Consider the following 72,089-nt stretch of genomic DNA (forward strand, 5'->3'; position numbering starts at 1 on the left):
TGATACAATACCAAATGACTGGGCAAAAGGACTCATTATAAAACTACCCAAAACAGGAGATTTAAGTGACTGTAACAACTGGCGGGGTATAACCTTACTATCAGTACCCAGCAAAATCCTGTTAAGAGTCATACTAAATAGAATAGATGATGCAATAGATGATCTGCTAAGGAAAGAACAGGCAGGGTTTAGATCAGGCAGAGGATGTATTGACCACATTTTTACCATCCGTAACATCATAGAGCAAAGTATTGAGTGGCAAAATAAATTTATCCTCAACTTTATAGACTTCCGAAAAGCCTTCGATAGCATCAGAAGAGACTGCTTGTGGGCCATCCTAAGAGCCTATGGATTACCATCAAAAATAGTTATCTTAATGTAAAACTTATACGGTACCAATTTTGATGCACCAGATGCGCATTTCGACAAATAATGTCTCTTCAGTGATGCTCAACCGAAATGTTTGAAATCCGAAATAACTATGAACTTTTAGATCTAAATATAGCCAAAAACAGCGTGCCAAACAAGTGGAGCCAAATTCGTCCAAGGATAAGAGCTATGCATGAGGGAGATAATCCTTAATTTTGAAATTAATTTCTAAATTTTATAACAGCAATTAAATATACATCCGTATTTTCAAGCTAGTAACGAAGTACTTAGCTACTGGGCTGTAGAGACCCTCGGGGACTAACAGTCCACCAGCAGAGGCCTCGACCCAGGGGTCATAATGTAAAACTTATACGGTACCAATACAAGCTTTCTATAACAATTATGAATGCTGTGTACTACATAACGGTCAACAGTCAGATTGGTTCCCGGTGACATCTGGAGTAAGACAAGGATGCATCATATCTCCTCTCTTATTCATCACTGCAACCGACTGGTGTATGAGAACAACACTAGGAAATGAAAATACAGGCATTAGATGGACCATGGACTCCTTCTTAGAAGATTTGGCCTTTGCTGATGACATCTGCCTTCTGTCAAGTAATGTCAACAACATGCAGAAAAAAAACAACAAAATTAAACGAAGTTGCTCAAAGTATAGGCCTGAACATTAATGAAAAGAAGACCAAAGTAATGACTGTAAACAGTAATACAGCTCAAACAGTCAAGATAGGAAATAACATCATAGAAGAGGTTGAGGATTTCAAATATCTAGGCAGCATGTTAAGTAACACCAATGGGACGGCGAAAGACAACAAAGCCAGAATAAGCAAGGCGAGAAACGCATTTTGCCAACTGCAATCCATATGGAGAAGTGGGTCGATCAGTATGAACACCAAACTGAAAATATACAACAGTAACGTGAAATCTGTGTTACTCTATGGGGCTTAATGCTGGAGAATAATACAAACTGACATGAAAAAACTCTCCTCATTCCATAACACCTGTCGAAAAATCTGTAAAATCAAAAATATCGAATAAAGATTTATATCTTAAGACCAAACAGTGCTCCATGGAGAAGGAGATTAAAAGAAGGTGGCGTTGGATTAGGCATGTTCTACGAAAAGGAGCAGAAGATAGCACCAAGATTGCTCTGAGATGGACACCTGATGGAAAGAGAAAAAGAGGACGCCCAAAAGAGACATGGCGAAGGATGGTAGAACAGGAGATGAAAGATATAGGGAAGACCTGGGGGAAATAGAAAAGAAAGCAAAACACAGGCAATTTTGGCGTCAGCTGGTTGAGGCCTTATGTGCTGATAGACATGAAAAGGATAAGTAAGTAAGAGCTCACGCTACCAAATTCCTTCTTATGCTGGTTTAGAACTGGTTGTATTATATATATGATAAAAATAGGTTTTTTTTCGATTTTAAATCTAAATTGTAGGGTTGGGGAAGGTGGATGCTACAGTTGCCCCAGAATTAAAGTCATTCCTTATAATTTAATACAGGAGACAAAGATACTAACCTTTGTTTATCAAAATGTACATAACTCGGAAAAATACAAGTCAACTGAGCCGCGCAATGATTCACTTAGCAACAACAACGAAGCGTCTACAGACTCTATTAAGGTCGCCATCTTAACTCGTTGTCAATTTGTCTTGGTTCAACAGAGCCTAGCTTATTTATTAAGTACTAGTCTCTGTAAGAATCATGCAGAAGGTGGCATACTGATAATCTTGGATTTTAACAAAAATTTCCATAACTCTTCGTTACAATGGTATATAATGACATACAAAGTAAAAAATTCTGTGCGACAACGGTTGCTATGGAAAATTCAATATTTGGGTTTCCATATCAACCAGTGCATAGTGAATTGCAAAGTGAACGAAAACACACTTTTTGAAATTTGTATATGGAAGAAAATAAAACGTTTTAAAATAAAATGACAATTTATTTGGGAGAGGCAAGGGTTACCTCAAAATAAAAATATACAATAATAATGAAACACTGTTATATGGTGCATGTAGAGGATATTGGGATAGGCATGGTTTTACTATCAAACAATTTTCTGTAAATTTGACAATTTTATGGTATTTTAAATACATATTACTAAAATTTTCGGAAAAGTGCCAAATTCTGGTGCATAATTTCAAAACAAAGAATATTAAGTGTACTCAAAACAAAAATCAAAAGAGTCGGAAACACACACAGTAATGGTTGCTAGGCAACTATTTTGGGCCCATTTATAACACACTAAAACATGAATATTTACAATGTATGAATTGAAATGATAATATTCACTAAAATTAAATACAATTCATAATGTTCCACAATATTTAAGTGACAATTCGGACCCAATGAAGACTTTAGACTTAACCATATCACCATAGCAACCAATTTTCCTTAGCAACGAACATAAAGTTTCAAGTTGTAGGATTCAAATGCAATGAAGTGAGGATATGATACAATTATACCAACATATAATTTTCTACAGATATGTCAGGCCTATTGAAGGCATCACATTTAACCATATCTCCATAGCAACCAATTTTCCCACCTAGCAACAACCATACAATTTCAAATTGTACTATTTAACTTCACTGAAGTGAGAATTCATGTAAATATATCACAATAAAATTCTCTATTGACATGTTGGACCCACTGAAGACATTAGATTTAACCATGTTTCCATAACAATGAATTTTCCTTAGCAACACACCTAAAATTTCAATTTGTATTATACAATTGCACTGAAATCAGAGTATAATACAAAAACATCACCATATAATTCTCCATTGACATGCATTCTATGTTTACGTCTTTGGAATTATTTTACATTCATGTTAAAATTTGTAGTTTACAATAAATATCGACAATTTCACTTTTGTAAAATTATCAGATCTACATGTAAATAAACATAATTATATCCAAGCTGCTCCTAAAACTATTATACTTAAATGTTTACAGCTTTATTCTCTTTTAGAGTATCTATGGAAATCAATTTTACTTTAGCAACATGCATTACAGTGAATGTATTAGCATTTTATAATAAATTCCTTTCAAGAATCATCATACACATGATAGGTATCAATAAAAAAACATTGATAAAAATTCTGATGTGCTAATATTAATTGTAAGTAAGCACTGAAAGCAAACAGATGTAAACACAATTCAATTGGATAATACAGATGTTATTTCCTCAATGGCCTTTATTTTTTCAATGAGAGATAAGGCTGATTCAATGTCCTCAGGACGTTTGGACTGTGTTTTCTTTTCTGCAGCCAATCTGGAGAAAAAGGAAGCAATTTGACTGGGTTCCAAATACTCCGATGATGCAAATACTTTTATGCCATTTTCCATGGCCACACGCATGTTTTTTTGCAATGGCAGAAGGATTAGCTCTACTTCCAGTGTTTTCTCCATAAAAAAAACCCTGATTTTAAATATGCCTTTACTTTTTCTGAGAAACGCACTTTCTTCCTGTCCTTTTTCAATGCCCATCCTTGGTCACTCTTTTGACTGGATTCCTGCACTATGCTGCTCTGCTGGTCAGGATCAAATTTTGAAATGTTCAGCTTCTCAGACAAATTGGTGCATGCATCATACCATCTTAGCTTGATTTTGTCGTAAGTGGTCATTTGCTGGAGGTCAAAGTTGTCGTTTCCAAGTAGGCAATGCTCATGCATAGCATTAAAGGATGAAAAGGCCTGACTGCATCCCTCTGGACAACCAAACCCATTATCTACAGCTGTTGCTTTGATAGATCCTTCTACTTTTGATGGCAACTTAAAGTCCTCAATGATCTTCAATGACCTACAAAAGGTTATAAGTATATATATATATATATATATATATATATATATATATATATATATATATATATATATGAAAGGTGTATTGATTGCTTTTGCTGACTGATAAAGTAACATAAATGATTTTGTTTTCTATATGCACACATGTATTACCTTTCATCATTGTTGTAAACTGTGTCGTGATCATTTTGAATTTCTATTTTCTGTCCACAACCTATATCATATGATCTCCAAGCATGCAGCGATCCATCATCTTTGATCTCAATGTTTGACAGTTTGGAGATTCCTTTTATAAGACAAGTGGCTGAATCTGAAGGGGAAATCATGATTTCTGCATGTGCTGCCTGACAGCTTGTGATTCCTCCACATTCATCAAGGGCTGCCTTCATGTCAGAAGCACTTAAAACACTTTTTCCCTCTGTCACACTTTTTCGAATTTTTGCCCTCATGTGAGCTATTTTGGCATCGCAATAGGATTTTCCACTTTGTGCCTCACTGGAGTCATATCTCCTGACTAGGACACCTGAAATGCATGTGTATAATACTGACTTAGAACCCTGAATATTGTTATGTGAATTATTTGACATATTTGAATTAATACAAGCATTGAATTATTGCTCTTTCCCACTAATCTTCATTAAAACAATGCGTGGAATGATTCAAATCATGATACACATATCATTAATTCAGCAAACGAATAAACAATATCTTACATTTAATGAATGTACTTTTAAATAACTTAGAATTAAAGATATCTTTATATAATTGATCATTATGTAACGATCACCCCCCCCCCCCTTTATTAGAAGCTGTTCCTGTTACCGTGTATGCAGCTCAGAAGTTTGCTGAACATAAGGTACTAGTTCAGTTAATGTAACTGAAGTACATTATTGCTAGTAAAGTACTAGTATTTAGTAGGCTTAGTTTCAGGGAATATTTTCACATATGAGCTAGTTAATTGTACTAGCGGTGAAATATTTACTTTTGTTAGTTAGGGAATTTTTATTAAGAGCCATTTAAGTTTTAGTTTAGGTGGGGGATTTTTGCTGAACATTAATATACGTAATATCTTTGTCGGAAATATTGTGCCGACGAATCCCAATATGTATCGGTAATTGTACCGATTATGACCAGAGTCCGTCCTGTGTGTTGAGATTTGTTCCAGTTATTTATCTATATCCCATATGTTGAATTTTATATCTACTTGAATAAATTATAAACTTTATTCAGCGACTTGGTTTTTATTCCTAGTAACTGTTAGAGTGTGAAACATCCGAAGCGTTACAATTAATTCAATTGAAGAAAATAATAATCCGACTACAGTGTGGAATAATTCAATTACTGTTTCCTTCAATTGATTCATGTATCATTGATTTTTTTTATGGTATTTTGTATTATATTGTTGCATGCATCAATAGAATTACAGATACCTATATAGATAAAACAATATCTTCAGTTACAAATTTGCATGTATCCACGATTAGTATACATGTAATCTGCATACCTGTTCTAAGGCTAATGGAAGGCAATGAGAGTCACAAATTTCCACAGTGGTAACATCCCGCATTATCACTACATAGGAATACAGAGGTGATGTGTGGTAGCTGCTTTCTAAGAGTATGTAGAGTGTGCTCCAACAGTTGTGCAATTGCATTCCAGTCTTGTTTGGTAGATTCCAAGCAATGAGTAAACGATCTATTCTGAAATTTAAAGGTTTGAAATATTGATAATACAGACATTAATTGGAAAATTTTAAATATATTCATATGTTCTTCCTACCTAATTATATGGAGAATCAAAATACTTACCTTCAATTCATTTCCAACTTTGTAAATACAGACTGCAACATGCCAATTGATACCCTTTTGGCCAAACCATTCACTCTGTTTCTCTCTATAAGACATGGGTAGAAATTTCATGGCCCAATCCATGACTAGTACAGCCTGCTCTGGTGTAAGGTCTTTCAACATACTGCTTCTACATTTGTCTTGGTTGATGGTACGTACAACATGTCTCTTCCAATCCATAATTTTCTCATATGAGGATTCTATGTCAGCACACATATCTGACTGCATATCAGATGGAATTGACCCTGTATCAAATAAAAAGTAGATCATTAAACATGATACATGCACTGATGGGTATGTATACATATGTGCAACATATGTATTGTATTAGTTCGGGCTTTATGGACCGTGGATATCATCCTGGTTAGCTCAGTGGTCAGTGACTAGTAATGCAGGGGTCACGGGTTCAATTCCCAGTCCAGCCCAATTTTTTATCCTCACCTACACATTACATTATGTAAATATAATACACAAATATGGTTCTGATTTTCATTGAACACAAACAAGAGGCCCATGGGCCACACCACTCACTCAAGTCACCTTGGCAGGGATTTTTCTACCAAAAATTATTTGGTACCACATTTTCCCATAAAGAAGGAAAATTGAGAGCCACATGCTCAAACTAAACGAGGAAAGTGTTTTTTAAAATGGTGCAAAATCATGCAATCTGAGCATACAATTTTTGCATTTTCTTGATTATCTCCCCTTTGAAGGGGACATCGCCCTTCATTTCAACAATTTGAATCCCCTTTAACCAAGGATGATTTGTTCCAAGTTTGATTACAGTTTACAGACAGACAGACGGATGGATAGAGAGACGTGATCAGAAAAGCTCACTTAAGTTTTCAGTTCAGGTGAGCTAAAAATTATAATTACTTATGAAATGAAGACGCAATCATCACGATAGCTGTACCAGTATTTGACATACCTTCAAAATGCTCCAGTTGACGTTTAATTTCAAGAACAGTACTGGGTAGCAAGTCACATCTATCCCACTTCAGACCATGTGTATGGTCATTGCAGGTCTGCTGTAGATTTTGATTTATAGGATCACTAAGTGCATAATTCATACAGTGATCTGCGCAGTTGTCTTTTTGTTTGAGGTGAGCTTTGAAGTCTGTCTTTAAATACAATTTTGCAGCATGTAAATTTTCCTTATACTCCTTGAACTGAGAAATCTTGTCATTATCTGGTGTGTAGGTTTCCATGATTTTCAGAATTCCTACAATAGTTTCAAACCCTGCAGCTCTGTCAGCAGCCAAATTGTCGAGTCCTCTCAAGTTTGTTCTTTGTGATGCAGGACAAGTACTTAAAATTCTAAATAATGTAGCCCTTGAAAGAGGGATGAAATCAGTTTCTTCACAGAAGGATTGGTATATCTGTACCAGAGTGGAATGGCAGACAGTCCTGACTACTTGTGGAATGGTTACAAGTTCTCCACTGTGAAGATGCATTTCTTTCGTACCAAATGCAGTTACCTGAAAATATTTTTTGCCATTTAGTTTGGTATACCATGTGATCGAATTTCTGTGCTATGGATCGGATAGATTGATTTATTATTTTAAATGTATGAAAAGTGCAGTATATGATAAATAGAATATTATACGCTAAAATCCATACCATATGTCGTATCAGCCTCCGGGCCCCATATCAACCCTTGGGCCTTTGGCCCTCAGGTGATAAGAGACCACTCGGGCTGATACGACATATGATATGGATTTTAGCATGTAATATTCCCTACTTATGAAGCTGCAGTTTTGATATCAGCCCTGGTATCAACCCTCAGGTGGTATCAGCCCTAACACTCCTGGTTTTGTAAAAGGGCAAATATCAAGTATATAGAGTAATATTGTACTCTACAGCATGAACTTCATCTTTAACGAAAGCAAAATTAGGTATTGCTGATAAATATTGTGTACCTGATGAAAAGCAGGATTCAAGAAAAAATCTAGTGCATGCTCCAATTTTTCTTTATCCATTTTCTGACGAATGCACTTTTCCCTTTGCTGAGGTAGAACACCTTATTTCTAAAAAGAAAAAAAAATGCACTGTTATGTCATTAAATGTAATAAGTGTATGTACATAAACAAGAGGTCCATGGGCCTTAACGGCCACCTGGGGATGCTTACTCTCTATTTTGTATTGCTCATAGAAGTTATGAGATTGATCACTGTTTGTTATCTTTGCCTTTCATTCTTTACAATATTGCAAGGTTAAAGTTTCTGACAGACAGAAAAACAAAACCAACACACACGCCCAACTATGGTATTTGGTGCATAAAAAAACTTGAATCCACAAAACTTTTTGTATTTTGTTAAGATTCAGTGTGGTTCTGTTACTCTTCTAAATAATTTGTTTTCATTCATTTCCTGACTGTATAATTAATCTCCTATTTTATATTGTTTAAAATTCACTTATATATATATAAGATAGATATACCTTTGCCAAATGACTTTGCATGTATTCGAGCCTGGTCTATTGAGTATGTACTGATCCCAGGAATCATGTCCATAATCTTATGTTTTGTGTATGACTGGCAAATCATGGAAAGAAATTGCTTCTTGGAATTTCTGTCAGTGGATTCCTTGTAGAGTTGAACTACCAATGCATCATTTTGTGGTGATGGCAATGGTCTGGACACCTGCAGAAGTATCAATAATTCATAGTATGTGTGATTAAAATCAAGGTCATAAGATATATAAAAACAGGGCACCGCTAAACTGGTACGTACATGATACGCTCGCATACATTATTATACCCCCCGCAACAAGTTGTGGGGGGTTATACTGGAATCGGGTTGTCCGTCTGTCTGTCCGTCCGTCCGTAGACACAATGGTTTCCGGGCTCTAAAGCATTATCCTTTCCACCTACCGTCACAATATCATATATATGGACTACCCATGGGATGAAGATGTTCCCTATCGATTTTGGGGTCAAAAGGTCAAAGGTCAAGCACACTGGACATCGAAGTAGCAATATGGTTTCCGGGCTCTAAAGCGTTATCCTTTCCACCTACAGTCACCATATCATACATATGGACTACCCATGGGATGAAGATGTTCCCTATCAATGTATTTTGAATAGCAAAAAAGCCAAGTCCAGGAACCGTAACTCCTTTAAACAAGAGGCCCATGGGCCACATCGCTCACCTGAGTCACCTTGGCCCATATCTGAAGACTTTCCATATATATTTGCATGTAAAACCTTAGTCCCTATTATGGCCCAAACTACCCTTTGCCAACTTGAATCTACACTATGTCAGAAAGCTTTCATGTAAATGTCAACTTCTTTGGCCCAATGGTTCTTGAGAAGAAGATTTTTAAAGCTTTTTCGTATATTTGTATGTAAAACTTTGACACCCCCCCCACTTGTGGCCCCATCCTACCCCCCGGGGGCCATGATTTGAACAAACTTGAATCTGCACTATGTCAGAAAGTTTTGATGTAAAAATAAGCTTTTCTGGCCCAGTGGTTCTTGAGAAGAAGATTTTTAAATGACCCCACCCTATTTTTGCATTTTTGTGATTATCTCCCCTTTGAAAGGGACATGGCCCTTCATTTGAACAAACTTGAAAGCCCTTTACCCAAGGATGCTTTTGGCCAAGTTTGGTTGAAATTGGCCCAGTGGTTCTGGAGAAGAAGTCGAAAATGTGAAAAGTTTACAGACAGACGGACAGACAGACAGACGGACGCCGCACAAAATGTGATCAGAATAGTTCACTTGAACCTTCGGTTCAGGTGAGCTAAAAAAAACATTGGAGAGCATGCCCCTTGCAGTATGCACATCTCTACATTGTGACCTTTCTTTGTACCAAGTTCCATCAAAGTCCCCCTAAGGGTTTAGGAGGAGTTGTGAAGACAAAGTTAAAGGGACAGACGGACAACAGCGGTATAGCATAATACACCCACATTGTTATGCAGGCATATAAAAACATACTTCAAAACATACAGTAATATATACAGAAGTAAAAAGAACCCAGCTGCTACATTGTATTTTCTTCAAAAGATATGAATGCAATTCAACTACTATAGTCTAAAAGTGAGCATTATTTCATAAGAAAATATATGGTAAATACCATCTTTTGTATGTACTTCATATACAGTATAATGAAAAAGTATATATTCTCTCCCTAAAATTACCATATTCTCATTTAGAAGTTGCCAAACTTTCTTTGATTGAGAGGGTGCGAGGCAGTCAAGAACTTCTTGCACAGCAGTTGAGGCCTTCCTTTTAAGAGAACGTAAAGTTCGAGGCTTCAGGTCATCCCCATTCTTCCTGATCTGGAATTGGATGGGACTAATTCTCCCCTCACCAATAATATTTAGTGCTCCATTGATATCTGATAAGGGGTCCCTGTCAATATCATTTTCCACACTCCATGAAGACACTTGAGATGATGGCAAAGACAGCTATATGAATATGAAAAAAAATACAGAGTTCATAAACTTCAGAAGTACTTAAAATTTAATGTTCACAGGGTCTAAATTATGATATTTCAACATAGGACAATGCTGTTACACATTTTGCATTTGATATAAATGATATAGAATCATTCATTTAGCTTTTTAAGAACATGATTATAAACTGTATATGTAAGTTTAATTACTAAAGAAGATGAGGTGCATGTACCTTAAAGTACACTGCATATGTCACAGAATAATAATGTTGAATTTCTATTTCACAAAATATAAGATAAAAATGTTTAATGTACAATATTATAAAGGGAAAAAAAATTGTTTATACCGGACTGCTCTCTGAATCAGACTGTGTCACTGACTGTGATGACTGTACATGTGCAATCTGGGGAAAAGAAAACATTGTGTATTTGATACAATCATTTTGCATAACTGATACATTGTATGTATAGTTTGGCAAATTCAAGAATCCATATATGATCAAATTCTGCATTTTTATAATTTTACATGCTTTTAAAATACCATTTTAAATTATAAACTTTAATTCTCACAATGTAACATCATGATAGAAAGTCAGTTTGCATAATTAGTTAAATATTGTCCCCTCCCTAATATCAAATCTGTGTTCTTCATCTTTAAATCATAGATAGAATGAAAAAATATACAAGTAACTATGCTTACTATTTCATTTTCAGAATGCTGCACTGATGGGGTGTATTCCATTTGCAATTTCTTTTGCTCACTCTGTTAGATATGTATGAAAACATATAGCATATAAAGAAGTAATTACAAATAGTGGAAAAAGAGTCATATAACCTATTTATGTACTGTTAATAAATTATGTGAAATAAACATTATGAAGTAGGATTGGGATAGAATTTTGACATACCTGATTAACATTAGTGACATCATTAAAACTTTCCAAGACCTTTGAAATGTAAGGTTTACAAGTCTTGCATACAGCTAGAAAAAGAGAATTATCAAACTTATAGATACATACATAATGCCCCCCCACCCACCCCCACCCCCACCACCACATTATAAAGCAGTTTCACAAATTTACATGCTTGCTTAGATAAACAGACTTTACATATAATAATCATCAAGCATTCCCGTCAATATTAAGAATATAACACAAGTTAAGCCAAAATAAAATACTCTATGTGTGTTTTCGGTTTCCAAACTTTTTTGCTGCCTGAACCCTACAGATTTTATATAAAATCTGTAATTTTCAAACTGGAATTTTTCTTTCTTTTCATGTTCAAGTTTCTCTGATTTACATTTTGACTACTACTGATCTTCAAAATGTTTGAAAAGTAATTTTAATGTATATAGACAAGTATCTAAGATTTCTAATAAAATGTTTCAATAAAATCTAAAATGTTTTACCTACCTACCCTACCTAATTATATGGAGAGTGAAATAGGAAACACACACATATTTTCATTTAGCCTTATAGTGATTTTAGAAAATTAGAATTCTAGAATTATTGATTATGAATTTTCCTCCATAACTTCATCTATCAAAATAGTAATTAACATACAAAGAAAATAGATTACCAGGGAGCTTTTGGACATGCATGTAATCACTTATTCAATTGGGGAACTTTTTTTTTTACAGGTCATCATAAATCTGACATGTTGAAAAATTTCATTTCCATATGAATGTAATTAAGCTATTGATAAAAAAAAATCTTACTAACTTAAAGAATAGATTTTTGAAAATAGAAAAATCTAGATACCTAAAATAAATACAATAATTTAATAGATATAAAGTAATATTAAAATTTTAATTCAGGACATTGAGCTCTCAGAAATTATATCTAAAGAAAGTTTACTAGTATCATGGTTCAAAATGGCAAACTAATAAAATATGTTAAAATTGATGATAACCACAGTAGTGCTTTAAAAGATTTTCAAAATACACATTCAGTAAAAAATAGAAAACAACAGAAAATAACAAAGACATTACATCACAGATAGGCATGATTAACCTAATCTAAACTACTAGTAATACATTGGAAACACATCACAAATAGGCTAAATGAAACATGGAAACAAAAGCAATTAACAGACCTGAACACATTTAATTATCTTAAATGTATCAGTTTTTCTTATTATACAGTTCTCTAGAACATGTGACAAAATATAAATTACATAACCAGGCTTAGAACATCAAAATATCCTTCCTAAGTTTTGAAAGGAAGGCCTGGGGTTGGTCAATATTTATTGATGGTGCCATGGGACCGGGTCAATATTTATTGGGGGTTGGGACAGGTGCATTCTATATTACCATTTAAGAAAAAAACAACTAATAGGTCCTATCTTCTATCTTCTAAAAATACAAATAATTGCTGTCGTATATAATATGTAAAATTTCAAAAAATGTGTATTGTATCGAAGGTGAAGTTTGTCATGACAGAAAATATGTGTAGACTATGCATGCAATGCGTATTTCGCTGCCCTTTAGAGATCGAATTTGAAGTCGCTCATCTCCGACAGATTGAGAAAATACGAAAAATTGCATTGTTTGGGCCTAGATCTACCCAAAGTAAGTTTTCAGATATCAGAAAATATAATAATTTGCGGCTTTTAGCTCTGTGAAAATTTCTACTACATGAAAACTTACCCTTGCATGCAATGTTGTTACTAATAGTAAATCCAACACAAGAAAATGTGTAAGCAAGTGACAAATCGCGATCCACATGTCAATGTGACTGACGTAATGTGGTAAAATGTGACGTATGATTTTTTTGTTTGCTTTGTTGAAAGGCGGATCAGCAATGAAACACCCCGTCCCCCTTTCCCCAGTGAGAAATGTATTTGATAATGAACAGGACAATGCTTACTTGGTAAATCATTAATTCGAATGCAAGGTGAAGATAACGAACAGTGATCAATCTCATAACTCCTACAAGCAATACAAAATAGATAGTTGGGCAAACACGGATCCCTGGACACACCAGAGTTGGGATCATCAGGTGCCTAGGAGGAGTAAGCATCCCCTGTCGACCGGTCACACACGCCGTGAGCACCACATCCCTGTGGTAATATCTTTGTTTTAATCTATTTTAAAATCATTCGATCATCATACAGAGAAAGATGACTTACAACAGTGATTAGCGTACAAGTAGATGCTAATTGACAACGAGTAAACAGTATGTGTATCAAACCGAAGTATCTTATTGTACACGTTGACTTTCTATTCCACAGAAGGCTGAAAACAGTGCTGCGATGTAAATTTAGAGAGAGAAGAAAAAATAGTTCCGACTTCTTGTTGTCAAGGGGGTGTGTCCCCATACCAAACCAGGTTATACAAAAATAACCTGCGTTCCTCCATTGGAATTTGACCAATCAGAGACAAGGATACAATGAGAAGTTTATACATGTGACCTCAAACCTCTAATCTCACCGTGTAGAAACGGACTAGGATAACGTGTTACCCTAGTCCAAGATGGCGTCAGGCAATTCTTGATGTTTTCTGTCTTGAGTTCTTAAATTGCACGTATTTAAGAAGAAAATCTGCCTCGAAGTTTTGCTACAGATTAGGGTAACGTTTTTGGAATGTTGATACACGATTAATATTAGTGTAGTTTTTCCCGATTAGGATAGTCATTTATAGTACGTTCAAATATGCAATGTATTCATTTTATACTTCTTTTTATAATTGATATAGAACGGTAAAAGCTTTAAAGGCAGTTTATGAAAGCAGAGTTCGAGTTCGATAGACGTACGTAAAGATCAAAACGATTGTAAACGTTTTAAAGAAATGTAACTTATAATTCTTTATTTGATGCAGGTATCGAACAAAAACAAAAAATTGGACGGAAAACTTCATCAATGCGCGTTAAGCGCATTGATAAAAAGGGTTTCCGTTTTCGTTTGATATATGCATCAAATAAAGAATTGTAAATTTTCTTTCTTATCTTTTAAGTATGTTTTTAAAATAGAAAAACAACTAGTTTCTCTCATTAAAAAGCTTGAATTAACGTTTTTGGAATGGTTCGTAGGAATACCTATACGTAACAATGGAAACAAAATAAGAACTAGCTGTAGGTTCAGGTCGGGTAAAGTTACTGTACAGAATTAAATATATTACACGCCAAATTAAAGGTGCGGTGGTCAAAATCTGAATTAGATTTGAAGAGAACAAGTGGTGACTGGTTGAATTCTGTGCACATTGCATTCGAGAAGACGTTGAACACTAGTTGTATCGTAAGAACGGTGGAATACGACTCGGCTCCATGAAAGGTGAAGATAACGAACAGTGATCAATCTCATAACTCCTATAAACTATACAAGATAGATAGTTGGGCAAACACGGACCCCTGGACACACCAGAGGTGCGATCAGGTGCCTAGGAGGAGTAAGCATCCCCTGTCGACCGGTCACACCCGCCGTGAGCCCTATATCCAGATCAGGTAAACGGCGCTATTAGTAGTCAAAATCAGTGTGCCAAGAACAGTCTAACAATCGGTATGAAACACACCAGACAGCATTTGACCCAATGATAGCTTGTATTGGCAAATTAGATCGGTTATAACGACCATAGAATTTGTGAAATGCTGACTTTAATCGAGACTATGGTGTTTAACAAAGCAATTTTTTGATGACTGATCACTAGATATGAATATGTCCACTTTCCATTTTTGTTGAAGAAACAACTGTCTATAATGGCAACAAGTCTAGTCTTTAATCTATTGAGGAATGGTCGTGTAAAGTGTTGAAAAGTCATATGTTTTGATTTGGGAAAGGTTTTGCGATTTTAAGTTTACTAAAAGTTCTTTATAATTTTTTTTTAGAATCCACATTTGATTAACACCACTTCTGGCATATGTAGGTGTACAGTAAGTTTGAAGTTTCTCCGTCACAGCTGTTAATATTTTCGTGAGGAGTAAAGATAAGAGTTTGGTAGAGCACTTACTGGATCCAGCAATGTATCTTTGTAAGAGTGTTTATGTAGTTTAGGAATCAGGTACGATAACTTATATTCATTCGACCTATTGTCTGGGATATTAAATGTCTGTAAAACTGAAGCATGGTTTTGAACAATTTCATTTAGAAAGGGCAGTTGGAGTATAAGTACGAGTACCAGAAGTGGAATTAATGCCAAGTTCGTTTAAAATACGGTTGTAATAATGAGTCTTACAAACAAAGACAATGTTGTTACAAGCTTTATTAGCTGGAACCAAAACATATACCTCGTGTAACCTATCTAATTAGGGCTTTCCACCTTTCTGTGGAAAGTCCTATTGTCATTGCTCTGTTTATTATTATTTTTCTGCCGTAAAAAATGTCTTAAGACTTGTCGAAAGACTTTAGAGTTCACCATATAGTACTTCTTGAGAAACAATTACATATCACCTTGCGTGATTGAACTTTGACCCCCTACGGAGTTATTGGACTTTACGTAAAAATCCTTGTTAGCACTACTCCTCTTTCACCGTAAATGCAACGAGCATCAAACCTTTACTGAACTATAGGTGTCATTTTGTAGAATTGATAGGTACATTAAACAAAAGGATTTGATTACCCTTTATTAGAGTTATTGCCCCTTACGTTTTACGATTTCTACATAAAACATGTCAAACTCAAGAACGATTGGTCGTAGAGGCATGAAACTATTCGAAATGGGGTCAGTGATCTTTGATCTTGAAAATTCGGTCAAGGTCAAAGGTCAAGGTAATCTGAAAATATGAGAAAATGGCATATTTTATGCCCTCTCTCCTGCAGGAGATATCACTAAATTATGATTTACATTAGCATCAACATCCTAATTGGTTTCAATGTAACTGATTAACATTCTAAACTTTGACCTTTCTTTGAATGACAATGGCTCGAGTTAAAAAGCTTGTTAGCACTACTCCTAAACCAAACGTCTTAGAGACACAAAACCTTCGCTTATGAATTCACATTAAAACATTCTTGCAGTGAGAGACTAATCGTAGGGATCCAAGGACCTTTAAACATAGTTATTCCCCCTGAAAGTCTCAAATATCATTTAAGCCGTTAACTTTTTAATCAATATAGATAGAGACATGGGGCCACTTGCATTAAGACCCATGACCCTTGACGTTCAAAATAAGGTCAAGGTCATCATGAAATTTTATTTTTTTCAGTTTCAATGTCTTTTAGAGTATTTTCAAATACAATAAATGTTATTTGATCCTATATGGACCTTTAGAACCTTTTCGACACATTTACATCCCCTTTGTGATCCTTTAAAATGTTTTAACTTTATTGTCTTGGATGCTATTCAAGATAATCAGGGAATGTTTCATCTTGCTCTCTTAAGTCAATGACCTTAAATTTTAGGTCAAGGTCATCAATAGTTTTTAAATTTTAAAAAAGAAATTTACGATAGAAATTTTGAGGTTGCAAAGAAATTAACCCCTTCTTTACAAACCACTACATTTCAGACTTCTAAAAAAAAAATGTTTACATCACATACAACATTTTTTGATAAATCATAGAGGGTGGAAAGCTCTTTAATTGTTCGCGAACAATTAGGATCACTAGTTCCTTTATCACTTCTTGTTTACTAAACACAGAAAGATAGATGGTACGTACTTTTGTTTTAATATGTCTAATGCGGGATTTTTATATTCCTCTTATGCTTTTAACCCATTCTGACAATGTATCAAGGTCTTCTTTTTCATATTTAGTCCATCGTCTGGCATAATCTTCGACAGAATTCATAATAGAGATGAAGTTCTATCGCCAATTGAAATGCCGAGGTTCTCTGTATTTAGGACCTTTTAGAATAAGTGATTTGAGGTCCTCATTTTCAACTATATCAACATCACCAGTAACGACATGTCCAACTGGACTATAGTTGAAAGAAGATGAAGAACACGTAGGTGGATTAAGTATAAGATGATCTATATCTAGGCACTGCGAAGTTTGTTTATAATTAAAACGTTTGGATGCAATAGTAGAAGTATATTTGTAGGAAATACAGGGTGTAGACTTAAACTTGAAATAAGTTGGAATACACGACTGAACCCTTCTATGATGAAGAATGTTGGTTATGTTGACGGCATCTATTCCAGCTTTGTTTGTAAATTTGAGCTTAATGAACTGGCGGCATGATCTGGAAGGAATACCATCCATGACTCGTGGTGGTTTAGAGAGCCTGTGATTGGCAATATCCATAATCATAGAGTTCAGTCTATATTCAGGTGTTGAAAAATCCAAGTATAGACTACCTGTGGCTTCTTAAAATAACGTATGTAAAACTCTCAGTGGAACAGGGTAAAGTTTTGTACGAATATGATGTGGACCTAATTGTCTGTTGACGTAAGGTAAAAGTGAATCAAACGTGACATCATTTATACTTGGTCTTTTATATGAACGATGTCCATGACTGCGTCTCTGAGTATTGGGAAAGAGTCCCATCACATTCACGTTATTTCCTTGTGGACTAGTCAAATTGCCCACATCATATACATTGTCATTGCATCCATATGGAAATGCATTGCTTATAGGGTCCTGATCCAGTGACTTTCTCGTTGTCTATAAAAAGGGGTACTTAATATTGGATTGTTTGTGTGATGGTAATTTTTGTTTCCAAACCCCTTACCTTCAGGGACAAGATGGAGTGGTCCAGTGAATTAAAATGCTTAAGAAGTTGGTTACCACCATTATTTATTTGAAATATGTACCCCGATATTCTTTTATTAAGTGAACCCTTAGTTTCTCCCACATAAATTAAGCCACATAGGTTACACTCAATAGCGTTGAAAACGTTAAATATCAAGTAAAAAGCTCAACACCTCTTCATCTAAATTGTCCTCGTTGATTGAGCCTCATTTAACGCAGTTCAATTTCATTAATATCTCCCAAATCAAAAGTTGCTGCTTGCTCCGTCATGTTATCGAGCTCGTAAAGCAGTAGCCTAGGTCACGCAAGCCGTTTGACTTCCCACTCAAACGCCTTGGAGCGTTCTATTTAAAAATATTACACCGCGAGGGGGCGCTATCGAAAAACGGAAATGGCGACACCGAAGAAAACAAAGACAATAGCTGTTGTTCCAAATGTCAGTTTGTGTGTCGCTTGTTCTAAAGAAAGCAAACGTTGTGTTTTTGCAAGTTCGAAACTTGGTCCTTCATTAGAGAAACCAGTGACGATATGACCAGAATTATGCTGACTTCACGAGAACTAGTATTACTATGAAGGTCTTCTTCAAACATTAATTGCGGTAGAATCGTATACAATTAGCGATTTCCCATAGCCTGTTGGTAATACTGCCAACGCGTCTGACCTATTTGCTAATTTAAGTAAACACTCTCTCTGTAAAGGTTTCAGGGAGAATTCGATTTTTAAATCTGATAAAACTTTGTTTATCTTCTGTTCGACTGCGTCCGTCATCGTTATGCATCAACCAATCAGCTGCTTTATCAGAATTCGGATAAGCCTCGTTATGGAGTGTAAATGTTTATCATAGAATGCTCCTAGACGTTTGTCTCGTAGAACACTGCATTGACAAACGTGTAGGTGACCTAGACTAGTAAAGCAGACGACACATACCGGGAACTCGTGTAATTTGTCTATACTTCTACCAGTCAGTGTCCTACGTCGTCAAGTTGACTATTCTGCCACGTCATCACTAGGCCTATGTGTGTTGTTTCTTTACATTAATTGTTTTTTATTCATATCTTTGGTTGTGTTTATCTTTGGTAGCATCAAACGAATACATTTAGTTTACAATGCTTGTGTGGAAATTCCCGTTCTATATATATAGCGCTAAAATTACAACGGGGAAGACGCATTCCAGAGAAAAGTAGTCCCGCGTGCTTAATGGAGATGAACTGCGGACGAAATTTTTTTTTAGACTAAGAAATCAAACGAACTTTTCATCCAATCAGCATCGTTGAACCACTTTAAAAGTTATTAAATGATTCTTTTATCAAATTAATTTCATAGAATTCAAGTTGCATGTAATCATAAAATTTTAATGATTTTTAACGTTATATCATATTTTCCAGTTTTGCCATGTGGAGAATAATATTGTATCTATTTATTAATTTCTCATTAAATTGATGTTTTTCTTGTACTGCATGCATATGTAAATTCTCCGTTAATGTCACGATCATAAAATGCGTTTTCCAGGAGGACAATGGAGATCACAATCTTGCAGAATGGGTACTGAACTCGAGTGGTAGCTCGGTGGTATCTGAAAGCACTTTGTAACCAGGATGTCGTGAGTTCAAGCCCCGCCCGTGTCATGGCAGGGTCAACCTTAAGGCGTAATTTTACCACGGTTATATAAAGATGAAAGATGAAGATAACGAACAGTGATCAATCTCATAACTCCTATAAGCAATACAAAATAGATACATGTAGTTGGGCAAACACACACCCCTGGACACAACAGAGGTGGGATTAGGTATCTAGGAGGAGTAAGCATCCCCTGTTGACCGGTCACACCCGCCGTGAGCCCTATATCTTGATCAGGTAAATGGAGTTATCCGTAGTCAAAATCTGTGCCAAAAACGGTCTAGACCAATCGGTATGAAACACGTCAGACAGCATTTGGCCCAATGATAGGTTGTATTGGTAAACTAGATCATTATAACGACAATAGACGTTTACGAAATGCTGGCTTTAATCGAGACTGATGAAACCCCCTGTAACATCAATTGTTTGTCAGTAGCCTGCCTCGATTTAAAAATTGATCATATGCAGGTCTTGTGTATCGAGTGCATTGAGAGATATAAACACCAGAGTGGTGTTTAACAAAGTAGTTTTTATGAATGATCACTAGATACAAATATTTCCTTTTTCCATTTTTGTTGAAGAAGCAACTGTCTATGATGCCAAAAAGTCTAGTCTTTAATTTATCGTGAGAAATGGTCGTGTAAAGTGTTGAAAAGTCATAGGTTTTGATGTTAGTGATTTGAGAAAAGTTTTGCGATTTCAAATTTACTAAATTATCTTAAAAGTTCTTTAGAATTTTTTTTAGAATCCAGATTTGATTTACACCACTTTCTGGCTTATGTTGTGGCACAGTACGTTTGAAGTTTCTCTTTCACAGCTGTTAATATTTTCGTGAGGAGAAAAGATAGTGTCTTGTTAGAACATTTACTCGATCCAGCAATGTATCTTTCTTTGTAAGGGTTTTTTGTGAAGTTTATAATCCAGTATAGATACTCATATTCATCCATGAGTTGCAAAAGTCAGATATACAGGAAATGAATATATAGGTTGGAGGGTATACATGTAAAAGCAATAGAAAGGGGGGGGGGTTAATATTTGCGTAATCGGTTTCACAGATCATGAAAATTATCCGTTTTTATAACCGCGCAATACAAACAGTGTAGACATTTATTGATTACAAGGAATATACTATATTTTGTTGTATTTTTTAAATAGAATGTACGAGTGATGGGACGGAGGAGGGGCTCTAATCTATAATTAAGACATCTTTAGCCCCCTCGTCTACTCGAGCATGTCCACTCGTGAACCACTGTTTAATTCATTGCTGTTTGCAATGCTCTCAACGACCAATGAAACAATTTAATTAGGGAAATGCATCAGTATTGATTCCTACCGTGAAATTATCGTCTCCACTTACTGTAAACACTAAATCCAAATAGCCTATTAAATACGAAAGCCGATTAGTATCAAGGAAAAACTTCTCGTCATCACGAGACAATATCTCGTTATTACGAGAAATGATCTCGAGATTAAGAGAATATGTATATCATTATATCTAAATTGTGAAAATTCGAGAAAAGATAATAAACTTTTGAGATAGTTCTCTCGTAAGGTCAATCATTTTTCTCTTCTTGGACTTCCAGGAACGGCGCTAAAAATCCTCGTAATTTAATGAGATAATTAAGAGAATTTTCACCTTGGTGGTAATTGGCTTTCATACAATTACAGAATGAATTTTTTTTTATTAAATATTACTCTAATGACGAGAATATTTATTGAAAAATTCAGTGAGTAAGGTTTGCGTTCATTTTAAAGTTATCGAGTTTCTCAAAGTACGATTGTAATAATATTTGAATATTCAATGTGACTGCAATTTTAAGCCTTACTCATTTTTCTAATGATTAGAGTGTTTTATTTAGAATTAGGTATTATGTACGAAATACTTGCTATTAAAATACGTATACGACATGCCATATGATAGCGAGGAGATGCCTCGCAGGGCCTGTGTTGTATTGGTGTTATATAACCGGAGATGCCTCGCGGGGCCTGTGTTGTATTGGTGTTATATAACCGGAGATGCCTCGCGGGGCCTGTGTTATATTGGTGTTATATAACCCTTAATTCTTCAACGGGGATAAAACTTGTTTGAGAAGTCCTAGAGCTTTTCTGCAGGAGCTATTTACGAAAACGTTTGTCGTTACACTAAATCTTACCCAAAGATTGAAAATACCCAGAAATCCTTCCTGAGCATCAATTACAAAATCCAACATAAAATTAAATTTCCATTGGGATATATAATTCTATTTCACCAAAAGCGAACATAATTTTTAAACTTTCCTGCAAGAAGATTTGATTTTCCATATGGTGTTTAACCACTGCTTCGTCCCCCTTGATCACCATTTTTGACACCCCTAACAAAAAACAGCAACAAGGATTAATAAGCATATATCAATCCATGATGTAAAATAAAAATATAACGGAAAGCATGCGGTATTGGAGAGGAGTAGTCCTGAGCAAAAACTGGTGACACGCATTTAGTGATTAAAACAAAAGAAGAAAGAAAAGAAAACGGAACGTGAAATCGCCTGTTCAAAGCATGATTAAGCATCTGTAGGTAATATAGAATATTTACGAAAAACATACATCAAACGATATTACATGTATTTTACTCAACCATCCATTTTCAAACTTGTGCAACTTTTTTCAATAAGAAACAGAAAAGCATTATGTAATTTAGCAAGGTTTTTGATAAAGGCACTGATCCTAAGAAACTTATAATATATCATATGTTTGTCCATCCTCCATATTTGGTCACATGATTCTTTTCACATGGTTATACTCACTGGTATATTGTTACTTGATTATTATATAACTGTACCATACCAATGAGATGTTTCTCAAGGTTTCAATAAACTAACACTGGCCTCTCAGGGTACACCGTACCAACGTAAACAAAGTTCGTTGGGTAAATGTTGTGCATCGAAAATTCCCACATTTTCCTAATAACTTAATACGGATTTAAAAAATAAGATCGCCTCGCTATGGTAACTTTTTGCCCGGGAAGGGGGTGGGGTGGGGTATGAGAAGTTCAAAGCAAACCACAGGCACCTGAAGTATGGATATTATCCGCCCCCCGCCCCCTTTTAATATTTATTTTTGGTGGCAATAATTTCTCTGAAATGTGAATTCCCGGTCTAGAAAGAGGGATGAGATACACCGGGAATTCACACATTTCAGAGAAATTATTACCACCAAAAAAAAATATATTTTAAAGGGGAGGGGGTGATATCCATATTTTAGGTGCCTGTGAGCAAACTGCAACCTAAACATTCAAGTGACTTTTTCAAGAATTTCACATATGTGTCATTTTCTTGCGTAAAGTGTAATATTTAAAGATTCATTTCTGAAGAAAAGAAAAGACAAAAGGTGGTGGTAGAGGGGTGGGGGGGGGTGTTGATTGGTTGCACGTGACAGACACTGCACGTGTTGAATGAGACATTAGAAATTAAGTCTATAAATATAAGGGTTTACGTCAATAAATTAATAAAGACTCACGAAAAGACCGTTCTGTCGGGACTTAACGACCCCGTTCTCTCTTATTTCCTATGTCTTCTGCTCTGGTTAAATATTTTTATGATGTGGAAAAAGAAGTGGAATGAATATCAAAGCACTAATTATTCTCTCTGCTCTTTATAGTACAGAGAACCGAGAGATTATACAGCATCATGGTAAAAATTGAACGCATCACGTAGCTTTCTAATTGACGATCGAATTCTTATCACAAAAAGGTTCCGTAATGAGAGGTGCCTCTGTCTTCTGTCTGTCCCAGCGTATATTTAAACTGTTGACAGTGATCTAATTAATGGATCATTTTCTTTTCGTGTGCTCTGTCACAGTTAAAGAATAGAACTAACACAAATCCCGGATCCATGGCAGTCAATGGTTTGTACTGGGCCGTGTCGTATGTCATGTAGACTTACCGCATTCTGTCCGTGTCTCGGCTGAAGTCAACTCGATTACAAAACTTGATACCGTATCACGGACAAAATGAATAATATATAATAAGTGACATCCGGGGAATTGAAATCTTTGGAAATATTCGTGTATAAAACTTAGTTAGAACTATTCTCAAGATGACACGTAAAATAAGGTTTAAAAATCGAAAATTCACTCACAATAACAGTGTATTTAAAGAAACAGTGTCACAAGATGTCCTTATGCATAATTAATGTCTTCCTAACTATCGGAAATGTTTAAAAACACAGTTGCACGGGTATTTATCATTCAGCGCCCATGCCCTTTGAGTGTCGACTTTTTCATGAATCGCCGTGGTAACTTTGTGTGAGATTTCTAATTTACGGGATTGTTTTAGTGATTAGGATTATGCTGGGATAAAATGGGATGCGGGACTTCGCTGGACAGACATTCTTCGTCATCTGACCACTTTCCCACCCCCTGCCGATTGGACTTGACCTCGAGACAGCAAGAACTGATTCGCTTTAGCTGGGACCTCATCCAAAAGGACATGCTGGTCACGGGACTGGAAATATACGCCAAGTAAGATCTCTCGATCTCTCTCTCTCTCTCTCTCTCTCTCTCGTCACAAATTTCGTTCTGCAGTAAAATACACAGATATAATACTGGCAATGATAAAGTTCTTGATTTTAAATCCATTTGACACATTTTACATGTGAAATGATTTTTACAGATTAGGAGAAGGAAAGGACCTCTCTTGGTCCATTGAAGCTATATTTAGGCTGCCATGGCTCATGATTATAATTTTGAATAGATACAATAGGTTTGACATATAGTAAAAACGTCGGGTATCGCGGGTGATACAATGCTGCAAATATAAAGAGTAATACATGAATGACGAATATATATATATATATATATATATATATATATATATATATATATACACGTGTATGTCTTACATGATACTTACTTGTAAACCAGGTCCTTTCTTTCTGACAGAATGGCATATTGCAAAGAAAATCATCAAATAATTGATAGTTTACGACCCCCACCCACTAACCCCAAATGAATATATGCAAATAAAAAACAATAGACTTTTACATTATCATTCTAATAGAAATACTTTTTCATGAAGTGAAGATGTAAGATTATTAAAAAAGAAGGGGACAATTTAAATCAATAGATCCTGTATTTCAATACATACAAGTGTATGTATACATGTGTATAAAAATTACTACCAGATAGACCTTTTAAGCACTTTTCTTAAAATGCAGAATCGAAATTTCCCGTGCATATTTCAAATATGCCAAACTTTGTCTCACTTTTTGCCTGGTAATATAAAAAATGGAAGATGTACGTATAAAATTTCCATTGGCGTCAAATAAAAACATCATTTCAAAGTTCATCTTTAAAACAATTTACCAACGACAAAAAAAATATTCATATTTCCTGGAGTCAAATGCAATACCATATTATGAAAACAAGAACATGACTAAATATCGATTACATGGGAATTTTTAAAAATCAATAAATGAGCAAATCGATGTCCGCTATTAACAGATTTCTATTTTCATGAGTGGTCGATCTATCATAACATTTAGCAACTATAATGACGTAAATGGACAATATCAAGTGTCTCAATCAAATTGACAAAAATCTGGAAATAAATTTTCCTTTCCTTCACACAAACAGCCAGATTCTGTCGCTGCATGATGTGTGTGGTCATACCTCTCGCTCTTTCTTTGTCTCCTTCAGTTTAAAAAGTGACGTAACAATGACAAATGTTTGAATGAATAAATGAAACTTACAAAAGACAATTTTTAGCATAAAACATGGGATGGGGGAAATACGAATTTTGATATAAAAGGGATATTAATATATTAATTCCATCCATTCATGCCTTTTCAATATTAACCCCCCAATCAATAGCTTTTAAATGTCATATAGACAGTAATATATTTCATACACTGATGTAGCAGGCATTCTATGTCCTACAGTTTTGAATACTATCGGAATTATATCTGTCGTCGTTAGACTTGCGATTAATTACTAATATTTGCTGTTTATTACTGAACAAATCCCCTCCCGTATTAACTCATGGCTCTATCTTTCTGCAACATCATTATTAACAATTCATATCTCCATGCTGTTTCCCACATATATATACTGCATGTATATCAACTGGTAGGTCTAAATACAAGGGATGGTTTATTCATTTGTTGTCCTCTGGGAATCCCACCCCTTGATTGCAGGCATTTCGACATGAATGGGGAAATGCTTTGTGTACGTGATGGTACCACAGTCATCGCGAGATCGGGGATCACTATATAGGACGCACACAGAGTTCGGCCTGATAGCTGCAACATCGTTTTGACATATCCTACTTTTTCATATCGTATGATTTTCTTATGGATGATTTTCCTCACGATATTCTGTCATTTCCTGTCATTTCTACTCTATATTTGTCATGCGTAGTAAGCAAGTGACGTGCGTGATATACACCTATATATAACAATAAAACAGTAGAAGTTGCACCCGGCCCGTTGAGGCTCTCAGTCACTATACGTAGTTGATTTTTAAAATACATAGAAATGCCGAAGACTTTTACAAATACTATTGTCTTACTCATACTTACTAATGGAAACAGAGTCAAGAATTTTGCAGTTTCTCTTTGATTTTTTCCCCATGAAAGTGTTGAAATTGACTGTTATATCTACACGTTTATGTCTAAATTCATAGTATGGGGGTCAGCTTCTCTGGGGTTTCCGAAAGATTTACAATAAAATAAAACCTGTTTGTTTTTTCGTCCTCCAGTATGAAGTCAAATGTACTCGTAAAACTGCAAATGGATCCTCTCCACCTCTAATATTCTATGCTTGAATACCTCACCTTAAATCAACTGAAACTGCATCGATTTTTTTTTGTACATAGGATAATCGTATTACTTGCGTGTATGCTTTCATGAAAATTTATAGTCTTATTTTTAATTTTGCATAACCTTATCTGATCTCGATGAATTATTATCATAGATGAATTATGATACCATTTTGATATGAATGCCTTCAAACACATTTGTGAACAGATTGGAAACGATCCCGAGAGTGTTTTTCTGACGTTCATTTAGTTCTTTTTAGCTCACCTGAGCTGTAAGATTTTTTTGATCACCTGTTGTTCGGCGTCCGTCTGTCCGTACACTTTACACATTTTTGACTTCTAGAGAACCACAGGGCTAATTTCAACCAAACTTGCCACAAAACGTCCTTGGGTAAAGGAGATTTAAAAATTGTTCAAATGAAGGGTTGCATTCTTTTCAGTTTTCAGAGGGGAGATCATTAAGAAATAAAGAAAATATAGTGACATCTTTGAAAATCCTCTTTTGAAGAACCACTCACTGGACTTATATGAAAGCTCACTTAATGAGTGGAGTTTCAAAACTGTACACAACATAGTCCTTGGGGTCATTTTAGTATGCAACTATCCTAAGCTACAGTGATTCAGATTGGCGTCGGCCATCGGCAAATCGCCGATAAATATTCAAAATGGCCGACTAAAATTCTCCAGAAAGGCCAACATGGCCTATGAAATTTTCGTTTTTCGGTCAGTACAGCCGATCGTTTTTAGTGTTTATCGGCCACAGGAAAAATGGTTTGTCTTAAAACAAGTACTCAATGGATCGTTTGTAAAGAGGATTTTGATTGGTTTTTGAGAAACTTCCCGTCCAATCAAAATTACTTTGAGAAAATAATAAATTGATGCCCCTGTTGATCTCGCTTGTGTTTGCAACAATCAGCGGGGAACCAGTTTTGAAAAAATGGCTTTAAAAAAAGAGAGTCTGGTTTGATGATCATGATTGGCAACAATCCCTATTAAACATTAGATTTTCCGGTTGTGGTAGCTCAGTGCTTCGTAACTAGGAGGTCGTGACTTCGAGTCCCGCTCGTGCCATAGCCGCACCAAACCTAAGAAGTAAACATGGTTAGTGATTGCTCCTTCGCCAAACGCTCGTCATTTACTAGATTTAGAAGTGAGAATCACGGGTCTTTCGGATGCGACCTTAAAAACGGAGGTACTGTGTCGCGGCAGGCGTTGACACGTTAAAGAGCCCTCACTGCTATGGCCCTGAGCGCTCAGTATAGGTCTAAATTTGTGATACTTCACCTACAACTGGTGACGTCTCAATTATCGACGGAATGAACAACAATCAAACAATAACAACAGCAAACAACACATTGCAACACAGGAACGACCGAAAAGAATTCCGAAACAGTCGACTGCAGTCATGATAAATAAACTGAAGAATTGAAAAATAAAAAGTCAGTTTAATTTTAAAGTTTTGAGTTTATTTTGCAGCATTGCTTCACATGTATTTAGGGCCTAAAGTTTTCATGGAGTTAGGCCAAAATGGCCGATAATTTTTGTACCATTTAGGCCCTCTGTCCTATCAAATTGCATTCCAATCTGAATCACTGAGCTAGGTAGTGTAGATTCAAGTTTGTTCATGTCATGGCACCTTGAAGTAGAGTGGGGCCACAATGGGGAAATTAAGTTTTATATGAGAAAAAATATTGTAAATCTTTCGGAAACCTCAGAAAACACTAAAATTCATGTTTTCTTTCAAGGACCCTGGGGTTAGGGTGGGGCTAAACCAGTGATTAAGTTTAAATGATACAGGAATATAGGTGGGGGTCTCTAAAGAATCTTCTCCAGGACAGCGAGGGCATGTTAACTAGTCATATTGATGTTGAGGCACCCCCATGTTGTGTGGATTCAAATCAGTTAAAATCCCATACGTTTTAATAGGTTATGGTCAGAATATAAGTGTCATAGGATTAAAGAATCGGCTGTAAAGATCTTTTAGAAATCTTCCGAGGAATAACGACAGGGCCAGAGTGATGCAAGTGAGCATTGTGACCCATGAGCCTCTTATTAAAAGATTCTTTTAAACAAATTTTAGAGACAAACATTCTACGGTAAGACTAATAAATGAAAGATGGATTTAATGCAAAATAAATAAATAAATACACTGATCGATCAATTGATTTAAACCATCTGCAAATGTTGTTTCCCCATATAAACATCCAAACATAATTTCGCTATGGAAAACTTAGCTACAAACAAAACAAAACAAAACAAAACAAAACCCCACACATTACATTGACACTACATTGTAGAGAAAACAGCTAGACCCCACACATTACATTGACACTACAAAACCCCACACATTACATTGACAAAACAAAACCCCACACATTACATTGACAAAACAAAACCCCACACATTACATTGACACTACATTGTAGAGAAAACAGCTGGATGGCATATTAGTGCTGCAATATTTGTATTATATACTTTTTTATTTGCAGTATATAATTTCTTATTTGTATTGTATAATTTCATTTTTATTTTCTAATTTCATATTTTTTATGCATGATTTTCCATTTGAATTGTATAATTTTTCCATTTATATCGCACAATTTCTTATTCGCCGCACTGTGTAGATTGCATAACCTTTATTTCTATCTGTATAATGTTCATTTGTATTACGTGTTTTTTAAAATATATATTTCCTATTTATATTATATAGTTTCCTATTTGTATTCTATAATTTTCTCTCTGTGTGCGATAATTGTATCACAGTCCCCTTTTTAAGGGAGTTTGACTTTGTTTTGGCTGTTAATTTTCAATGACCCTTGCATTCATTGCCTTAAGTTTAGGGTTTTCTCAAAAGGGTTGATTGAGTTGTCAAATATGAGTACCAACTATATAGCTCTATCAACTTAAACATCTATGCTACTGAAATAAGAGACTCGATTTTCTGTCATTATTTTTAACTGACAATACACACATTCCCCAGATCATCAAACCATTCCTTTTCTCTTCTTCCATCCATTACAAATGATTTTTCCCTTTGCGTTTTATATGATTAATTATCATTGATAATTAACAGCTCTAGGTATCCGGCACGGTTTGTAATTTAAAAGAGACCAGACTAGAAATTTGTCAAGCCCAATAATGACGCACCGGTATCAGGTGAATTTAATGTGATAAAGTTCGTGAAACGCTAACCCGTATTGACATTTTTAAAAATCCCCTTCATTATTCATATAGCAGCAAGATGGAGCAGCAAATCTAGGATAATCGGGATATCACCAAAAACAATCTTTAAGGCCTATATCTCTGAATTCTTTTCCGAAAGAAGTGAGACTTTCTTAAAGTATGGATATCTACTAATCGATGTGTATGTGTGAATTTTTATTTTTTTTAAATTCACGATCTTCATCAAAAGTAATAGATCAAATATTAATGTAGCTATTTTGTAGGTGTCATTTGTTCATATCATGACCCTTAGGGTGTAGCGTCCCGCTGAATGTTTAAGGCAACATCAATAAATCTGTTATTATCAAATTAATGTTTAAACACTCTCATGAAGAGTATATTCAAAGTTGTGACAGGGCGGGGCTGCAGAAGTGTTTTATCTAGGAAAATACAAATTCTTCAGGTGAGCGATGTGGCCTATGGGCCTTCTCTTATCATGCACTCGTCAGCTAAAAGAAAAAAACCATCCGAGACGTGAACATACTTTATATTATTCAGTGAATAACTAGTCCGCATCCTCAGAATTGACGTTAACGCTGAGTTTGATTATTCAGTGAATAACTAGTCCGCATCCTCAGAATTGACGTTAACGCTGAGTTTGATGTTGGTCACTTTCGCCAGTAACATCTGTAGATAAGACCATGTATCCTGTACATTTCATGATTTGAGAGAGTTGAAAAGTTGACAGAATCCCCTGAAGAAATACAGAATTCACAGCGTACTATATACATGTGTTGCTAAGCTATGTAGAAGAAAATATTATTGTTTGCTTTGACAACGCTTTCCTAACATATGGTAGAATGCCGCGTGGTGTATTGAATAGCATTATTCTGAGTCAAAGCATGCCTATAATGGTTAGTGCTGCACCATTGTTCATTCAGAATCTGTTTGTTTTGTTTTCTCTTCTCGATAATCTTGGTATCTACCTCCAATAAACATTCGTTTTGGAAGATATTGTAATGATATATTGTGTACTGTATATAGAGGACGAATTTCGCTTTCAAAATGTCCTCTAAATGATGGCTTTAGAAAAAACAAATATGTTCAGAAATTTCATTATACAAAGCCTATAGTGTTTTAAAACTTATCGAATTACTCAGTGTCAAAAACATTAAAGAACGGGCGAATATGAAACAGATATTATTTTTCTTTAACGAGTACATTGTTGTAACATTGTTGTCTGCTCACTCTCCATATAATACATATGATATCATGTTTGTTTGTATACATATTTATAATTGTATCTATGCATATCCAATGAGACTGTGGCTCACAGAAATAAAAAATCTGAAATCTGAATTTCCAATAAGTGGGAAAATGAATAAGAAAAAACAAACAACCCCCAAAACAGCAGCAACACGACCAGCATATCAATCACCGTATACACTCGCCTATAAGTCGGTTGTATAGTTTTAGGTTACTTTGGAGGGAATTGCCACTGACCCATTTATAAGTCAGTCTAACTTTTTTTCAAGATTCGGTTGACAATTTCAAATCAATGTTCTCATGTTTTTACCTGTGTTTCAAATAACATGCTGAGAAATGCGCCGACATTTGATATTTTCCCCCCAAGAAATCAATTTCATATCGATACTCTTACATGTATGTATTTATCTGTGTTCCAATGATATTTTGGGATATGACATCGATATTTCACTTTTAATTCTCAACTTAAACAGTTACTATTTTGTTTATTTCGTCCATGTTTTTGTTGTTTAAAAAATACTAGGCTATACATAACGCCATCCAGAAAAATACTAATCTTCTTAGGACACTCATATAAGTCGGACATTGAGTTTTGAATCAAAATTCAACTCCAAAAAATCCTACTTATAGGCGAGTATATACCGCATCTTTGGTTGATATTGGGTTTATTTTCTTTACCTGTGTTGTTTATTGTGTGAGCCAAATCGTACCCAACCAGTGCAATTTATTCAATTTAAAATGTACAAAGCTCACAAATTGAATTTTCTCTTTGCAAAAAAAGTCACAAGGGAAAAAGTCATTTTTGGATAACTGATAGGGTGGTGCTCTGTTTGACACAATTAAACACATAACACAGTTTGAGGAATTAGAATGGTCATTTATTAACTAATAAATGACAAAGTATTACACCAAAAAATCATATAAAACAGTTAAAAAATAATAAACTAAGAACACAATACTGCAATTCATGCTAAGGAATTGTGACTAATAAAACATTACAAAAATGCCACAATCCTAAAAACTACAATATAAAAAATCATAAATACAATATTATGACTAGAAAAAACCTCAAGTTATAAGAGCAGATACTTTGGCAAATTGTATATACAGAAAGTGTCAAAGATGGGGAATCTTCCGCCACCTATTAAGGCTGTAGTAACGGATGGATGGGGCATATCAAAGCTGAAGGTAACCTTCAGCTTTGATATGCCCCATCCATTCGTTGGAGAAAAGAAATGAATTTCCTGTAGAATTTTTAAATATTCGTACTAGAATTTTAGGTCACCTGAGTAAACCAAAAGTGACCTATTACACGACAAGTCGGACTAGTAAATCGACACTTTACCCGACCGGACCTATCATTTAGTAGACTTGGTCGGTCGGACGTGCCTTAGTGTCAAACCCTGCCTATTGCAATTGATCTGCGTCCGTCGTCGTGCGTCGTCCGTTAACAACTGAACATGTTTAACTTCTTGATAACTACCGTTCCAATTCCTTTCAAATTAAGGACTTTTGCACCCCTAGGGCCTGAGGGGCGGGGCAAAAACTGCCTCAAATTGACCAATTTTCAAAAATCTTCTCTGCAAACGCACATGTGTAAGAAAATCTAAATACATAGTGATGTAGAGCAGGAAGGCTTCTACCACAATTGTAAATTTCATGATCCCCAAGGTAGGGGTTCTGACTCCAGACCGGGCCAAAATTGGTACATAGAGTGTATGTGTATATCATTTAAATAACATCTTCTTTAGTGCTATTGATACTAAATTAAAACTAAGTAGATATTTAGAAAGAGCCGGTAGTCCTTTACCAAAATTGTAAATTTGATGATCCCAGGGGTAGATATTTTGGTATCAGGGTGGGGCCAAAATGATCAGTTATTAAATGTGTGAATAATAGAACATTTTCAGTTTCTTCTTGATAACTACCATTCCAATTCTTTTCAAATTTGGTATGAAGCATCACTGGCACAAGGGGGACATAAAGTGTAAAGTTCAGGATTCCTGCACCACTGGGGCCTGAAGGGCAGGGCAAAAACTGCTCAAAATTGAACAATTTTCAAAAATGTTCTCTACCACCGCACATGTGTAAGAAAAACTAAATGCATAGTGATGTAGAACAGGCTGGCCTCTACCAAAATTGTAAATTTCATGATACTCGGGGTAGAGTAGAGGTTCTGACTCCAGGGAGGGGCCAAACTTGGTATATACAGTGTATACATTGTATGTGTAAAACATTTAGATAATCCCCCTTTTAATGCTACTGATACTAAATTAACACTAAATATATATTCTGGAAGGATTAGTTTAAACAATATTCATTCATAAATAATTTGATAATAATGTTTACAAACAATGTCTTATACATGTAATGGATTGAGAAACAAGCCAAAAGGCTTATATTAATCTCGCTTTCAATATTTTACAAGTAAGAGGTGAATAAAAATTCTAAGTATAATAAGTCGTATACCAATTATTACAACAATACATGAAAAAAGAAAGAAAAGCTGGAATTGAGTATTAAAAGAAAAATAACACACGTTTATAAGTATGATAAGTGTCGATACAGATCAAATGAATATAAACTATAGACAAGTTGAAATAACAAATTGTAGAGCTATGCCATATAAACAATAAGTAATAAACACAGGTTTTCCACTTATTACAACCTTGGTGCACATGAGTATATTTTATATACAATATGACAGTATTAGATATAGTAGAACAGCTTTCAGAGGTGCGCTCAGAACCTTTTACTTTCAACAAGAAATTTCTGGGCTAAATAAAAAATGTTGTTGTTCTCACTTTCAGATAAATTTTCATTACCGTATAACAATAATTCTACATTAAGTGGATATGGCAGAATTGTATTGGTCCAAACTCTTGAGTACATATTACAGCGTAAAAGAAAATGATCAATACTTTCTACTTCTCCACAAATGTAAAGATGTGAATTGCATAATATTTCTTTGAAACATATGAAGATTAAGAGCACTGTATTCTAATCTCAATTTTGCATGAATAGTTTGTCCGATTCTGGGCTGGGTTTCACAAAACTATCTTAAGATTGTCTTAAGATCTGACTTATGACAATCATAAGATACGGCAGAACCGTTTCACAAAACTATCTTAACTTCAGGAAATCTTAAAATATAACGCTTTTACAGGTACATGTTCATGTATACTCGTTACACTGTAAAATACCGTGTTTCCTTTGTAATCTTTAATTTAAAAGTTACATGTAAATGAAAGATTAAAGTATATAAAAATATAAATAGGAAGTTGAAATATTGCGATTTTAGGCATTTGTAATTATCTAATATATTCATAAAATTTGATACATTGTCTTAAGACATAATAATAATAATATTAATAATACCATATTTGTATAGCACCCTTTTCATACACTATGTACGCTCAAAGGTGCTTTACAATGCATATATACATGTACCTTACTACAGAATGTTATACACATAAATGACATAATACATAGAAAATAAATAAAACATTAAAAAGCAATGCTATAAAAGGCGTTATCACATGTAAACAGTCCGTAGCTGTACCTATTCTGATTGTACACATAAAACATGAAAACACAAGATACCATAAATATGCTAGATAAGAATAAACATCAGTTTCAGGGCGTATCAAAATAATAATAATGAAATACACACAGGCACACACAGCATATGATGTCTCTATTATAATACATTAAAACATATATTATTTTTTTTATATCTTAGTCGTAAGATAGTTTTGTGAAACTGGCCCTAAGTAAACTGGTTCTTAAGTAAAAATAATTTGGAATATTAATGACACTTGTATTAAGATATTTCTTTGGAAGGATTAAATATTCCTCTACCAAAATTGAAAATTTCATGATCCTAGGGAGTAAGGGTTTGGTTCCAGGATTGAGACAAAGTCATTGTAGTGATTCTATATTCCTTATCATTTGAAATACTTCTTGAAGTTTACTGATATGGTATAACACTAAATGTATAATTTGGAAAAGCAGAAAAGGATGTACTAAACTTGTGAATTTCGCAACCCAGGATATTGACTCTAGGATGTGTTCAAATTCGTTATATTGTGTTAATGTTACATGTATTATACTATGTAAAGCCTTTCATCACTATAGACACTATTGGGGGCATTTAAAAGAAAGATATGATCTTAAAACTTATACATGTACTTTTATTAGTATTCAAAAACAGCTAGGAATTTTTTCCTAGGTTTCGTAGACCATGGGGCTAGTGATATTAATAACTAATGCCCAGTTGACCGATAATGCCTGTGGGCCTCATGTTAATTTCACTTTAGACGTTTGTAAATCTTTCATAGAATTTTGAAGAAAAAAATTAGAGGTGAATATTTTCCCTGTCAGGAGAGAGCAACGTGTTACAAAGGTGGATTAGAAGTTTGTGGATGCTGTTCTTTTAGATGTTGCCTTTGATTTTCCCGAGAAGAAATACCAGGGTCGAATTCAAACCATTTAAAGATGTTTAATCTGATATTTTTCTTCCAAAGCATAAAGCATTAATTTAATGCAGCTGAATCAATTAATATGTTATCAACTTTCTTTATATATATTACAATATATTTTCCCTTTTTCTCTCGCAATACTGTGGTATCCTCGTCATCTTTTTGTTATTAGGGTGTGTGTGTGAAATAACGAAAGACTACAAAATTCAGACAGAGAGACGACAAAACCTCTACCATAGTGATCTAACTTTGTCGGTTTTTCTTCTTGATCGTTTGTTTTCTTTAAATTCCGCGCTAAATCGTTTAACGACACTTGCCACAATCAAACTTGTTTTTAGGAATGATGAAAATGAAAACTAAATTCATGTTTTTATTAATGAAATTATTACTATTTACTGTTCGGAATGTAATTTATTTCCAAGATACCCCAATTTAAAAGGAAAAAAATTAATTTTTAAAAAAAAAATTGGGGAACATTTTTATAGACTTAGGGGCAATATATTTAAAGTTTTGAACATCATAGAATATTTATAAGTCCTATATTATTATTATTATCATCATCATTATTATTATTTTAGAAATTTTTTATTTGTACTTATTACAGTCAAACTAATCCACATGCCCTTATACATGTACGACACGGTATGTAACAACGAGACGGTATGTACATGTACCGTAGCACGAATGGCGACGCTATGTAAAACTTTATTTTTGTTACATAGCATCACTATTCCTGCTACGCTTTGTAACTAATAGTTACATACCGTGCTGCGGATGGCAACGGTATGTAACAAATTGGTGCCGTGTGAATGCCATATGCAGTAACTGCAAATCCGCAGCTGCATATTCATTTTTTTTTAATGAATCGGCAATTCGAGCAGGCATATTATATAATTCTGTAGAATTGAGATTTGGCTCATTCTTTGGGACCGCTTGATCGACAAATTAAAAACATTTACGCGGTATTAAATCCCCAGAGAGTACCTGACGTATTTTATCCTTAATTAAAGATAGCTATGTTTGTTTTCCTTCAATATCAACACACCGTCAACATTACGTAATGCCTAATGAGGATAATTTTTCATGTGAATATGTTCAACAACCCACAGGGGGTTTCAAATTGTGAACAAAGAAAAAAAAAACAACTACAGAATCGTACATGGCATATTTATGAGGCTTCACAGTTTATACCGTCGTGTATTTTCAAAAATAAAATTTATTTCTTATACATACTGTACATGTATATTTCTATTCTAGTTTCATTTAAACTGTCGGAATTCCCAGACGTTGTAATAGACGTACTACATATTTATCTATCAAATAATTCTACCGCCGCGGTGGTCTAGAGGCAGAGCGTTCGCCCTACCTGCGGAAGGTCGGGGTTCGAATCCCGGCCGCGATAGACGTAAGTCGTTAAGTAAAACAAGTAGTGACAGTTCCATCGCCAAACGCTCGGCGTGAATGTCACGGGTCCTCGATGATGACCTTAAACACGGATGTCCCGTGTCACAGTACGTGTGACACACTAAAGAACCCTCACTGCTCAAAGGCCGTAAGCACCGAGCATAGGCTTAAATTTGAAGCCCCACACCTGTCATGGTGACGTCTCCATATGAATGAAAATTTTTCGAGAGGGGCGTTAATCAAGAATCAATGTATTCATATGCGTATTGTTTACAATAGCAGCGCGTTCATGAGGAAGTACCTATCATTGCAATTTGTACAAATATCAAAGGCAAAACCATTGGGAATGTGAAATTATAAGGTAGTATATGAAGTTTTATCCATCCTAAGAAAAACCATATTCCCTATGCATTTAGGTGACTGGGTGAATAAAGGTTCATATTCCTCATGCAACAAATTCATTATAATACCGAATCAATGAATCATCTGAAAATGTTTGGATCTGTAACAGAACTTTGCATTATTTGATTGTCACGTCACAATGCTTAAGTACAAAAAGTGCCCCTGGTGTTATTCTATTCACAATGGAGGGAAATATTTTGAGGTGGGATACAATTAATATGATGTGTATTCCCTCAATCACAGGACCAAATCAGTCGAAATAGTTTTTTCATGAAAATTTACATACGAGGTGTAAAAATACACTAGTATATAGTTGGTTATTAATCAAATGCAGTCTTAATGGTTTATGTGTTTCACTCAGTGTAATGATATATCATCATGACAGGAAATACACAGCCATATGGAGACATTATACTTAATGATATAAGCGGCAGTGCTTAGTACATTGAAAAAACAATAATATCTCTTCTTATTAACACTAGATATTTCTTGGAATTATATTATAATGATATGTTCATCTAGTTCTGATATATAGAAGCCAGGGTAAGGCCATATTGTGCTCACATTTAATTTCCGAGTCTTGATTCTCCCAAACATTCATCAGCACCGCGGATCTCTTGACTCTGAGATCAATTCGTTCACTTTCTGTTGTAATCGCTCAAAACTGCGATTTGTTACATCAAGCATGCAATAACAACATCGTCTGATTGCGGGGCGGAAGGATTGTTAGTAAGGCAAGACACGCAAACGCTGTATTACGCGACATCTCGCGTCACTCCCAGCACACATTGTTTTGAAATTTATCATGTTTTGTGACATTGCATGAAACAAATAAGCTTTAGAATCATCAAGTTATTATTGACAACGATGAGGTTCAGGATAGTCTCGGCTGCCTATAGACCGCAAACTGTAACCGATAACATCTCACCTTCTATACAGTGAGTCTACAGAGATGCATGACGCTGTAGGGGTAGTGGTTAACTCACTCGCTTCTCACCGCTGCCACCTGAGTCCGTTTCAGTGGTTGTATGTAAAACTTGTACGGTACCAATTTTGATGCACCAGATGCGCATTTGGACAAATAATGTCTCTTCAGAGATGCTCAAGCCGAAATTTTGGAAATTCGAAATAAAGATAAACTTGTAAGAGCTAAAAGGAAAACTAGAGTGCCAAAAAACTTGAGCCAAATTCGTCCAAGGATCAGAGCTATGTATGTGAGAGGGTATGGTGGTCGCCCGTTCGGACACGTGGGTTTCCTCAGGGTACTCCGGTTTCCTCCCACATCAATGATCCCTTCATGTCAAAATCCAACGAGAAGCAATAATATAAGTTGTAGAACTCGTTTGTTAATTAAATAAATATTGTTTAAGCTATATAGATAACGATCTAAAGGGGGATTGGAAGTTGCAATCTATTTACCTTTCATCCCACTTTAAACCGGGTTTCATTTATAAATGTGTTTCCATGAACTCTACTTTTACCGCAAGTAGTGGTGATGTGTGTGTGCGCGCGCGCGCGAAACATATGAAGGCCATTCAAACTAAATATATAAAAACATGGTGTTTTTTTTTCAGTTTTCTGAAGAATTTAGAATCCGAAATTCTCCTACTGTTTCCAAAAATTATCCAGACAGACGAAAACAATGAGAAACTGACAGTACACGAGGAAAACCTCCAGCATCACGTGATGATCGTCATGAAGGGCATTGGGAAAGTCGTGGATAACCTTGACAATGTCACACTAATCCACAGCTTCCTTAGTTATGTTGGTCAAAGGCACGTGCAAAGTAACGTCAAACCTCACATGCTTGAGGTAAGTATACATGTACCCTGACAGCTGTGGAAATGCACACAAACTTGGGTCATTCAGAAATATATACCTTTTATTTGAATTTAGAATAATACATAAGGCTTAGTTATGTTATACGATGGTTTATTTGTAACTTTAGAGGTTGCCCTTCTTTGACTATTTAAATCCCTTTATCATCGTTATTTCATTTTTGAAAATACACCTGGGCATGAACAATTCTTACACCAGAGGGCGTGTTGCGCAAGCTTCACTTACACTCCTGTCAACGCTTGGAATCATGTGACAATTTAATCACATAATATAAAAGTCATTCTAGTTTTTATAAAAGTGGCAACAGGCAATACATCAGGCTCTTTTCATAGCCCACTGACACTTTGATAAGTACATTTTCACCATTTGCTGTTTGTCTCTTATTGTATTTTAATCGCCTGTTTTACTTTCGATTCCATGTTTACATCAAATCTCAACCACAAGCACTTCCATCTATGTCAACAGCTTTTTTCAGAAATCTTATAGAAGTTTTTAGTATGCATCATTTATGTTTTGGACAAAATATTAAGTCATATCATGAAATGCTTTTAATGCAATTGGATTGGTGTTTACTGTAAATTGTTTAGAATTGCTGGGTTTTTTTTAAATCCTGAATTTGGAATCCCAAGGGAACCGGGTTGGAATAGGTCCCCAATACCCCTTGCTTGTCGTAAGACGCGACTAAATGGGGGCAGTCCCTCGGATGAGACCGCAAAGACCGTGGTCCAGTGACACAGTAGGTGTGGCACGATAAAGATTCATCCCTGCTCAAAGGCCGTAAGTGCCGAGCATAGGCCTAAATTTTGCAGCCCTTCACCGGCAATGGTGACGTCTCCATATTAGTGAAAAATTCTCGAGCGGGACGTTAAACAATGTATAACGAACTGAATTTGAAACTACTTCGTAATACGCGTTTAGATATAGGAAAACCGCCCCATTTCTATCTTAAAGATGTTAACAGAGGGCAAGAAACCATGTCATCACAATAGGGGGCATTCCTTAGCATATTCTAAAAACAATATCTATTCACAGAACGTGAAATAGACTGAATATGTTGTTTAAAATTTGATTTTTAACGTATCAAAACGATACAAATATATTAGTATGATTGTAGCAATTATGGGCGAATCTTTATTATATATAAATTGCGCATATGCATGTTGTTGAGGGTAGCAATAAAACATTTTAATCCGAGCTAACTATTGTCATTCGAGGCGATGTACGTCACCATTGACAATGGTTTTCGAGGGGCAAAAATTTTCAATATTTCCCTCAACATCATGTACTATTAGTTTTATCATTTATTGGATATGCATAACAAAGCACAAAATCTCAACTTAACACTTGACAAGCTGCCGATTCTCGTTTGTTTCTTTTAATCAATCGATTTTATTCAAAGTGTCACGCACAACAAATCACATCTGTATTTATTTTAAAAGTTTTCTAAAATGTACGACAAACCGTACGCGCATCAATTTGACGCATGTGCTTCGTTTTTTATAATATCACCCGTTGCCAAGCAATGTTTCCCGTCGCTGGATACAATCCTTGGGGGCGTGACTTTTACTCCCACAGGAAAGCCCCCCCCCCCCCCCCCCCCCAATGTTTCTCGGCCAACCATTCGAGTATTTTACATAAAAGCATAATAAAAGAAATGACCTACATTTTTGCAGTTACTTCCTTTACACCGGAAGTTAGGGGCGTGCTTATCATTGCGGTCCTAAACTTCACATAAACATCATTAACTAACAGTGTATAGTAAAACTTACGTTACCCAATTCTTTATCATGCTGAGTTTAAACAGGTTGTATTATGTTTATGATAAAGACCCTAGGTTTAGCTTCTTTGATTTTATTGAGAAAACTTTTTAAAGTGTGCACTAAAATTGTAGGGTTGGGGAAGGGGTGTGTTGTAGCCGTATTTTTAACGTTTATCTGTCCAAATTATGATGCAATTGATACTTAGAATTTCAGAAGTAATCTGTTTTAAAAACAACGGACCACTGGAAATAAAAGCACGACGAAAGCATGAGATATAATAAGACATGTGGCATCTTTTTTAAAGGGGTTGGGGTGAGTTGGAAAAGAAATTGACTTCACAATATTGCATGAAAATTCTTGACAGCGCCCAGCATAGGCCTAAATTTTGCAGCCCTTCACCGGCAATAGTGACGTCTCCATATGAATGAAACATTCTCGAGAGGGACGTTAAACAATATTCAATCAATCAATCCAGTTGTGTTCATTCATTGTGTTCAATATTGTACAAAAAGGTATATTCAATAATATACAAAATTAAACACAATGAATGAACATAATTGAATCTACCAGATTTTTAAATATCTACAACAGTCAGCGAATCATAGCCCATGCCCTTAAGAAGCCCCCCCCCCCCCCCCCCCCCCCCCCCCCCCCCCCGTGGCAGAGTGGTTAGAGCATCGCGCTCAAAATCACACGGTCTCTCACCTACTTCGGCGCGATTTCGAATCACGCTCGCGCCGTAAAGTGAGAAAGTTTCTCGGTTTACTTTCGGAAGGTCGGTGGTCTCTTCCCTACATTGTATCTGGATTGTCTCTTCCACCAATAAAAACTGGGCGCCACCAGATAACTTAAATTTTTTGAGTGTGGCGGAAAACATCAATCAATCAAACATAGCCCATAAAAGCGTATGAGTTTCAACAGAATGAATTTTATCACATCTTAAATATTTATCAAACATGTCTTTCTTAGCCTCTGAATTTTACATAGGAGACGGGGGAAATGGTGCGTATCTTCTACATACAAGAACAGCATGGATACGTCTGATTTGAAACAGCGACGATTTTTGAAACGATTGAAGAATGCATTTCGTAATGCAAAATATAGGAAATTTTATTGGATTTAGATAATGAAGATATTTTGTGAATCATGCCGGTATAAAACGACATGAAGTGTGGAACATCCTGTTTCATGTAAGACCTTGATTAAGGCAATTTAATGGAGGACTGTTTTTTTTTTTTTTTGTTCCAGTTCAAAGTTTACAATCTATTAACTGTTAAAGAGGACTAGCAACTTTAATTTCCCTTTTGAAAAATGTCCCACTAGGGACGTAGATATTAGTTGAATGAATAATTAATGAAATTTGACTAATCCTACCTGTAAATATTTATGAATCTTCGGAAATGTTTAAATTTGCTCCAGGAACTATCTATTGAAGCTCATCAAATAATTCCAGAACGTAAAAAATGATATTACAAAAAAGTAGTATATTGACAAGTATGGTAGATATTTTGAAACTGGAAAAGTAAAACTAGGCCTACTGTTGGTAATACTTTCGAGTTTTGATCGGGTTATGACTCAGTATCCTATCATCCAGACATATCACACAAATACATTAGGACTCTACACTCTTAATGGAGCCCAATGCGGTATATATATATATATATATATAAAAGCACAAAAACCCAACAACACCCTACTTTCTTGTCGTTTTTGCGTGTTATTTGTTTATGTAATATATGTCTCTTGATAAAGACGCGGGTTGCGTTGAAAATTTGAGTTTTAAATAACCAACAGTGTCGTGGCCTTTTCAGTGCTTTTATATATATATATATATATATATATATATATATATATATCCAAAACGGCGTAAATCCATAATTTATCTATCTATCCATCCATCTCTCTCTCTCTCTCTCTCTCTCTCTCTCTCTCTCTCTCTCTCTCTCTCTGTACCAAGGATAACCCATGCAAGTTCGAAAGCTTATTTCCAATGGGGTTCTTTGAACACAAGGGGGTCATTATGTGGGATGGAACTGGAGTATCCACGTGTCCGAGTGGGCGACCACCATACCCTCTCACATACAAACAATCTGTGACGGATGCGCCTATTCAGTTCGTCCTATGCTTGCTCGATATGGTTTAGATTTGGTGATTAGGATGGCCGAGGAAGAACCTGGATATTGTGTCTTTGCAGAACACCACGCAATAGACGAGCAGTGTGCGTTGTTATGTTGGAATACTGATCGGATACTGCATTATTGGAACCATGTGTAACTGTATGACTTGATCAATATACCGTTGAGCCGTCAAATTACCCTGTGTGTGTAGTAGTTACCCCATATGATATTGTTGGTTATGTGCAGATACCCGATGGGTGTGGTCATAATGACACGAGGGAGCGTAGCTCCCGAGTGTCATTATGACCACGCCCATCGGGTATCTGCACATAATCAACAATATTATATGGGGTAAGTGACTTGTACCATAGTTTGCAATTATTCGTTATACTGTAAATGTATTCCATTTGGCTGTGTATTCTATTGAGCGCCTTTGGCGGAACGCAGCTTCCGCTAAATCAAGTACATCGCTAAATGCCATCCGTAAATCTTGATGTTTAAAGTAATTCAGGAATGCGCTAAATCAAATCTACGCTAACTTGTTGAAAAAAACGATTTCCGCCAAATATCGTACACGCCAAATATAATACGTTTACAGTATTTTATTATAGTTTTCGGAAGTGCGGTCGCCTGTTTACAATATGATGTCAATTGTTATGTATTTAAATTACACTTTGTACACCATATATTTCTATCATAATGACTTTCTATCACCGAAAAATGTATGTTCATTAATTTTTTTAAAAAAACCCGTTTTTAAAGTGCATATAAATGTTTGGACTGTTGGTTTTGATATTTTTATTTAACATTTACGCATTTTCCGACTTTTCGTACCGGCATTGGCTTTAAGAATTGAAATTTAAAAATTCAAATAAAATTCTTAGAACCCATACTCATGCATTTTTCTGTTTAAAAATATAGCAATATATTCAATTGATGATGGTGGTTACTCTTTTGAAAATCCTATTTGATATCCTTCATTCTAATACATATTTTGACTAAATTGGCTGGAAAAAAAGATTTACATGTCTATACAATAGATTAAAAATAAATAAATGGTGAAACATAAGAGAGAAAAAATTAAGAATTCTAAGATGCGAAACCATAAAAGAAACACCAGTCTGATTCACTCTGTCCGCTAAACAAGTTTATCTCTCAAACGCATTTTTGTCACGTGACTGGGTCTTTTATAAAACTCTTTATAAATGCTACCCGTATTTATACGTACACGTGTTTCTCGACTTAAGGAGAATGTGGAAATAGAAAGTCTTTGGGACGAGACCATTGACGATATTATCTTGTATCAAGGTTTAAGTGAGATTCAGTGCGAATATCTATAATGTATTTGGAGAACTTAGTCCGAGTCAGTTATCCGTGTTTGATATGTGCAATTTTGATCTAGAGGAACGTCATACAATGGACAGTGATGGTGTTGTTTTTTTCTGTCGAGAATGTGGGCGGGGTTTGAAGAAAAGTGTGGGTTATGTACAGATAACCCACACTTTTAACAAAAGAAAGCACGCCAAGCTATGGTACAAGAACCAATATATCCTGCCCGTGTAGGATATTGCTGTCCACATCCTAACACTACCCCTTCAAACCGGTCAGCCTCCTGGATGCAATTTGCGCAATACGTTCATTTTGGTGCCTATACTATGTAACTCTTCCATCAGGCCTCTGAACCGAACAGTCCGTCAGCGTTACCGCACTCGATATCCGTCAGTGTTGCCGCAGAGATATACTCTATGAGTCTGAGACCATTGAATCGTTTCCGGCGATTTTGAGGAATCAGAACGGTAGATTTCGTTTCGTTTCGATTTCGTTTCGCACTTTACAGTTACCCGGTATAGCATTCGTGGTGTTCACCTGTAACAGTCCAAACATTTGACGTCACAATGCAATGGGTGGACGGAGATAAGATCTAAGGTTATCGCCGCTCACAGGTGGGGGCATTTTTCAGCACGGTTTGAGGATTTTTAAATGAAAGCGCTTGAGTTGATATTATATACTGTACATGTAAACAATATACACATATAATTTAACACAGCCTTGTTCATAACGATGAAAGCCCAGGTAGTAATTGTAATTAAAACTTTATTGCGATAGCAATAATGTACGCGAAAATATGCATACGAAATGAGGACAGCTTTCTTTGTACATCGAGTTCCATATGCATATACACCGTTTCCTTGAAATGTTAATCGTACAGTCATGCTTTCATGAGTATACGGGTCACATGCATGGTTGAATTGAATATTAAAGAAGTTGATCTTCCATAAATACTTTGCGCCTGCAGTGGAAGCTACATGTTGATTGAAATCAAGAAATGTAGTTTTCGCTGGCCTATTACCCGCTCATTGTTCTGATAAATCAGGAACTGCAGTTTTCGCTGGCCTATTACCCGCTCATTGTTCTGATAAATCAGGAACTGCAGTTTTCGCTGGCCTATTACCCGCTCATTGTTCTGATAAATCAGGAACTGCAGTTTTCGCTGGCCTATTACCCGCTCATTGTTCTGATAAATCAGGAACTGCAGTTTTCGCTGGCCTATTACCCGCTCATTGTTCTGATAAATCAGGAACTGCAGTTTTCGCGGGCCTATTACCTGCTCATTGTTCTGATAAATCAGGAACTGCAGTTTTCGCAGGCCTATTACCCGCTCATTGTTCTGATAAATCAGGAACTGCAGTTTTCGCGGGCCTATTACCTGCTCATTGTTCTGATAAATCAGGAACTGCAGTTTTCGCGGGCCTATTACCTGCTCATTGTTCTGATAAATCAGGAACTGCAGTTTTCGCTGGCCTATTACCCGCTCATTGTTCTGATAAATCAGGAACTGCAGTTTTCGCTGGCCTATTACCCGCTCATTGTTCTGATAAATCAGGAACTGCAGTTTTCGCTGGCCTATTACCCGCTCATTGTTCTGATAAATCAGGAACTGCAGTTTTCGCTGGCCTATTACCCGCTCATTGTTCTGATAAATCAGGAACTGCAGTTTTCGCGGGCCTATTACCCGCTCATTGTTCTGATAAATCAGGAACTGCAGTTTTCGCGGGCCTATTACCTGCTCATTGTTCTGATAAATCAGGAACTGCAGTTTTCGCTGGCCTATTACCCGCTCATTGTTCTGATAAATCAGGAACTGCAGTTTTCGCGGGCCTATTACCTGCTCATTGTTCTGATAAATCAGGAACTGCAGTTTTCGCGGGCCTATTACCTGCTCATTGTTCTGATAAATCAGGAACTGCAGTTTTCGCTGGCCTATTACCCGCTCATTGTTCTGATAAATCAGGAACTGCAGTTTTCGCTGGCCTATTACCCGCTCATTGTTCTGATAAATCAGGAACTGCAGTTTTCGCTGGCCTATTACCCGCTCATTGTTCTGATAAATCAGGAACTGCAGTTTTCGCTGGCCTATTACCCGCTCATTGTTCTGATAAATCAGGAACTGCAGTTTTCGCTGGCCTATTACCCGCTCATTGTTCTGATAAATCAGGAACTGCAGTTTTCGCTGGCCTATTACCCGCTCATTGTTCTGATAATATTACGTTCACCTTGGGTTTAATCTCTTACAGACCTCATACTTTCGTTTTGACTACTTTTTACCAAATATATACAATATAACGCAGTCTTGTTAATATTGATGAAATCGCTGCTAGTCATTTTTGCGATAGGCCTAGCAATAAAGTATGCGTAAATAAGCACAAGAAATGAGAACAGCTTTATTCTCTTTGTAAATCAAGTTCCATATACATACATGTATATACCGTTTTCTTGAAATTTGAACCGGATACACATACATGCATACGGGTCACATGCGTGGTCGAACTGAATTTTTAAAAAAATTGATCTTACAATTGCATAAATATTTCGCGCCTGAAGTGGAAGTTAAATCAAGAACTGCAGTTTTAGCGAGTCTATTACTCGCTCATTGTACCGTGATCAGCTCGATGGCTTGAAATTGAACTAATATAATGCACTAATGTCCCCTTGGTTTTAATCTCTTACAGACATCACACTTTCGTTTTGAATACGTTTCACCAAATGTTTAACATTATAATTCATTAATGCAATAAGAGTAAAAAAAACTAAGTAGATTGAAAATCAACTTAGAAATTAGAATTTCAACTTTATATGATGAAGCATCGAAAGAACACACTTTACTTAGTATGTAATAGTAAGTCGCTGGGGACAAACAGTTAGGAATATTTGACTTAAGTCGTGATACGTTACGGCACATACTTGGCATCGCTAGACAGTGTGTTTTGACCTTGAACAGTGCCATTTGGCCAACTAATAAAAAAGGTCATTTGGCCAGATCTCTGATAGAATAGCATGGTGAGTTGGCCTAAATAAAGAACAATGATAAAAAAGTAACGGGGATAGTTTTCGGAGTTTAAAAGAATGTATAACACTTGTACGAGGATTGCACCAACAAGTCGTAGACAATGTTAATAATTTTCAAAATGCGCATAATTTCCTTAAGATTTTTAGGTCACCTGGGTAAACTCAGGAGACCTATTGCAATTGGTTGTCGTCCGTCGTGCGTTAACAATTGAACATTCTTAACTTCTTCTTAATAACTACCACTCCAATTCTTTTCAGATTGGGACAAGGGGAACATACATTGGGAGGTAAACGTAGCATATTCGACAGCAACCCCTTTAAAGGTTTCCGGGATTTCTCCCTGCTTTTTTCAGTTGTGCTCCTATTTCTAAAATCTAAGATGTTTTTTTAAACCCCGGATTCTGATACATATTTATAACACCAATACTCCTGTTGGTGAATCAGGACTCCAGCACCCCTGGGGCTCTAGGAGTGGGACAAAAAACTGCCCAAAATTGACCAATTTTCAAAAATCTTCTTCTCAAGAACTACACAAGTGTAAGAAAAACTAAATGCATAGTGGTGTAGAGCAGGAAGGCCTCTACTAAAATTGTAGATTTCATGATCCCCGGGGTAGGGGTTCTGACTCCAGGGTGGGGCCAAACTTGGTATATAGTGTTTATGTGTAAAACATTTAGATAACATCTTCTTTAGTGCTATTGATACTAAATTGAACCTAAATTGATAGAGCAGGTAGTCTTTTACCAAAATTGTAAACTTGATGATCCCTAGAGCAGGGGTTCTGACCCCAGGGTGGGGCCAAACTTAGTATATAGTATTTATGTGTAAGTTTACTGATACTGTATAAAATATAAATGCATACTTAGGAATTAAGCAGAAAAGGATGTACAAAAAAATGGTAAATTTCAGAACCCAGGGTTATGACTTTAGGACGGGTCCAAATTAGTCATATCTTTTGATGTTTTAATGTTAATACACCTATTATTTAAAGCCTTTCATCAGTGTATGTACTTTTAAGGGCAGTGAAGTTTTAAGAACACATTTTGTTTGATACTGTTGCTGAACATTAGAATTTAGTTTAGATATTCAGAACAGGAATTTTTTTTCTAGATTTCATAGCCCGTAGGAGTTGTGATATTTTTTCACTTGTATTCAGGTGACCGATAAGGCCTGTGGTCTCTTGTTTTACATGATAGAATTTTCATTTATTCTAAACAAAAATGTAAAATTTGAAATAAGTAATGAAAGAGACTAATGAGATAATGCTGAGTAAAAATTGAGATTCATTGTTAGCGCACGTGCAAAATAATTAGATATTTTCTTTGTTTCACTCAGTTAGATGAAAGCGAATAGTTTCATATTAAATACATCACATTGAAATTTATATCTATGGAATCAGGAATGTTTTCCGCGTAATATATTGGTTTTACAATCACAGGACATCCTAAACAGCAGAGATGAGAGGTCATTTTTAAACCTACCAATGGAATTTGCGCGGTATGGCGACGTCAACGGCATTCTTGGCGCATGAGAAATAATAGAATATTGTGCTGATCGTGGTTTTACCCCACCTCAAACAAAACGGGGGGGGGGGGGGCACATCAGAGCAAAGAACTAAAATTTAACTGGTACAAGAGGTTTGTATAGGGAATGACATCAGAACCAATGATAGGAATTTCCCCTTAAAAAAATACCGACCGCAAAACCCAGAGGGTACAGAACGGCATGGATGAAGATGTGCACCGACTGCCATGAACATAATTATGGGGTTTTTTTTAAATCCGTGTTCTATGTCATTATGAAAGGAGATGTTATGAAACTTTGTAAACGAAATAAAAAAAATTGAAAAACAAAAAGTACAAAATGGTGCTTTTAAATAACAAAAGAAAATTGATATTTTTTCTAATGACTAAATGACTTATTGATACCGTCTACGACTTTTTGGGATAACCCCCGTAATTAGTTCTTTCATGTCGTGTTACACTCCTGTGACCATTAAGGCCAATGAGCTTCTTGTCAACTAATTATTTTGAACAATTTTGTGTGTATATGATAGATGTTCATTGCCGCTTCCATGCAAATCTACACGAGTTCTTCCTGAAACATCCTCAAAGTTTCAATGTTTTATAATATACAGTGACCATTTTCAACCACATGCTTGAACCATGATTCCTCTAAATACATAGGTTGTTTGGGCAAACTATGGCTCCCGGGCTCCCGGCTTAGGGCGTTCAATGATGTACACAAACATAAATAAGAAAAATCTCAAATGAAATGATGATAAAACTTCTCTTAGCTAAACAAGTCAAAACTGTTTTTCACACCTGGAGCCATAACATGAAAGTTGAGTTCTGAGTCTTACTTTAGGTTATACAGGAAAAATATTTAATTATGCATATTGCACCAATCTGATTAAAATCAGATCTTTAATCCTCTCCGTTATTGTTATGTCGCTATAACAATAACGGAGCGGATCAAAGATCTGATTTTAGTGTAGCGATGTAACAATAACGGAGCGGATCAAAGATCTGATTTTAGTGTAGCGACATAACAATAATGGAACGGATCAAAGATCTGATTTTAATCAGATTGCACATTGCAAATGCACTTTATAAGTTATGTTCGACTCATTGCGTTTCTGTATGAACACGTCGACTTGGGGGAGCGTTGTTGTTGGATGTCTAAGTTATTTATAATGTATATGGTAGATAAAGGACACGTATCGGTTTTTACTTTTCCAGAGACTCTGGCCGTCCATTGATGACAGCTTCCGGGCGGTCTTACAGGATGTGTACACCCCCGATGTTCGGTCGGCATGGAAATGTGTTGTGGACTTCATGATCGAGAAAATCGCGGAAACGATGGAGGAGGCGGAAAAGAAGCAGGATTTCCGGTTAGCCAACGACAGGAGTAGCAGTTTCGCACACCTGGCGGACTGAATTCAAACCAGCACAAATTATTCAGCACCCTGTGATCCTATGTTAGACTTCATTGGAGTGAAAGTATGCTTCAATGAGACATTTGTATTAATTATAATCACGTGAGAGATTAGTATCATAGATTCTATTCTCTGTTCCTTCAGTATTTTGATGTGTTTGTTCGTGCTCGCGCGCGTGTGTGTGTGTGTGAAAGAGAGAGAGTTCTGATTTTATGTAAAAGAAAATAATTACTTGTACACATGTATATTAACATTTATGTTTACATATTAATTTTTGTCCTCGCAAACAACGTACTCCTGTTAAAGAGACCGAAGTGGTACTTAATGTATGCTAATTACTATTTTGTAAAGGATACTACCAGTTTATTTTTAAGCATCTGACCCAGTAATTTCATGCTGAACCGTGATGCATACATTTTAAAATATACTCGTTATATTTTTGTTTATGAGAGACTAAAGTTGCTGGATTTAATTTTGATGATTGGAGTAATTAGAATTTTTAGGTATTGTGCTTATCTCTAGGGCCTTATTTTTAATTAATTTGCATACTATTTGGTTATTGATGATTCATAGTGTGTGCTCTAGAGACAAAGAGCCAAGTACATTGTAAGAATAAATCCATTATACAACCTTTGAAGAGAGGACGACATTGTCCAACAAAATTTATTGTAAAGGTTGGTAATCCCAAGCTAGAATTAAGAATAAACCGTATGTGTATCCTCATGTGCATACAAAAAGGACAATTCATATATTTCCAAAATTACAAAATACGAAAATAAATCCTCAGAGACCAATCGGCTCACTGTATTTGAGTTGACAGAAACCAATCAGCTTACAGTACGTGAGTTGTCAGAGACGAAAAAGGGTTACATGTAACAAGAGACCAATCAGATCAACGGTACTTGTTGACTTGTCTGTTTGAATGGTTTAAGATTCCCCATTATTACATAGTTCCAGAATTTACTCTCTACCGGGGTGATTACTAACAAAGGAATAGATGCCGTCAACATAAGCAACATTCTTAGTCATAACAAAGAACTTGATACCTTGTCAGAATGGATTAAAAGTATATTGATTGATTGATTGATTGTATCTTGTTTAACGTCCCTATCGAGAATTTTTCACTCATATGGAGATGTCACCAAGACCGGTGAAGGACTTTAAATGTAGGCCTTTGCTCGGCGCTTACGGCCATTGAGCTGTGGGGGTTCTTTAGCTCTATTTACTCAATACACATATCAATTACAATATTTACATTGATTTAATTACATAGTCAAAGGGAGATGCATCATTTAACAAAGGGGCTTAACTCTCAACCGTTTCATCCCCCCCCCCTTAGCTCATGCGTCCCGCATGACACTTTGACACATTATTCATTGTACTATTTGGCACAATGCTAAAACGTACAAAATATAGGCAAACATACAAAAGTATAAAAGTCTGTCTGACTGTCAGTGCATATAATATACATTCAAGTAGACGAGACATATGTCCCATTGCAATCCAGCTAGCAAACCTTCCGATTAAGCGTTCGAAGGTGGCGGGGCGCAACTTAAGCCAAACGGCATAACATTGATTTCAAATAGACTACACTTGTAGCAAAGGCTGTCTTTGTTTATACATGGAGTCCATCTCTACTTGCCAGTAGCTAGAGCAAAGGTCGAGCGTTGAAAACCATGCAGATCCCCCGACAACTGGTCAAGTGACTCATCAATCCTCGGGAGAGGATATGCATCCTGCATAGTGCAGCTATTTAGACGCCTATAGTCCACACAGAAGCGGTATGAGCCATCCTTCTTTTTCACCATGACTATTGGTGACGACCATGGACTGTTGGAAGGTTTGATAACACTTTTAGCCAACATATCATTTGTTCACCTCTTCTGTGTTGGTATTCTAGGCTGATGCTTGATAGGTCGACTGTCTCCTGTATTAATGCGATGCTTCACAACATCTGTTCTGCCTAAGTCCAAGTTTTTTTCTGCAAACAAAGATGTATACTTCAAAAGGAAGTATCTTGCCTTCTCTTTCTGTAGCAGAGTAAAGTTTTCCTCTGACTTCTTCAACAATTCAGCTAAATCGGCCCGTAGCACATTTGGTAACCGGGACCTTCCCTTTGGCGAAGAAGCTTCGACTTTATCAACCTCAGACAGTTGTCCTATGACAGTTCCTGAATGCACGATTTTGACATCTTCCTCCGTATTCATCAGCCTTACTGGGACAGTTTCTCTAGGACTGACAACTGTTCTTGCAGTCAGTGCACATTCGTTTCGACTTTTGTTGTACAGAGGCTCAACAATACTTTCACGTGTGGGTAAGGTAGAACCTTCTGCCACACATATCTTGCCAGGTACAATGACTTCGCTTCTTGGTGGTATGCTTACTGTCTTAACAGCCGTAATTCTGTAGCAACCAAGAAAGCCTTCTGTGGAGAGTCTTTTCTCTCGTCCATTTACAACAAGTACCTCTATGCCAACATCAACCAAACAATGGTGTGCCTTCATGAAGTCTAGGCCTAAGATGCCATCTATCTTCAGTTTTGCAACTATTGCCTCACTGTAGTGTGTCATCTGATCAATGTAAACATTAAACTCTGGCTTTCTATGGACAGATAATGCCGTACTATTGGCTGTCATTATGTTCTGAGTTACCGTATGCAAGTTAGGTCTCACAGACATTGGTAACCTCTTGTATAAACTCTCTGACATCAGAGTAACAGTAGCTCCCATGTCTACCAGAAATTTTGATGTTTCCCCTTGGATCTTCACATCGACATACAACCCACATTCCTCTATTGATGATCCAAGTCCAACCGACACATTCGGCCCAGCAGTAGAATTCTGATCTCTATCAAACTTGTGCGCATTGCTTTTTCCAGATGTCCTATCCTAGCTATGCCTCTTGTTCAATAATGGGCAATATCTTTTGATGTGGCCTGGCTTATTGCATTCAAAACACCTCTTCTCTTGTCTGTTGCTACTTCCTCTCTTATCTTTATACCATTTGTCATTAGTCATCCTCTGTCTGGATGTTTTCACCTCCTCTGTTATACATTTCATGCCTTCTTCCACTGACTTCTTCCATGATTTTAGTCTATGGTCATTATTTCTGCCAATTGTCAAGGATTGCTCTTCAACAGTAGCTGTTCGCAAGTGCCCTTTAAGTTCCTTGTCGCGTTTTTCAACTCGATTGTAAGCCTCAAGTTCCACCGCAAGACTAATAGCTTCGTTCAAATTAGCAGGTCTGGACTGCTAGATTCGGATGCGTATGTCCGAATCAATTAATGCGTCAATAAACTTATCTTTAGCCAAAGTCTCACGAACTTCCCCTGGTGCAATTGGATAGGCCAAGTTAGTCAACCGTCTTATGGCCTGGCCTAATTCCGAGAGGGTCTCCAATGCCCTTTGGCGTCTCTCCTTGAGCTGTACTCTGTATAGATCAGTTTGGTTAGGAGGCGAAAACTTCTCCTGTAAGGACCTTACAAACGTCCGGTAGTGTTGTCCTCTGTCTGTAGGCAAGTCACCTAGTACTGATTGAGCTTGACCTCGCAGGGATAATGCCAAAAACAAGCCTTTAGTCTCTTCGTTCCAGCCATTGACACTTGCACATGCTTCGAAATGACATCTGTAGTCAAGCCACGAACTTGACCCATCAGAGCTGGTTTGATTGTTACCTTGTTGTCCCTTCCTTCTCTGCTTGTCTCAGAGGATGTTCTCTGTAGTCACTGGCCTTCACCATTTTTATCTGCCAGTTGCATATGCCACCTGCCTGCAACAACCTGTGCTTGCCACTTGCTTATGCCACCTGTTTATGGTCACTTTCCTTTGCCAGTTGCATATACCACTTGCCTGCAACAACTTGTTCTTGCCACTTGCATACACAATTTATCAGTAAGCCACTTGTCTAAGATGCCTCTGTTACTTGCTCACAAATTAATCAAACCACAATGCCAAATATGTCCTGACACTGGAACAATTTGTTATAGTATTTATCTTACATGGGACTGCCATCAATTTCCAATAACTACATTTTCTAGTGACTGCTATATGTGTGTGTGTGTGTGTGTGTATGTCTGCATATCCGTATCAACAGGCTACAAGATTTTCCATATCATAATCTAATTAGGGATAAAAAGTCTCCCTGACTATTCACAACATGTATATTCATTTTTGTTTGTCTTTCTGTTTTATAATATCAATTCTTGTTAACTCTATTTAATCAATACACATATTAATTACAATATTTACACTGATTTAATTACATAGTCAAAGGGAGATACATCATTCAACAAAGGGGCTTAACTCTCAACCGTTTCAATATTAACATCTGAGGAGAAACACCAAACGTACCGTACCGCAACATATACCAGAAGTGGTGTAAATCAAAATTAATGTGGATTCTAAAATAATTCAGAACTTTTAGTAAATTGAAATCGCAAAATTTCTCTCAAATCAACAACACCAAAACGTATGATTTTTCAACACTTTACACGAGCATTCCTCAACAAAAATCAAAAAAGGAAATATTCATATCTAGTGATAAGTAATGCAAACAATGACTTTGTTAAACACCACTTTGATTCTAGGCACAAGTAATCTGAAGATGAAATAAAAATAAGTTGGAGTTCCTCATTGACAATATCTTTTTAGTGATCAGATCTTCCAACAGTCTATTGAAATTCCCATGGGCATGAATTGAGCTCCTTTATTGGTTGACGTGTTTTTATATTCTTGTGGAGCAGTTTATTCAAGGACTTCTGTATGGTAGGAGAGTGTCTCTTGCTGTGGCTTTCGAATCGACATTTAGATACCGCACAACTGTTGTTGGTTTTTTTCTCTCGCTTGTATCGAATTTCCCCTCTGTTCGCGACGACTTCAAAAACGCCTTGATTTGATGCACCGTTTGTTTTTATAATAGAGTTATATAGTACAAAGGTAATAATAAAGTTCTGGGTAGTGTGTTTTGTTTCCCTCGTATATCCGACAAGCGCCAAATCACAGGTTTCTAAGCTTCATTGATTATTTAATAATTGACAAGCTAAATTTCAGTCTCAAGCACAATATGATATATTTACCCGATTATATTGCAATTAGGCCAATTTTTCACCCTGTTGAGCATAAAGGTATATCTGTTGGGAGATTCCATATCCAATCTATCCCGCACCTACGAAAACAACGGCCTTGATTCCCCGACTCTTGGTTTTATCAAATAAACAACTCAGGTTTTGTTAATTAACGGTCTGGTATACCGTTGCAGCCTATCAATGGGTCGAATGCTGTCTGGCGTGTTTCGTGCCGGTTGTTGGGTCGTTTTTGACGCACTGATTTTGACAATGGATTGCTGCGTAGACAATTTTGTCATAAATGATGATAGTAGGGGTCTATACCATATCATCTAATAAAAACACTAGGAATGAAACAAAGTTTTACTCAAAACTGCGATTCAAAGTTCTGCTTATATAAGTCACCAACCCCAAAATTCTTTCTGATCCAGTAATTTCAATATTTATGTCATGATCCACCGTACAAATAATCCTCACCGAAGCGTATAACTCAGAGTATTCAATAGATTATCGCAACAACTTTCCGGCTCATTTCCTTATTTGTCCATGTGGCGATGAACAACGTCTCTTCCGGTAATTATATTCGCTCTTTTACATTAATCGAATAATTTTTTTGTGTTAACATATTTATGTTTGATAGAACAATATTTAAAGAGATCAGTTACTTTCAACATTCAAACATAACATTTGAAATTCAACTGAAGAGTTATTTGCTTAAACGGATTACCGGAAGTGACGTTGTTCATCACCATCAGTACAAACAAGGGAATGAGCCAAAATGTGGTCGCCAAAAACGATTGAATACTCTGAGTTATTCCAATATTCGCAAGCCAAGTGCTCGATTCACTCACTCTCGTCTTCCCCTTGGCGGATTTAGTTGCGACCTCTAACGGATCAAGTGAGTTATCGTTTTTGAGGAAAACAAAATCTAACCAGTTAGATGACGCATTATAATTTCTGTTACAGGTGTATGTTTACAAAACGAAGTTGACAGATAAAAATAATAAATGTTTTTTCTTTTTCTTTATGTGTACATACTTGCTGTACGCTGTACGCATATGTCACTTGTATGTTTTAAAGCGTAAATCACGTATCAAAGCATGCCTTTCAGATTTCAACGTTTCTACTTTCGTTTTGATATCTTGCTCAATTTTGATGAGTTTGTTCAGTTTATTCTAGCATATACCGTCCTTTGTCGTTATTTGGGTGAGGTACATGATCGATAAGCTCTAGAAGCTGATCATAAACCCAAAAATTTCTCCGGAAATCGCCCGACTTTGTTTTTTGTTTAGACAAAATGCCATGACAAAGGCGACAATATGGGCTAGAAATGGGAACCGCCATTACTCAAACCAAACTATATGTGGCTCGATTTGACTGGATGCCTTGGAAAGTCAAAGTACGAAATTTTGAAGGCTTAGAAATGCGACTAAATCCGCCAATGGTGAGATGAGAGTAAGCGAATCGGATACTTGTCTTGCGAAGATGGAGACCAGACAATTTATACGGTCGGGCTATAAATGGGGAAAGGGGTGCTATACCAGTGTACAAAGGTTTTTATATTGATAGAATTTACTGTAAGAGATAGTTCCAAGGTTAATGTGCATTGTTCCCCGATAAAAGGAAACTAAGTTGAAAAATTCGTTAAAAGCAATGTTTCATACATGTATATGTATGAGAGTGGACGATGACATAAAAAAATCATATGAAATTCTTCAATATTGTATGCAAAGCTTTGGCAAGAGTCGATGACGTTAAATGAGATTGCTTTGGCTTTTGTTTTTGGAAATCTTGTAAAATTGTTAAGTTGTACGTAAATTAGATCACCACCAAATTATCTCCTTTACAAAGAACATCATTTCAGGCAATGAAAATATTGTAAATTTTGACATCATGTATTTTGTGTACAAGTATGAACAATGGTTCTTGTTCGCGGCTATTTTATTTCGTGATTCACCTCTGGCAAACTGGTTAGCGGCGAGTAATTTTCGCGATCGAGCCTTTTTCGAGCATATGACAGACATTCATGAACTGGTTCGTGACGAGAAATGTTCGCGACGACGAGGTTCTTGCGAAATTTTCTCGCACGCTAATAAAAGTTGGTTTACAGTAACCTTTTTGTACGAAATGCCAGCATCTCCATGACTAATTGGTTCATTATAGTAGAAACTTGAAAAGCAAGGAAATTCGTTGCACCATGGAGGTGGTTGTGGGGACTTCCGAATTTTCAGTGAAGGCCGGGGATTTCATTCATCATCTGCTTGGACTCGCCCCTCACTTGGAATCTCTGAATGGAGACACGACAGAATTCTGTATACAACCGTAAACTTTTGGATAACATGATTAAGGCTATAAATGTTGGGTTAATTATTGTACCTGATCAAGATATAGGGATCACGGTGAGTGTGACCGGCCAACAGGGGATGCTTATTCCTCCTAGGCACCCGCTCCAACCCACCTTAGGTGTGCAGGGATTCGTGTTTGCCCTACTCTTAATCTTGTATTATCTATATAATTTATGAAATTATTTGCCGTTATTTCCACTTTCATCCAAAGGAAGAATTTGACAAAGCAAAATATAGAATGGTGAACATCCAAGTTTTTTCCCCGTAAACATGGAAACAATGTTTACAAGCGGATGACCGCAATATATATTACGGTCATTAAAAAATGGCAGTTGACAGTGGGAAAGCATATTCTACATTCTCTGATGAATTTTGTTCTGAAGTGAAGATCAGCTATAACTGTTCACAATTCTGCTTCTGATACACTGATGAAAACAGGAAACTGAAGAAATCAAGATTATGCTATTTTAGAGGATTTAGTTAACCAAAATTAATCGAATGTTTATACATGTACATGTTGAAAGTTTTAAAAATGTTTCAGTGTGAAGCAAACGCTGAGAAATCTCCACATGCATGATAATGATCCCACCGGTTTGCAAAATTCTGATCATCAATCATAACGTAACCAACACCAATCACACCCCAAATGAAGAATCCTTGTAATGAATAACTACGGCATCAGTGTCCCTCGAACTGTAAGACAAAAAAACTCGTCTAACGTACTCAAATTAAACAGGTGTCATCACACAGAGGAAGCGGAATAACTCTATCAAATCATTACAACAATGTTCCACTCACTATAAATAGCCTGAAAATCATTATTAGTATATATCAACCAGTGAGGCCAGTCAGTAAACGAAAGATCAGTACAGTGTCTATTTTACGGGAAAGCTAGGCCCAATCGGAAAATGCACGTGCAGCTTCTCGCCTCGAACACGTCCAAATATCTTATAGTGGTAGAAAAATCCTACGTCAGAAAAGTATATATATATATCTATCTTATAAAGGCATTTTTTCCATGATTGAGTCCATTTAAGGCCGAGTATAGGTCTACCTTAATAGGTCACTTTAGGTCGCGGAAAGCTCTCTGATATAGTTTTAAAAAAATATTTTTGTTGATATCAACAGGAGCATCTGTTTAATAATAATATAAAAAACAAAATAGCTTTCCGAGAAACAAAATTCATGTTTACTACCTTTCCCGAATTTTCCCACTTTAAGAAAGATGGCTTTTTAATTCCTTAAATCGAGACAAGCTTCTGACAAATGAATTGATGTTACAGGGGTTTCAACAGTCTCGTTAAAAGTCAGCATTTCGCAAGTTCTATGGTCGTTAAAACAATCTAGTTTGCGAAAACAACGTACCTGTTTGACTAAATGCCGTTTGACGTGTTTCATATGTATTGTTAGTGTACTGATTTGGACTCCTGTGGATTGTTCCGTATACCTGATCCGACAGAGGGCTAATGCGGGGGGGGGGGGGGGGGGGCGTGACCGATCTACAGGGGATGCTTATTCCTCCTAAGCACACGATTCCACCTCTGAGGTATCCTGATGCCCGTGTTCGACCTACTCTTAATTTTGTATTCTTTATGGGATTTATGAGATTGATATCTGTTATGAGATTGTAATCTTCACTTCAATATACTGAGATATGTTATGAAATTCGCCCCCTATAAATCTAAATGTGGTCGCAAATTACTGATTTTTTTTATTTGTTACATTCATCAATATTCTCTACAAATAGAGTTCATGGGGGAATGTAATGATTTCCAAAAATAGATGTTTTTTCTACTTAAAGAAAAACTAAAACTTGAAAGAGTAATGATGCAATATTGCATTTCTAATCAGTGAGGATTACTAATACACTCCCATGATAGCATTTTACGGAAACTAATATCTGAAACATACACACAGGTATTGATTATTACGGGAAAAGTTTATCACAATTATCAGTGAATTCAAGAAATGAACATCAAATCATTTGCAAGCGTTGAAAAATTCAAGAGACGAAACATTAACATGGTTTCCAAGAGTCGATCAATTCAAGGGGATTGATTGATTTTATATTGTTTAACGTGCCAATCGAGAATTTTTCATTTATATGGAAGACGTCACCATTGCCGGTGAAGGGCTCCGAAATTTAGGCCCACGATTGGCGTTTACGGCCTTCAAGCAGGGATATGTTTTTATCGTGCAACACCTGTTGTCGCACGGGGCCTAGGTTTTGCGGTCTCATTCGAAGGACCGCCCCATCCGGTCGCCTCTTACGACAAGCAAGAGATCCTGAGGACCTATCCTAACCCGGATCCCCACGGGATCAATTTATGGGGAGATACATAACCTTATATTCACATCTAGTGATCAGTCATCTAGAGGAATTACTTTGTTAAACACCACTCTAACTTTACGCACATGTACTCTGAAGTTGAAACACAATATGCTGGAGTTCCTCTTTGACAATATCTTCGTAGTCTTTAGTGATAAGGTCTTCCAACAGTCTGCTGGAATTCCAATGGGTACCAATTGCGCTCCTTTGTTAGCTGACATGTTATGTATATTCTTAAAAAGCAGAGTTTATTCAAAATCTCCAACATGAGTAGAAACAATCTCTCGCTGTGGCCTTCAACTCGAAATTTAGATACATCGACGACTTTCTATCTATTAACAATAATCATTTTCATTCACATGTTGATTCGATATATCCCTGTGAACTCGAGATAAAAGACACCACGGAGTGCTCCACATCTGCTTCGTACTTAGATATTTTATTGAAAATTGATATTAACTGAACGTTATGATAAACGGGATGATTTCAGCTTCCCCATCGTCAAATTCCCATATCTATGTAGCAATATTCCATTATCACCTGCATATGGTGTTTATATCTCTCAATTGATTCGATACGCAAGAGCTTTTTCTTTGTATGATCAGTTTTTAAATCGAAGCAGGCTACAGAAGAACAAGTTGATGTTACAGGGTTTTCAACAGTCTCGTTTAATGTTAGCATTTCGCAAATTTTATAGTCGTTATATAATTATATAGTTTGCCAATATAACCTATCATGGGGTGACGTGTTTCATGCCGATTGTTAGGCTGTTCGTGGCACACTGATTTTGACTACGGATAACTCGGTAAAGTCTCCCAAAACAGTGTTTCAACGTGTTACTCAATTTACTTTGCTTCGGCCTAGAGTATCGACCTTGTGTTTCTAAATCGTACCAGTATTGAATCTTTTCACGTATTTCTGTCTTTTTGAAAACAGCTTATCCAAGCACAGCTCGTAGCCTAACTTCATTTCGGCCTTGAGCTTTTAAATCATATCATTTTGTAATGTCCCGAATTTTATATTCCTAAACAGTGATTCATTCAAATCTAATTAAGTGGTAAATTTAATTCAACTTAGGACTTATCGGGCTCACGGCGGGTGTGACCGCGGTCGACAGGAGATGATCATTCCTCCTAGACACCTGATCCCACTTCTGGTATGTCCAGGGGTCCGTCTTTCCCAACTCTTTATTTTGTATTTCTTATAAGAGTTGTGAGATTGATCACTGTTCGTTTTCTTCACCTTTCATTCCATTGATCAAATGAAAAGGGTTGGGAACAAGTTGTAAACACTTACTAGTCCTTCTCCTAAAAAATATTCCAATATGGTATGCGAAATGATATTGATTGATTGATTGTATATCTTGCTTAACGTCTCGTTCGAGCAATTTTTACTCATATGGAGACGTCACCAAGACCGGTGAACGACTTTCAAATTTAGGCCTTTGTTCGGCGCTTACGGCCATTGAGCAGTGAGGGTTTTTAAGGTCATCTCCGAGGACCCGTGACATTCACACCTGATGCCGAGCGTTTGGCGATGGAACTGTCACTACTTGTTTTAACGACTTGGATCTGTCGCAGTCGGGATTCGAACCCCGGCCTTCTGCATGCGGGGCGAAAGGCCGGGGTTCGAATCCCGGCCGAGACAGACCTAAGTCGTTAAAACAGGTAGTGACATAATACTTAGCAGGTAAAATGTACAATAATTAAATGAATCTACAAGTTTTATCTATAAATTTGTGAACAGCTGAAAAAATATCTATATTAGTCTGCAAAGACAAATTAACATCACTGCACAATCGCAAATTTGTATCAATATTGACCTAGTCAAGCATAAAAAGCCAACGATTTTATCTGATGGCAAAGTTATACCAGATCCCATAGTTTGAGAGAAAATCACTTCCAATGTCGCGTTCGATGATGAAAACTAAGACTTATATCTGTCCTTATCGTCACCTCTCATGCCGCCTGCTGTTTCCAGATCGATGACCAGAAGAAACAAATCAAGGCTGACCATGTTCAACCCCTTAACACAGCTGATTCATCTCATGAAATTGACCTCGGTGACACTTTCCTTTGATGATAATTCACGTGAAAACAAACACCCATATAACAGTGAGTCTCTGTTGAAATTCAGGGATGAGGATGGTCTCTATCCGCAATCATAACCAGGGCGAGGAACCAGTTAGCCGAGAGCCATTACTTCTCGAGCAAAGTACAGACTCATATTGTCCAACTCAGTAAAAGGACACTTCCACCAGCAGAGGCCGCTAAAGTCGGAGAGTGCTTCTACACCAATGACGACATGCTTATGTGAAAATGGCGACCTCCTCACATACCCCAGGATGATGTGTTGGTGTCTCGCTGACCAGATAGTGGTCACAGTGATTTGACTCACATCACACCCATGACAGGTTATCCAGGTGTCAATATTACTTTTAACAGAATTCTTAGTATCTTTTATAGGCCCAAGTTGAGAAATGTTTCTTAATTTTGCAAGTCGTTTCATGTTTGTCTTTAGTCAGAAAATTCCATATGCCTCTCTTCAACCCATTCCTTCAACCACTGCGATCATTTCTATCCGACGACATGTAGGTTTAGTTTGTGACTACAACACCATAGCATCCATTCCAGCCAGTATTTTCCTACTATTATGTGTATGTCCACTCGATTCCATGAAGCTATACCTCTTTGAAACATTAATACAATGACAATGACATATCTAGTTGTTGGTTTTTTTTTTGTGTTTTTTTTTTTTTTTTTTTAGTTTTGTGGAAGTTCTATTCCGTCCGATCAAGGTTCGAATTTTATGTCACTGCTTGAATGCTGCTGGAGTGAAAGAAACAAAAGTGTTTTAAATCACACCCGCTCAATTGTGAAATGCCTACTCAATATAACTCCTCTATAAATGAGGGAAATGGAATGATATTCTAGGATTTCATTGTATCGTTACAACTAGGAGTTGGGGTCAAACATGTAGAAATTTATAATGTACTATTATTCAAAAGCTGAAGTATTTTATTATTGTGCTAACTCAAAATACGCCATTGCTACACAAACTCCGTGCATGGGGATTATTACCGTTTTACCATTACACGGTGATTTCATATCCAATTGTGCAATTTTCAGTACACTACAGATTTTTTCCTGTTTTCTTTGATTTGAACGTATTTCATTGTATATAATATATACAAAAGGATCAGAAACAAGTTCGTACAACTTACGAGTTCTTCCCCTATTCTAATACATGTAAAACTTACATGGTACCAATTTTGATGCACCAGATGCGCATTTCGACAAATAATGTCTTTTCAGTGATGCTCAACCGAAATGTTTGAAATCCGAAATAACAATGAAGTTTTAGAGCTATTATAGGGAAAACAGTGTTCCAAAAAAAGTGGAGTCAAATTCGTCGAAGGATAAGAGCTATGCGTGAGGGAGATAATCCTTAATTTTTTAAATGAATTTCTAAATTTTATAACAGCAATTGGGCTGTAGAGACCCTCGGGGACTAACAGTCCACCAGCAGAGGCCTCGACCCAGGGGTCATAATGTAAAACTTATACGGTACCAATTTTGATGCACCAGATGCGCATTTCGACAAATAATGTCTCTTCAGTGATGCTCAACCGAAATGTTTGAAATCCGAAATAACAATGAAGTTTTAGAGCTATTATAGGGAAAAACAGTGTGCCAAAAAGTGGAGTCAAATTTGTCTAAGGATAAGAGCTATGCGTGTGGGAGATATGGAACACACAATTGTCATTAAAGAATGATATACAGAGAATACACAAATGGTAAGTGTTCTATAGATAAACAATGGAATATGATATTAAAGTCACATATCTTCGGTAGATGCTATGCCAGGCACCCAGATACCGGTACGGGGGATTAGAGGGTGTGAATCGAACACCCATGGGCTAGGTGGAAAATGAATATATTTGCCTATTTGTATGCACTTCTAGTTGTAAAAAAACACTTGTAAATTAATAGTTTTAATAGGATCCCTTAAAAATGCATAAGATGGAGGAAAATTTCTGGATTAGCTCATAAATACTTATTACAGGGGATGCTTACTCCTCCTTGGCACCTGATCCCACTTCTGGTATATCCAGGGGTCCGTGTTTGCCCAACTATCTATTTGTAATGCTTATAGGAGTTATGAGATTGATCACTGTTCATTATCTTCACATTTCATATGGCTTCGCTTGCTCCAACATATATATATGCTTTAAGCACCACTGAGATGTCATCTACACGCACGTGCGCTGCACTTTCATTGCTTTTGAAACTTTCTTTCTTTCGAACTCCCTCTAACTTCTTCGGTTTTCTTGATTTGATTTTTTTAATTCTATGTTATAAGTGTACCTCTGTAGATACTACTTAATACTTAATATGGTCACAAATACTTGTCAAAACGTACATACGCGTGAGCTAGATATTGATTGATGATACTAAAATTGGTCCAACATTTTCATTTTTTAATCAAATGTTTTGAAAATTTTGTTATAGATATATATAAAGTTTTGCAAATGATCGGCATGGTCAAATTGACTGACCAGCTTACACATTCACATTTTGACCAGATGATACTTAAAAACGTTTCTATCTCTCTTATAAAACTACGAATTAGAATAAGTTCATTCTGTTAGCATAGAGTAAAGATGTTTATCAAAATTAAACAAAAAACATTAGTTGGCAGATGACGGGCACCAATTGATTTACTGCATAAGTTGTGAAAGAAAAATCGCATGATCGACATCCGATGGCCAGTTCAGTAGACCTCCCCAATTCAGTTACGTCGAATGTAAATTAGTTTGAACGTATTTTAATTGTCCCCTACCAACGAAGTCGAAGGGGACTTTAGGTTTGCGCTCCGTCCGTCTCTCCGTCAGTCCAGTTTTCCGCACTTTTTCTCTGTTCTTGCAGATATTTATGTTATATTTGGTACATTGCATTGCCATAACAAGTTACAGATCAAGTTCGAATTTCGTCTCGGTCCTTTGCTTTCTCACTTAATTATGGCCGTTGGACTTAGAAAAATAACATGAATTATCAGTTTTGCAGACTTTTTGTTGTTGTGCTTGCAAATATTTATTGATATTTGGTACATTGGTTTGCCATAACAAGTTACAAATCAAGTTCGAAATTCGTTTCGGTCCGTTGATTTTCCATTAAGTTATGGCCCTTGAACTTAGAAAAATAGCATGAATTGTTAGTTTACATCAAAGTGTCGTATCTCTGTTGATAAAAGTACTACACTCATTAAAACTTCTAGCATAGTGTTACAACAATATAGCTAAATTAATCATGATCACCTACATGTCACAGTTTATTGCCTTGGTCAAAGACATAAACCTAATTATAAATTTGTCTTTTTTTCTTGGTCTAGTCTCTACTCGAATAGTAGTTGATTTCCAGCCATTCCTATCCTGGTTCCCCAATTTTCCCATTTACCATAAACTACATAATGAACTTTGAATATTGTTGTGGTACAGTAAATTTTGCCACCGAAAGGGGACTATGTATTGCCATGCAATACTCTCAGAATGCTCGTTGTAATTCAATTACAAAGGGATCGGGCACAAGTTCTAAAACCTTTAATCATTCTCTCCCTATATACACGGGGCAATGACATATAATACAATCTTTCATAATACTTTCATAATATGTATGCATGATTATTAATTAACATTAAAGAATATGAGAGAGAGAGAGAGAGAGAGAGAGAGAGAGAGAGAGAGAGAGAGAGAGAGAGAGAGAGAGAGAATCAGTATTAGACCTGGCATCTAACAACATTCTAGATATATATAGTGGATTGATATACATTACTGGATTATTGATTAAATCGGTTACTTTGTTTAATAAATATATGATCGTGAATAAGAGAGGGAACATTTTCCTTATTGGTCACCCGCAGTAGGACATAGAGAGAATATTTTCCTTATTGGTGAGAGAAGTGTCACCTCACAGTAGAACATATGTGTTTTCTATTTCAAGTTTGTCTGAATATTTTGTTAAATAATTCATGCCTGACATTTCTGTACCTACTACAAGAAAAGAAATGATACCCATCCTCTACTAATCTGTTGTCAAGGTAACTTTTAAACCAACCATGAGTGTTATGATAGCCATTATTTCCGCGTGTCTAGAAAAATACTACAGAAACATCCAGAAGCTGGTATCTTCATCATGGGTGACTTTAACAAACTCAAACACCAACCACTCCAAAGAAGTTTCAAATTCAAACAAATTGTGAGAATACCAACTCTATTCAAGAACATTCTAGGCAAAGTGATGACTAATCTGGCTACCTATTATGATGTTCCCTTTGCTATCGGCTCTATTAAATCTTCAGATCACGAAGCAGTGATGGTTAAACCTTGTGTCAACGATGTAGTGAAACCAAAAATATTAATTGTAAAATCTAGATGTGCAACATTTAACCAGAGGATGGAGGTTGCCACTGAGTTGAGGGTTGTTAAATGGCTAGAACTTTACCGCTTACCGTCATGTGAGCTGCAAACACAATTCTTCAACATTACTGTAACTGAAATTGTAGATCGTTGCATTCCTATTAAAAACCAGATTGTGCGCTCTAATGACAAACCATGGATCATCCCCGATTTCTGTAAGCTTATCTCCAGGAGACAACAGGCAAGGTGCAGTGGCAATATCAAATGTACCACAAAATCCGAAATCAAGTAAACAAAAAATCCAAAGTCCTCAAATCCAACTTCTACCAGAAATATGTCGATAAATGTGTGATTCTGACAACAAGCAATGGTGAAAAAGTGTGATATGCTTTCTAGGCCTCAACAAAAAGAATGACGGCTTACAAAACCTTGCAGCAAACGATTTACAGTGATGACATCCAGCTCATGGCAGGCGTCATCAACCAAACGTTTGTGTCGGTATCAAAGGATCTAGAACCACTGTCTGAAACCCAACAACCAAGAACTCACCATCTATCATATGCTTTTATAATACCCTTGGAATCTGTTTGGAAACAACTAAGAAACATAAACCCCCAAAACGCTACTGGCCCTGATAATGTACCAAACTGGATCCTAAAAGAACTGTCGAATATCATCGTTGAACCAATATGTGCCATCTTTAACAGTTCGCTGAGAGAGGGTAGTGTTCCACAGTGTTGGAGAAAGGTTGATATTGTACAAGTTCCAAACACTATTCCATTAAAGACGTCTCCATATGAGTGAAATATTCTCAAGAGGGACGTAAAACAGAATTCAATCAATCAATATTCTAGTAAACAATAATTTAAAAAAAAGAGAGATTTGTGCCCTATCTCGTTAACACACGTGTTGGCCAAACTATTGGAGAGTTATCCTGTACAACACCTGAGGAAAGCATGTCCAAAGATTGACACCAATCAGTTTGATGCAATACAGGGTAGTTCAGCAACACATGCTCTCTTGAAAATCCTCCAACCAATCTACAAGGAGCTAGATGACAGCAAATACTTTGAAAGACTCCTACTAATTGATTTCAGCAAAGCGTTTGATCATATTCACCATGAAAAATTGCTGGAAAAATTACAAAATAGTAATGCTGAACCCATAATGGTTCAATGGTTTCAAAGTTTCCTAACAAATCGTGTGCAGCGAGTAAAGATTGGAAATGAAAAATCGGATTGGGCAACTGTCAACGGAGGAGTACCACAGGGAACCATCAGCGGCCCAGAGCTATTTATACATATGGTGGCAGATCTCCAAACGGATATACCAAATGTTGAATTCGTGGACGACACCACCTTCATTTAATTTTTACGAAAAAGTGAAAATTCTAAGATGACACCCTCTATCAAATCAATCATAGAATGGTCTGTTGTAAACCAACTGGGCATAAATGCATCCAAAACCAAAGAAATCATCGTATCTTTTGGCAAAGACCCTGAAGTAGAAAATCTGTATATGAATGGAACAGAAATAGAACGAGTATCTGAGAGTAAATTGTTGGTGTTATTAGTGAAGATCTCAAATGGGGTCAACATGTGAATTATGTAACTGAAAAGGCATCAAAACGCTTATTTTATCTATGCCAACTCAAATATTCAGGATTATATGAGAGGGACCTTATAAAGGTTTACAAATCACTCATAAAACCAATTTGTGAATATGCGTGCCCGGTGTGGTCAACAGGACTTACGACTTACCAATGTAACCAAATAGAATTAATTCAAAAGAGGGCTTTAAAATTGTACGATCATGTGACTCCTATGAAAATGCAATGGAAAATACCAATCTTGCTACCAGAAAGAAGAATTTGTCTAAAACTTTTCAGTGAAATGGAAAATCAATCACATCGCCTCCACAATCTTCTCCCGAAACTGCAAGAAAACAAATACCATCTACGAAACTCATCAAAATATGCTCTACCGAAATGCAGTACAAATCGCTATGAAAACAGTTTTGTGCCATGGTGTATTAGACAATTATATTAAACCCACTTTTTTAAAAAAAAAAATTGACACTTTGTTGATAAAAATATTTACATGTATGTCTTAATCAAAATTACTTTTATGACCCATATCATATAAAAAAATTATAGCATTTCAAAAAAATCTTAACCAAATTATTAATGATAGATTTCCTTTGAAAACACCATTGCCCGTATAAATCTATGTGTTATGCATGTTTCCTAGTATTTGTCTGTTTTAACTTTGATTAGTGTATTCTGAGTATACCATGTACATTACATGTACTTTCAACTATTTGGTTGTCAATGAAATGAATAAATAAATAACTCAATCAATCAATCAATCAATGAAATGAATTGTATCGTATGTTTTCATTTTAAACCTTTATACCTGACATGCAGTAGCCCCCCCCCCCCCCCCCCATACACCCTGATAGCTTGAATTTGTTTTAACGTGTGAGTTTTAACGTGTGAGTTATAGTAGTGTATTCGAATTTTTTACCATTGAAATTTTTTGAAGAAGAAGGTAGTCTCAATATTATTTTATATAAAATTGCAAATAAAATGTTCTTAACACCGTCCTTTGCGTTCATACCTTGTAAAAGGTGACAGGACTTTTCACTTGTTTTTAAGAAATTTTATATGTGCAGTAGATCGCCTGTTTGCACAGATTTGAGGTTGTACATGTACAGTAGATCGACCATATCAAAACAATGAAAGTAATGTGAAAAACTTATATTCTACCGAGTATTGGAAATCGATAGTCCGTCATTTCCACAGGACATGTACTTGGAATTCATATATTTTGTAAAATTTCACACCGTACTATCATATGATCGAGAGATTTTCATTGGGTGTTTCTGTATACGCATTTGATCAATATGCTACTCAGTAAAAACATAGGTAATCAGCAGATAAGAATTTTGACACGTATATTGGTGTTATAATTTTGATACATATATTGTTGTTATAATTTTGATATGTATATCGGTGTTATAATTTTGATATGTATATTGATGTTATAATTTTGATATGTATATTTTTGTTATAATTTTGATATGTATATTGGTGTTATAATTTTGATACATATATTGTTGTTATAATTTTGATATGTATATCAGTGTTATAATTTTGACACGTATATTGATGTTATGATTTTGATATGTATATCAGTGTTATAATTTGATATGTATATCGGTGTTATAATTTTGACACGTATATTGATGTTATGATTTTGATATGTATATCAGTGTTATAATTTTGACTCGTATATTGATGTTATAATTTTGATATGTATATCGGTGTTATAATTTTGATATGTATATCGGTGTTATAATTTTGACACGTATATTGATGTTATAATTTTGATATGTATATCGGTGTTATAATTTTGACTCGTATATTGATGTTATGATTTTGATATGTATATCAGTGTTATAATTTGATATGTATATTGGTGTTATAATTTTGATACATATATTGTTGTTATAATTTTGATATGTATATCGGTGTTATAATTTTGACACGTATATTGATGTTATGATTTTGATATGTATATCAGTGTTATAATTTTGATATGTATATCGGTGTTATAATTTTGACACGTATATTGATGTTATAATTTTGACACGTATATTGATGTTATGATTTTGATATGTATATCAGTGTTATAATTTGATATGTATATCGGTGTTATAATTTTGATATGTATATTGGTGTTATAATTTTGACACGTATATTGATGTTATAATTTTGACACGTATATTGATGTTATGATTTTGATATGTATATCAGTGTTATAATTTGATATGTATATCGGTGTTATAATTTTGATATGTATATTGGTGTTATAATTTTGATACGTATATTGATGTTATAATTTTAACACGTATATTGATATTATGGAGGTAGTGTCGAATTTACAGTGTTTAATTTTAACTTTTAAAAAAGTAACATTTGTATTACTTTTATAGATGAAATGTTCAACATGCGGTACAATGGAGGATCCGAGATTTCCGAAAAGGGGGCCCATATGTGAAAATTGAATATTTTTGTATCTATAGAGAATCTGTTTATTCAGAAACAGGCTGTCAAACTTTACAAAGTAGATGTTATATCGCAACAATGACTACCATGTTTAAAATTTGCAATGGTAGCGCCCCGACTACTTATATGAAATTGTTCCAAATGAACATGAAAATATGTCCAGTTATAATACACGAAACAAAGATTACTTTTATATTCTAAGAAGCAGACTGGAGTTATTCAAAATATCAATTGTACTCGATTCCGTAGAACACTGGAATTTATTTAATATAGAAGTCAGAGAAGCCATCTCAATCAAATCATTCCGCAAAAATATAAGAACAGACATTACAAGACCGTTATCATATTACTCTTTTGGGAAACGCTGCATCAACATTATTCATACAAAGCTAAGGCACACGCGTATACTTCATTATGATCTTTATAAACGAAATATTACAAATTCTCCGTTTCGTACATGTGGACATCACGAGGATTTCGCATGCATTTCTCTAGAGCCAGAACTAATCTCTTTAATCGCCTTATCATGCTTGATTTGGTCAATATTGATACAAAACTTTTACATGTAATATGCGGTGATTTTAATTTGCTTCTGCAAACTAATATAAATATTTTTTCAGCTGTTCATAAAATAGATGAAGCTTTGTAAATTTGTGGCAAAGAAAAGGGGGGGGGGGGGGCTCTAAATCTGCCACTGAGGTACCACCATACTGATATGTCGCTTCAGGTCTCATCATTCTTACTCTTTATTTAAGACGATCAAGATATTAACTGGACAAAAAACTACGAAAACTATACATCAAAAATGATATGTTTATCAAAAACGAACGCGATTCTTTACACAAAGCAGACGTCTGTAAATAATGTATGCTTCATGAAAGGTATGCACATTAAGTTCATTTCGATCTCATGGAAAACATATATCATTTTATTATTAAACATCAATTTTACTAATTACGGCGAATCTGATCGGCTGAAAAATTAATTAATTTTAAAAAAGACGTGACGTCACCCTGTGTAAATAGTAATAAAAATGTTATCGTTTTTAAAAGTTAGATTCAAATTTAAACACTGGAAATTTTACACTATTTATCATATCTCCCCAACTACCAACATGCGTATCAAAATACCTTAATTATGAATATCTGCTGATTAAAGCTGTTCTCACTGAATATCATTGATAAAATACGCTTATAAGAATACCCAATAATACTTTCTCGATCATATGATAGTATGACGTGGAATTTCAATATATATATATATATATATATATATATATATATATATATATGCATATTCCAAGTAGTGTGGAAATGACGGACTATCGATTTCCAATATCCAGTAGAATATAAGTTTTTCACATTACTGTCATTGTTTTGATTTGGTCAATTTATTGTACAACCCAATTTCTCCTGTGCAAACGGGCGATCTCCTGCACAATCATTGTATTTATATCGAATTTCTTGAAAACACTGACAACTCTTGTAACCCTTTGCAAGACATGATAGCAAAGGGCGGTGTTAAGTATATTTTATTTGCAATTTTATACAGAATAAGATCGAGACTGTTTTTCCCATTCAAAAGTTTAACTTTATTAGTAAAAATTCCCTACCGACTCGCACGTCAAAACAAATTCCAGCGCCAAACAAGCCCTCAGAGTGTATTCCTTACTATGAACAT

The 72,089-nt window shown here is 35.9% G+C and overlaps 2 protein-coding genes and 1 pseudogene across 2 annotated transcripts; 2 read left to right on the top strand and 1 right to left on the bottom strand.

Annotated features, from left to right (window-relative positions):
* The first annotated feature begins 23,301 nt into the window (after positions 1-23,301).
* LOC125652624 (uncharacterized) lies at positions 23,302-51,269 on the top strand. The gene is made up of 3 exons (XM_048881966.2): positions 23,302-24,178; positions 38,763-39,000; positions 49,993-51,269. The coding sequence occupies exons 1-3, from the start codon at positions 24,018-24,020 to the stop codon at positions 50,188-50,190; spliced, it is 597 nt and encodes a 198-aa protein (XP_048737923.1). The 5' UTR covers positions 23,302-24,017; the 3' UTR covers positions 50,191-51,269.
* Positions 51,270-52,063: 794 nt separating this feature from the next.
* LOC130055016 (uncharacterized) lies at positions 52,064-52,918 on the bottom strand. The gene has a single exon (XM_056166165.1). It carries the CDS (start codon positions 52,916-52,918, stop codon positions 52,064-52,066), a length of 855 nt encoding a protein of 284 aa, XP_056022140.1.
* Positions 52,919-66,116: 13,198 nt separating this feature from the next.
* Positions 66,117-72,089, top strand: part of LOC130055017 (uncharacterized) — an 11,861-nt pseudogene continuing 5,888 nt past the window's right edge.

The sequence above is a fragment of the Ostrea edulis genome, chromosome 5 (assembly GCF_947568905.1).
Source record: "Ostrea edulis chromosome 5, xbOstEdul1.1, whole genome shotgun sequence".
NCBI lineage: Eukaryota > Metazoa > Mollusca > Bivalvia > Ostreida > Ostreidae > Ostrea > Ostrea edulis.

Coding starts and splice junctions, on each gene's coding strand:
- LOC130055016 (XM_056166165.1), bottom strand. CDS start 52,918: ATGGGAGCTACTGTTACTCTGATGTCAGAGAGTTTATACAAGAGGTTA.
- LOC125652624 (XM_048881966.2), top strand. CDS start 24,018: ATGGGATGCGGGACTTCGCTGGACAGACATTCTTCGTCATCTGACCAC. Junction 24,179..38,762: donor GGACTGGAAATATACGCCAA/GTAAGATCTCTC, acceptor TTTTTTTTTCAG/TTTTCTGAAGAATTTAGAAT. Junction 39,001..49,992: donor TCAAACCTCACATGCTTGAG/GTAAGTATACAT, acceptor TTACTTTTCCAG/AGACTCTGGCCGTCCATTGA.